This window comes from Mchenga conophoros, linkage group LG20 (genome assembly GCF_057382185.1).
Source record: "Mchenga conophoros isolate Kocher_MC1m ecotype Shallow Benthic linkage group LG20, M_conophoros_male_GT1.1, whole genome shotgun sequence".
Classification (NCBI taxonomy): Eukaryota; Metazoa; Chordata; class Actinopteri; order Cichliformes; family Cichlidae; genus Mchenga; species Mchenga conophoros.
In genome coordinates, this window is record NC_140545.1 from 26,006,691 (window position 1) to 26,078,779 (window position 72,089).

The 72,089-nt window shown below is 39.4% G+C and overlaps 2 protein-coding genes across 2 annotated transcripts; one reads left to right on the forward strand and one right to left on the reverse strand.

The window, feature by feature from the left end:
* Positions 1-5,864: 5,864 nt before the first annotated feature.
* b4galt5 (UDP-Gal:betaGlcNAc beta 1,4- galactosyltransferase, polypeptide 5) lies at positions 5,865-38,955 on the reverse strand. Its single transcript, XM_085261112.1, has 9 exons — positions 38,164-38,955; positions 17,736-17,855; positions 17,060-17,173; positions 16,492-16,619; positions 12,723-12,839; positions 12,371-12,558; positions 12,157-12,279; positions 11,603-11,704; positions 5,865-10,354 (listed from the first exon to the last, which is right to left on the reverse strand). The coding sequence occupies exons 1-9, from the start codon at positions 38,267-38,269 to the stop codon at positions 10,207-10,209; spliced, it is 1,146 nt and encodes a 381-aa protein (XP_085117238.1). The 5' UTR covers positions 38,270-38,955; the 3' UTR covers positions 5,865-10,206.
* A 354-nt stretch (positions 38,956-39,309) lies between these two features.
* Positions 39,310-58,991, forward strand: slc9a8 (solute carrier family 9 member 8). The gene is made up of 16 exons (XM_085261111.1): positions 39,310-39,836; positions 40,213-40,397; positions 41,542-41,622; positions 44,512-44,570; positions 49,053-49,136; positions 49,597-49,698; positions 49,989-50,023; positions 50,993-51,136; positions 54,167-54,308; positions 54,411-54,516; positions 54,616-54,732; positions 54,819-54,901; positions 54,986-55,097; positions 56,292-56,512; positions 57,238-57,387; positions 57,949-58,991. The coding sequence occupies exons 1-16, from the start codon at positions 39,598-39,600 to the stop codon at positions 58,060-58,062; spliced, it is 1,974 nt and encodes a 657-aa protein (XP_085117237.1). The 5' UTR covers positions 39,310-39,597; the 3' UTR covers positions 58,063-58,991.
* Positions 58,992-72,089: the final 13,098 nt, after the last annotated feature.

Below are 72,089 nucleotides of genomic sequence, written 5' to 3' on the forward strand. Positions count from 1 at the left end.
GAAATCTTTGATTTAAGTAGTTCAAAGTCTTTGTGAACTTTCTCTGATGAAGAAATCAAACAAACAAACCCATTTAAAGAAATAAACAGAGCAGTAAGAGATGTTTTTTGTTTGTTTTTTTTTATTTATTTTCATTAGCCGAAGGCCGTATTGTTTGTTTTCTGACCTGGGAGTTGGATAGTCCTGGATCAGGGACTTTTTACTGACGCTCTGTGTCACTACTGCTTCTTATGGCCTCTTATTGTCTTTTGGTGTGTTTGGTGTGTTTTCAGAGGTTTCACTCAAGGTCATATTGTTCATTTTCTTAACTTGGTGTTGGATAGACCTTGGCAAACAACTTTTTTGGCTGCTCTGTGTCACTGCTGCATGTACTGGCCTATTGTTGTATTTTGGAGTGTTTTCAGAACTTTTGGTATCGCTTGAGGTCGTAACGTCCATTTTCTCAACTTGGTGTTGGATAGACCTTGGCGTCCAACTTTTTTGGCTGCTCTGTGTCACTGCTGCATGTACTGGCCTCTTGTTGTATTTTGGAGTGTTTTCAGAACTTTTGGTATCGCTTGAGGTCGTAACGTCCATTTTCTCAACATGGTGTTGGATAGACCTTGGTGTCCAACTTTTTTGGATGCTCTCTGTCACTGCTGCTTGTTCTGGCCTTTTGTTGTATTTCAGTGTGATTTCAGAGCTTTTGGTATTGCTCAAGGTCGTAACGTCCATTTTCTCAACTTGGTGTTGGATAGACCTTGGCATCCAACTTTTTTGGATGCTCTCTGTCACTGCTGCTTGTTCTGGCCTTTTGTTGTATTTCAGTGTGATTTCAGAGCTTTTGGTATTGCTCAAGGTCGTAACGTCCATTTTCTCAACTTGGTGTTGGAGAGACCTTGGTGAAGAACTTTTTTGCATTCTCTGTGTCACTGCTGCTTGTACTGGCCTATTGTTGTATTTTGGAGTGTTTTCAGAGCTTTTGGCATCGCTTGAGGTCGTAACGTCCATTTTCTCAACTTGGTGTTGGATAGACCTTGGCATCCAACTTTTTTGGATGCTCTCTGTCACTGCTGCTTGTTCTGGCCTTTTGTTGTATTTGAGTGTGATTTCAGAGCTTTTGGTATCGCTCAAGGTCGTAACGTCCATTTTCTCAACTTGGTGTTGGAGAGACCTTGGCGAAGAACTTTATTGGATGCTCTCTGTCACTGCTGCTTGTTCTGGCCTCTTGTTGTCTTTTGGTATGTTTTGAGAGTTTTTGGTATCACTCAAGTTCATATCGTTCTTTTTCTGAACTTGGAGTTGGATAGTCCTTGAAGAAGAACTTTTTTGGATGCTCCGAGTCACTGCTGTTTCTTTTTTCTCAGTGTCTATTCTCATCCTCTTTCTCTCTGGAGAGTAGCTCTCAGAGTTGTTTTTGCTGCCTTTGGAAATCTGACTGTATCGTCTTTTCAACACAGTTTTTTCTTCACAGATTCGTCTTTTTTTCCTTGGTGGAGAGCAGCTGTCGGCAATTCTGCAATTCTGTGCAACATAATCCGGGCCTCGCTTCCTCTTGAGTGGAAGCTGGAAATGTGTTTCATCAGAATTTGTCTCTGGATTTTGGTGGTCCATTGTAGTAAAGCCAGCGTAAGCTTTTTGGCTTTTGCCGTGTTTACTCTGAGACATGTCAGAGTGTTGATGAAGTGACTGTCTTAAAGATTCAACTGTTTTAAAATTTTTCTCAATGCTGCAATATCGAGTGTTACAAGTAAACCGCATGAAAGCTTGGGCTTCTTACCCGGATTTAAGGATTCACAGATCAAAGCCATATGAAATGCCTTTGATCATCATGATGATGTCATAACATAACGTAACAGCAACATTCTTTTTTAAAAAAATTTGGTTCTATTGTCTATGGGGCTTTGGAGCGTGATGTCACGGCAGGGGGCGTGACCGCCGGGGCGCCATTTTAGCAGGCCAAACAAAGGGCTTTTTTTTTTTTTTTTTTTTTATTGAAAGAAATTTTCATATACAAAACAAGTCAAGGAAACAGACCAGAATTGTAACAATTTACATTACAAAAGGGGTTGAAGCAAGTCATCATAACTTTACAGTGAGAAAATAAAAGTTTCTAGGGTAAAGTAATAAGGAACATAGACCTTTTGACACAGGCAGGAAAATTAGAATAGCAAGTATTTTGTGATTTTACAGTATACAGTGGGGCAAAAAAGTATTTAGTCAGCCACCGATTGTGCAAGTTCCCCCACCTAAAATGATGACAGAGGTCAGTAATTTGCACCAGAGGTACACTTCAACTGTGAGAGACAGAATGTGAAAAAAAAATCCATGAATCCACATGGTAGGATTTGTAAAGAATTTATTCGTAAATCAGGGTGGAAAATAAGTATTTGGTCAATAAGAAAAATACAACTCAATACTTTGTAACATAACCTTTGTTGGCAATAACAGAGGTCAAACATTTACTATAGGTCTTTACCAGGTTTGCACACACAGTAGCTGGTATTTTGGCTCATTCCTCCATGCAGATCTTCTCGAGAGCAGTGATGTTTTGGGGCTGTCGCTGAGCAACACGGACTTTCAACTCTAGCCACAGATTTTCTATGGGGTTGAGGTCTGGAGACTGGCTAGGCCACTCCAGGACTTTCAAATGCTTCTTACGGAGCCACTCCTTTGTTGCCCGGGCGGTGTGTTTTGGATCATTGTCATGTTGGAAGACCCAGCCTCGTTTCATCTTCAAAGTTCTCACTGATGGAAGGAGGTTTTGGCTCAAAATCTCACGATACATGGCCCCATTCATTCTGTCCTTAACACGGATCAGTCGTCCTGTCCCCTTGGCAGAAAAACAGCCCCATAGCATGATGTTGCCACCCCCATGCTTCACAGTAGGTATGGTGTTCTTGGGATGCAACTCCGTATTCTTCTTCCTCCAAACACGACGAGTTGAGTTTATACCAAAAAGTTCTACTTTGGTTTCATCTGACCACATGACATTCTCCCAATCCTCTGCTGTATCATCCATGTGCTCTCTGGCAAACTTCAGACAGGCCTGGAGGGAGGGATGGAGGTTATCAGTGGTATGTCTTCCATTTTCTGATGATTGCTCCCACAGCTGATTCTTTTCACACCAAGCTGCTTGCCTATTGTAGATTCACTCTTCCCAGTCTGGTGCAGGTCTACAATACTTTTCCTGGTGTCCTTCGAAAGCTCTTTGGTCTTGGCCATTTTCACATTCTGTCTCTCATAGTTGAAGTGTACCTCTGGTGCAAATTACTGACCTCTGTCCTCATTTTAAGTGGGGGAACTTGCACAATCGGTGGCTGACTAAATACTTTTTTGCCCCACTGTAAAGGAGGTTCTTTTCAGGAAAAGCCTCGGAGCCCACTCAAGTTGAACCGCTCACTCCGCCATCTTCCCAGAATTCCCTGCCAAACAAAGGGCTTAAGGAGCGAAAGCATCAACAATGGTTCACCTTGCTGTTTTGGGGGTTGTAATGTTAGATGCACGATCGGGAAGGGAAAATTGGCTCACGTTTTATTCTTTCCCCACCTGGAAGCAACGTGAGGGAGCTTATGTATTGGATACTACCAAAAGAAGGCAACTAGCCTGGATAGCAGCTGTGAGACGAGCTATATCCAGTTCTCTACCATCCACAGATATCTGTTGTTGTGCTACAGACATTTTCATTCTGGTAAGTTCTAAATAAGTTCATATTAGGGCTGTTCGATATAACGATATATATATATCGGATGACAATATAAAAACGTCTATCGATTCATTTTACACTAGGTGTCGCAAAATAAACTGTTTATGGCAATATTTTTTTCATTGTTTTGATGGTCACTGTAGTGGTTATATTAATTTCTTAAAGTTCTCTCTTTCTCTTATATTTAATATAACCACACTAGGGATGGACAAGCGACTATCTTTATGCCTTGTCGTTAGCTACAACCACGGTAAAACCATCCCGTGTCCACTTGTTTATTTTCCAAATAAACCTTTCACAATAAAGCTCAAGATCCTGTTGAGACTTTTCAAAATAAACTGAATTACGTGAAAGAGTAGGCAGATTTTTGTATGGATGAGAAGCAAAAAAGAGCCGCCAGGTGCTAAAAAATAAACCTTAGATTCAAACGTTAGAACAGGTCACCAGTTTATTTACCAAAAAGTATCCATAAAAGTATCTCTCAAAAACATATTATTGTAGTTCAAATGTGTAGATGAACAAAGATCAGATTTTTGGAAATCTAAAACTAGTCAGACACTCAAATATTCATGCTTTTTATAGGAGGACAGAGCAAAATGGACAATGGCGCAGAGCGAAGAACTGCTCTTGATAAGGAAACTATGACAGATATATTTAGTAAGTGAAGACTTTCTGTGTATCTAAAATTGTATACAGCACAAACAACTTACTTTGCAACCATTAAAAAAATTGTAGAAATAGGTGATGATGCATTGTAGTGGTTGGTCAACAGATTTATGAATGCTGGAGGGTAAGGAGATGACATAAAGGGGTGTTAGTGTTACTGTAATGTGAACTGGATAGACTTTCCATTGAGGGAAAAAAAAGAGGTAGAATTCTGTGTGAAATATATCTGTAGCTATATAAACAGAAATATCTGTTTGCTATTTTTATTTGAACTCTGATAAAAGTAATAGAACTGTGACTTTTGTTTGTTACAGTGGCGGTAAGGAAGAGGTTTCCCAATGTGTCAAGAGGGGCTTTGGGGATTGCAGTGAATTTGAAGCTGGAGGAACTGAGACTGATGGAAAAGAAAACAAATTACATTTTAAGTATGTTGATTTATGTTCACGCACACACACACACACACACACACACACACACACACACACACACACACACACACACACACACACACACGGACTGCTTTTACACAGCAGGAGAGAAGTAAGTATGTTTTTTGCATACTTCCAAGCACATCATATAATAAAGCACACCCCTCTCCTTGTGCATGTGTAGTTTATGGGATCCATTGTGAGAAGTGGTGCACAAAGTCCGTGGAATTCACTCTGAGTTCCTTCCCTGCCTTTTTGCATTTCCTTTTCTGATAAGAAAATTCAATATCAGATGTCGCTTGTGTTAACCGCTGGAGATACTCAGCTAAATGTGCTAAACGCCATAGGGCTGGAGCGGCTTTGATTAAATGAGTCTTAAATGACCTCACTGGGGTTTTACTCATTTTGTTTTTGTTTTTTCCCCCCACTGGGTGATAGGTCAGAGGGTCTGAATAAGGATCATTTTTGTCTGAGGATCCAGTCTGTACAGTATTAACTGACAGCAGAGCATTCAGAGTGACATCAGTGGGGAAAAACAGGACTGCACTTAAAGAAAAAGAGGAATCTGGCCCCAGCATACTGGAACTTTGTTGTTAACTGTGAATAACAAGATCCACAGGCCAAAAATACAGACAAAAAACCTCTGTTAAGGAAGGAGTTTTAGAAGGAACAGGATGCCGTTTATATCCCCTGCTGTCAACGTAGAGCCCTTCTGCACTTGTGCATGCATTTATGTTTTTAGTAAAATTAATTAAGGAGCCTAGCAGAGGTCATTTCAAGCTACTGCATGCAACTTCCAGCTGAGCTCCAGTATTGGCTGCTCTTGACCGACTTGGCCAGTTTGTGTTCTGCATCTTGTTCAAGTGATGAAATATAAACTGAAGGTCTCTTAAGAGCAAGCGTGTCTGCGTGTACGTGTTTACACTGTGAAGTAGTCGTCGTGTGCGAAGTGTATCCTTGTTGTGATTTATAATATTTAAGAGTCACTGACCACACTGGGAAGAGGCAGCCGTTCCAGTCAGCACACAGAATGGAGATTGATCTCAACACAGACAGAGAAACAAACACACAGGCAGGCAGAAAGCTATCTTTACAAGTTTTACTTTTATTGGTGTATTCTGACAATAACAATGATGGTATAAAAGAAAAATCTCCATCATACAAATTTCAATAATCAAAAGATAATATGCCGATACACAAACGGATCCACATAAGGCTGACATCAAGTTTTGACAAGTGGCTTCAAATGGCTTCAGTTCAAGGAGATCGTCTCTCCTTACAATCAGAGGAGATAAATTTTAAATTTAGCTGTATTGTTTCTCTTTCTTTTTTTTTTTTTTAATAGTTAGCTTTCATACAAAAAAATAATTTGTGTGGATTTTGGAGTGGATTGTGGTCGCTGGTTTGGGTGCCTGTGTTTCATTGCATTGTAAGCATAAGGTGTTGTTTTTTTTGGCTGAAACACTGCTATCCCGCAGCGCTCTCCTGTGACCTGCGCCTTATCTCAGCTGCTGTCACTATTATAAAGAAACATCACGTGCAGACACAAGGACAGTTAAATTCATCAAAGGATTTTACGTCTCCGTCTGCCACGACATGTGCCTTGCATTGCGACAGCGCGTTAAAATACAGGGAGGTCTGCGGGATGCAGAACACCTCTGAGATCGTGAGAGGAATTGAAAATTTATGAAATGAGGTTATTCTTTCCATCAGAAACAAAAAGTCTGTGCTGGGAAGCAGTGATGTAAAAACATTGATGTCACTCTGTAAGCTTTACTAGCACTTAAATGGCACCGGATAAACCCACAAACCAAACCCTCCCGAAGCCTTGTTCTTTAGCATCTGTAGTGAATTAAGACCTTATAGAATTTCTAAAACACTACACACAACAATATTTACAATGATAATTATCTTGATATGCACTTTTTTCAATTTAAATATTTTTGCTTATAAAAAAATAAAATAAAAACTTGAATGGAAAAAAAACAAAACAACAAAAACAAGAACAAACCCAAAAAACACTGCAATAAATTAAGAAGCTTTAAGGCTGCCAGTTTTGTCAGATGCCCAAAGAATGGTCCCTTCATTTAAACTGGCACAGAATGGATGAGGTGAGATAATGGAACAATGAAGACTCGTTAGTGAGCAGCAGTCTTGGTCTGGGTCTGGACTGACACCAGGTTTATTTTATTTATGTAGATAGAACTGGAACAAGACTAGCCAACATGCTCTTATCACCAAGTGAAATCAATCTACTTCCTGTTTTAGATAAAATCAGAAGTACTGACTCACTTGTCCTTGTTGCAAGGTCACAAAATAGCCAAAGCTGTGTACTAGTCTCCTCAAAGATGGTGTTGGCTTATGAAGCTGCTCATTCTTCATTGTGGAGTATAGAGCCTAATACTGACCCTAACCAGGCCTCAATCAGAGGGCCTCTTTGTATTAAGAGGGCCCGTGTGGTCCATCTCTTTACCTGAACACTCAATTTAAAACCATTTGGCTTTTGCTATAAGTCCACCTAGCTTTTAATTTAAAGCAATGAAACATAAAAAAGATATAATATACAGTGCATTATGTAGGTATCAAGACCTAGAATAATAACCTACCAGTTGTTCACAACAAGGTCACTATAAATAATTTTGTCATCAGTGCTGCAAAACCAAAAGGAAAAAACCCAAAACAAAACAGAAACTTTGAAACCTAGGAGGATAGGTAGACCTCGGAAAGGTTTAGCCATTTCACTCAAACGCACGTGGAAAAGAAAACTCAACTAAAATGCTGCTACTGTCTGTGACTTCCACTGGACACCTCCTGGGTGATAGGCTAGGAAGTAAACGTGCTTCTGCTTGCGGCAATTTGGATCAACTTTAAGGTGGAAAGGCAACAGGCTTACAAATGTATGGATGTAAACATGCTCAACATCTGCTCCTGTAATTGGAATTAAAATATAAAGTTTGAAGGATGTTTTGCCTGTCAATACCAGCCTCTGTGATGTTGGGATTGGTTCCAGTAAGCACGCAGAGAGAGTCCCTGGAAGGGACCTCTGGAAGGTCAGCACCATTGATCATCAATTAGTATAATGGAGGTGATCAGTGAAAGACAGTGACCAGTAGCATTGTCTGATTCTGTGTCTTGCTCTTCCTGTGGTTGTCACACAAAATGGCCTCCTCCAATATGTCTGCTCATGAGATTACAATTTAATACCAGGCTACAGGTCCCATTCCATTTCATTAGAAGCCGTTATCTATCTATCTATCTATGCTTTATCTTAAGAGGGAATCTGAATCTGAATGAAAAGGAATATACCTCATTTACACAGACCTGAACCTCACCGTCCCGCACAATTACGCATGACTACATTTCAGTGCATCTATATCAGTTTGTGTCACCTATTAAACTGTCACATTAACTGCAAAATAAAATAAAAACTGAACAATTAAGGAAAATAATCCAAAAAAATAAATAAAATGAGGTCCAGCCTCTTTGCTCCATATTTCATTGTGGGAACAACATTAAGTCAACCACCAATATTTTCCTCAAAAAGGTACATGTTAAGTAATGCGTACAAGGCGATTTGTGTGAAATGAAGTAGCTGCATGACTAGAGGACAGACAGTGAGGACAGTAAAGTCTGTACGATATATTAAAAAGGAACTTCATTTACAGTATTGGGATTTTACTGAAATCAACACTGTCAAATACACAAATCAGAGAGGAGCATTACACTTCTATGTACTGCCAGAGTCTGTGTCTAATGCACAGTGAAAGGCTGCATGCCACTGAACATAAACCTCTGTTTAGAGCAACTCCCTCCACCAAAAGAAAAATGAATTTCACAAGAAATCTCACGAGCCAAAGCCTGGCCACAAGCTAACAAAGCTAATCAGTGGTTATAACCTGACACTTCAGATAAGGATTGAGACAAGCTGTATTTTTTTCTCCCCCAATCGAAATGTTGATAAAGAAAGAGGTGTCATTTAAAAAGTAAAGGCAGCCATCGAATGGTAGTTGTATTTTCACAGGGCCCAAAGTGAAGCAGGGCTGGCTAACAGTATTACAAAGACTACACAATCTGCAAAATAACAAAGCAAATGCTTCTGTAAACACCAGTGACAATTACAGCAATCAAGTATTTTCTAATTCCAATTCTCTTTTGTCACAATGAAGGTGAGTAAACATTGAAGACACGAAACCTAAAAATAAAAAACGGCAAGCGTTTATCTCTCCCTGGCCCGAATTCACACCCGCATGCCAAGTGAGGTCTGCAACCTGCCAGTCAAAGCTTCAGAAGCAAAGGGACCTGGGAGGTCACCCCGATTACTTTGAACCGACAACGAGATACATACAGGCCATTTGCATAGCTCTCCCTCACTTACACACAGACACGCAAACAGGCACACACAACTTCTGAACAGGGTGGCATGTTTGCTTAGGCAAAGTTGGGTTGAGTGTGAAGTTTGCATACGCAGTCACTTCTTCTCTCTAGTCCAATGAGGGCATGCTAGCACCCGCGCTATTGCATCTGTATAGTGAGGAAGTCAGGGCTAAAGTTCTGCTGTCTGATATTACAGCTTATTGCTAACAGGATGAACATTGCACTCCAACATACAGCCACTTGCAGGCAGGCAGGACATTCCATGCAATTACGCAAACATCAGTCTTTAAATCGTGTGCTTGAAAGACAAAACACAAGAGATGGTTAAGGAAACAATATTCTCTAAACTCAGAAATAAAAACTATTTCACATACAACATATAACCACAGCCTCTAACTCCCTATGTCGTCTTCTCTTGCTCTCTTTTCTTGTAGATTTGGCATACTGTATGCAGAACCAGCTGCAAGAGTCCACTCGCTTAAAGTTGATGTGTCGTGTTATGTGTGCATGCAAATGTTTTCACAGGCGTACTGCATTTATGAAAGAAGTGCAAGAGAAAAAGTAATTAAAAAAAAAGAAAAGTCATAGCCTTAGGACAATGTCAGCACATTTAAGCCAAACTCTGCGTGCATGTGTGGTGTGTGTGTGTTTATACGTGCGTGCACTTAAACGTATGTGTACCATAACCTATCGAAATCATCGAGCACAGAGGTGCCACGTGGAGCTAGTGATGGACAGAAGAAGAAAATGAATTGAGGAATGAATGCTGAAGGCCAAAATGGTGCAAAAGGCATGTGGAGACTGAAGTCTAGATAAGCCCAGATGAGAGAAGTGATGGACTGTGGCACAAACAAGTGCAGCATTTATCCCTATTTTCTTATATGATTTATCAAACATATGCTTTTGATTCTCCTTTTTTTTTTTTTTTTTTTTGCATACAACCAAAATAAAGCAATAAATCTGTCAACTAAAAAGTCCTAAGCAGTGTTGCAACTGGTGAGATATGGCTGATGTCCCAAAGGACTTTGATTTTGCAGTCCAGCTCTGCCTACGTCAGTAGTCAGTTATTGGTGCAAGCTTTCTGCTCAAGCTGACTGTGATGTTGGTGTAGAGAGGCCTTCTGGACACTAGGGGGGAGTAGTTTAGGTTGTTAAGACCATCCACCTTCTGTCTCTCCTTTGAGTGACGGAGAAGACTATACCTGCAGGTGCAAAATGAGAGGAGAAAACAGAACACTGTAAGAAGCACTTTTCTCTCATTACATGTGAAAAGGATGGCAAAATGTAAAAAGTCCAGTGTTTGTGCCAAATGGAGTGATTCTTGTCTAAACAGCCAAAAATACCTTATTTGTGGCCCAGGATTGTAATCTACTACTTATGTACATCACTAAATGTGCGAAGCTACAAGTTTGACAAAGAATGAGCAGTTGCTTCAACAAAACTAAGCAAGAGCCCACTGCCTCTCAATCAGCCACTGATTCTAACCACAGCGGTTTTTTTAAACAACTCTAAAATATCTCAGAGTTGGCATGGGGGGAGTCTGCTTCAGGCCTAACACAGACTATATATACACCCTTGGACTCTTTTAGTCTCCTGCTATGTTGTACCATCGATTTCATACATTTTTCAACAGAAGAAAACTTTTGCATACTAGATGACTAAAAAGCTGGAAAGTGCTTTGGATCAATTCATATCAGGGTGTGATATGAATAAAAGTTACTCGACTTCATTAATGGAAACCACCCTTCACATTCAGGCGAGCTGCCAAAGTACAGCTCTGGACTGCAGAAATTCCTTAACAAACAGCTGCACTATGTGACAAATATCCTCATTCATGTAAATTAAAGGAGCATTGTGCTGTTTCAGTGACATTTTCACGCAAAATGATCACAGACAGTTCAAGTTAGAAGTGTCAGAGTAAAAGTGAAAGCTGACTAAACTGAGGCAGAGGGCTACACCCCTGCTGCCTCAGTTTAGTCAGGCAAAGTGACCACCAGGCTGGGCTTAGAAGAAAAAAGCGCTAAAAAATAATATTTCAAACAGGGGGGGATAAAATAATTTGACATAAAATGTGCAAACGTATTCTAGTAGATCCCTAAATGATATGAGTATATGAGTAGCTTAAATCTAAGGCTTATTTTAAAGTTAAATAAGTGAAAAATAAATTCCACTTAGTACTGTGGTACTATGTAAAACTATATGAAAGAAACATTTACTCTTTGGGCCATTTTTAAGTTACTCAGGAATTTTGCCCTGAAGCATAGAAGCATATCACATGCAAAGTCTTTAAAAGAGTGGAAATTCTATCAAAGGTACTGCTTTGGCTTTTCATGTGACTGGCTTACATCACATGAGTCTAAGCCTCATTGCAATTATCAGCTTCCTCCTTTGGTTGGGAGTGTGTATTATGTACTGTTTGTAAGTGAGCTGTGAAAACCTAGGACACCAACCTGCCCAGGAACTGCACTTCTCCACGATGGTGATGTGGAATGGACATGTAGCGTCCCAGGTCTCCTTGTGGTCTGCTTACTGTGTAATTGGCAAACTGCACCCTACGGAAACATTTTTAAAATTTTAATCCATATTGTACACAGTTGGGAGGAAAAGGCATTGTGTTTATGATCCTGCTATAATAATTATCACAATAATGCCTCTGATAGCTGAGCTATAATATTTCAAATAGTCAATAACATGCTCCAAATACATCAGAAAGATTTCATAGTAAAGGCAAAAAGGAAGGATTTCATGGAAACAAATATACAAGAGAATCAGTATTTACAGTACACACAGATTTACTCTGTGTGTACAGCTGCCTGTGAGTTGTGTAGGTGGGGGAAACGCTCTGGGCCGAAGTGGGAAAAAACAATATAATACAAAAGCCTTCTATGTGCCAAATGGCTTACCTCATCACTTGAGGATGCCTAATGTCAACACTACTGTTAACAACATGCTGCAGCTCTATCAGAAAGGCCAGTGTGTGTTTGTCTGTACAAGTTGCCCTCACCTGTTCCACAGGTCATCGTCCTCTCCTCCCCAGCCCCAGAACGCATTGGGAAATCCATTAATCTTTTTGAACTGCTTAACCATCAGGCCACTGACACCGCCGAAGAACTCATTATACGGCAGCCTTTGAGGGACAGTTATACATATTGAGATTCATTTTTTGCGTCCGAACACATGTACTCTGTAATTCCCCAAAGACAATAATCAGGACTCACATGTAAGAATACTTGTCCAGTTTGACCGCAAAGTGTCGGGGCATGTCCGTACAGCCGTAGTAGTTTCTGTCATTCTCCATTAGATGGTCTACATCATGGAAGATCAGACAGTCCCAGTTCAGGTCCTTCATAGCCTCCTTGTAGCCCACATTGAACAACATGGCTCGGTTAAATGGCTCTGTACCCGCCTAAAGAAAAAAAGATGATACTTTGGTATAGCTGCCTTTTCATAAAAAAAGGGGGAAGATAATGGGTTATAACTTCCATAAAACAGTGGCTTGAGATGAAATTCATTTAGTTGTTTACCTCTGAATTCAATTGATTGATTGATTGTGAAAATAAGTGAACCTACTTGTTCTATTATATAAAAGGCAAAGTGGAGTCTCTGTTTCTGCAGCACTGGCACCAGGTGTCTTAGGAGAATGGGCAAGTGTTCATGTCGGTTCCTGAAGGGAACTAGGATTGCCACCTAGGTACACAAAGGAGAATAACATGGGACTTGAATAAATTGCAAAGATATAGGGATAAATTTAGAGTAGAGTTAGAGTTAGAGCAGATAGCACCTTTACATGTCCAAATCAACACTAATACTGAAACATGTTCCATTATACTACTTTCCCCAATGTCCGATGTGGACATCCTGATCAGTATCTTAGTGTGTGCTGTGTGAAACCACTAAAATATTCCAATTAGCACCTGACTCATCACAAGATTGGCGGATTTGCAGAGTGTCATTTCCACGAGAAGTGACATGGATCAGTCCAACCCCCCCCCCCCCCAAAAAAAAAAAAAAAAAAACCCCACTGAGCAGCTGAATGACTGTGTAGCGTTTATTTGTAATAATGGTTGTTCTTGTTTTGCACTTTCTTTTGAAGATCAATAAAAAAGTGAAATATTCACAGAATATAACTGGCTAGGATACGCTAAGAAAAGAGACAGGTGTAAAAAAAAAAAAGAGAGAGAGAAAGCGACAGAGAGAGAGAGAGAGGGAGAGAGAGAGAGACAGAGACTGCTGGCTAATGAGATAAACAGGGGAAAAAATGCTGTCAGACCATACACGGTCCTTTGGGGCAAAGGAATGTGAGAGAGATACAGACAGATGGAAAGCAAGATCACTCTACTGGGCACAAAAAAAAGTACTGTTAGGCTAAAGATTAAAGACTGAAACAATACTGCAAAGCACAAACACGAGCTGTAATTTAGGTTACTTCCTGTACTTTGTGTTTATGTGTACTTTTTCTGGAATTTGAATGTCAAATAGAAGAGCTCCATCAATCTTATTTGCACAGGGAGCAACAGAATAAAAGAAAGGGCATAAAAGGAAAGGTACACAGAGGAGAAATTCTGATAATTCCTCTCATCATTTCCTTCCCATGGTGAGATTGAAGCCCTGTTGAGGTAGAGAATAGGGCTGAACGATATATCGCATTTGCGATAATATCGCGACATGATCAAGTGCAATTTTCTAACCGCAAAGGCTGCGATTATACTCTGGACATGTCCAAATTCATGGGCTGCATCCTCCTGAGGCCGCATTTGTAGACCGATTACGTCACAGCGACGCGCCGAAGGCTGTCCAAATTACTACCATATCCCAGAATTCATAGCGCGGCCCAGCCAAACTCCAGTTTCCAGCAATGGCGGCCGCTACTAAGTTTTAAAATTACTCATACTAATCTTTCTGGGTCACAAAATAAACTTTTAACATATTTTCAGGCGAGAAAGTAGTTGTGTAAACATCAAATATCTGCTCGGTTTATCAAGATATCCCATATTTGCAAAAGTGCTTCGACGTTTTCAGAGGCGTCTGCTACCCACCAGCTCGACAGCTAGCCGGGAGCTCGAGGATTACTGATGCGGCCGAGAACGGCACAACTCCCGGCACATCATTTTCAGATCACCGCGGAGTTTCGCTGCTCGGGTTAAACGTAATATATAAGTCACTTAGACAACCTAAAAATGTTATTGTTGGGCTTTTTTCAGTGTTTTGTTTGTTCGTGAGTAAATCGGTTTGGCTGAGATTAAAGTTATTAGATTAGATAAAATAAAACTTTATTAATCCCCCGGGTGGGTTCCTCCTTGGTTTTCACACAGCTGACTAAACGTCAAACAGAAAACTTATTAAACAGAAGTATGAGACAGTCGAGAATTTACGCCAGTGTCTGGTTATATTTTAGATAGCAAGAAGCAGACGGCCGAGTTTATTAAACTCCACCGAGACAGCGGTGACGCTAATCAGAACTAGACCGTCCAATTTCACGCCTTTAAATTTTAAAGGCGTGTTTGTGTGTGTGTTTATACAATTGCTATTATGTTTGCACTTTATGTGTAATGTTACTGACTGCAGAGATCAGTAAGATGTGTGTATTTTTTATTTATTAGTTTTATTTATTTAATATTATTTTTTAATTGAATGACTGTCTAGTAGTTCACAGATGTCGAAAAACTGAGTGTGGTAAAGCCACTGATTTTGTTTATGTATATTTCTGCAATCTGCACATTGTACTGACTTTCATTTTAATGTTTACACCAGGGTTCCTTGTCAGCACTTTATGCTCAGATGTTTGTAAGCTAAAAATAAACTATTGTGTATGTTCAAATATACTGTTGTGATTGAAGAAGTTAAATAAAAATGTCAGTCATCAATTCATGCATCACCTCATGTCATCATAACAGAGGTCTGTCTTCCAGGAAAGAACAGTTTAAAATTAATGTAATATAGTATTGGCCATACTATATGATGTATTGCTTGTCTTTGTTTAATAATACAGAAGACAGCACATTGTCATTGTCCTGCTTTGGCCAAGCAAACTGTCAATAAACATGACAGTTTGCTTATTTTAATTTAAGACATGTTTTATTTTAATTAAGTTTAAAACTTTTTTATTTAATGTAAAATTATATTTTGTTTTAATTTACTTTCAAATTCTTCAGTTGCTGAAGGGGCTGCATAGTTTTCACAAATTGCATAGTTCAGAATAGCTATAATTGTACCAGATGGTTGCATTCAGTTAAGTTGGACTAGACTGTAATACAAACCGTTCAGTTTGTCAACAATAAAACTGACTGAAATGAGAGAAAGACTGAGTGTGAGACTTTGATATTAGATAAAATGAATATTGATAAAGTTTACCTTTATGTACAGAATCTGAATATCGCAAAATATTTTTAAAAATTGCAATAATATCGTATCGTGCGTTAAATATTGTGATAATATCGTATCGTGGGATGTATGGTGATTCCCACCTCTAGTATTTATGGCTAAGCTTCACATGTTCTTCACAGCTTCAAATCAGTCACAGTACTTGACCGATATTATGTGTGCTAAACACACGCATAGACGTCAACAGATCAGACATTATTAAACTGCTATTGCTTATTTATTATACATAATACTCATTTGCTGTGAGATCGATCCTGTCTCAGTGTCTGATAATTTATCATAAGTAATTTATGAAGTAACTCCTGCTATGCTATGCTCTGTGTATAAATAAACACACCTTTCTCGTGTTCTCATGGAGAGTTTCTGCTGCTGTCTAATGCCCCAGAAACGCAGAAAAACACTTTTGTGGAAACAATATTTTTGTCTTCATTGCAGTTTTAAGGTTTTGCTGTTCATTTGACATTGCTATGCAAACTCTGCACTGAAACACTGAACACTGAGAATAGAAACTCTTGCATTACTATTGCCAACATTACTTTTAGCAACGTGTTAAAAAAAACATAGCAACTAAGCATCCACATATATCGGTGTTATTGTGGGGCAAAGGCGGGTTTTAGCAGGTCCAGCGCTACAAACCTAATGCTGCTGCACTGTGTGAGAGGCATGTTTTATATACAAAATGGAAAAAGTCATGCACAACCATTCGACTATCTATAAAAAGGTGACAATTCAATAGAAACCCAAGTGTGCAGAGCACATGCATGTTATAACATGCAGGGCTTGAATGTCTCTTTGCAATGTCACAGGAGGGTTAAGCACCATTCCTCAAAAAGTTCTGTTTGATGTGCTTTTGCTGAGCCATACTTTAACAATATACAAACCACTCTATGAAGCCACTCTATTTCTTGCTTCACCGGCCACATTACGCACAAGATTGTTTTTTTCAGTGGGCACTTACCTTCCAGCGAGGTAAACAGTCTGTGGGCTTCCAGTAGCCTCCAGGGGCAATGTTGGGCTTTCCCTCCAGCAAAGATCTTTCCACTTCTTCAAGAGATATCTCACTCATATTCACTTCCAACCTGCCCTCTGTGCGTGGGGGAAAGAGAGAGTGAGAGGGAGTCAAGCAACAGTCATGAAGCAAGAAAGGTCAAGAGCGTGGGGGAGAAAATAAGAGACACGGTGTGCGAGTAAAGAAGAACAGTAGCGAGAGGAAAAAGATCATAGGAATGTGACTAAGAAAATGTCAAAGCCTGCAACATTTGAGAAATCTGGGACTTAAATTGCCTGCTTGTGCTATAACACAGTACTGTATTTGATGCGTCATCAATCAAAACTAATATAAAACATATTCTTGGAACAGTTTCACAGCTCAATACTACAACAAATAAATACAGAGGCATAAGGAACATTTCCACTGAGAGCCTTTTTTTCATTTGTTACCTACTTGTTGTTACAGAATAAGGAGTTTGGTTCTAAGGAAAGAATTCAAATTAAATTTAAAATCACAACTTTAACAGTGCACTTACTCATGGAGGGCAGCCTCTCAGGGCAAACTTGTGAGGGGAGGTAGGTGAAACCCTCGGGGAGGTATGTAGTGGGAAGAGCATCGCTTTCGCTGAAGTTGAAGTCATAAGAATAATCTGAAAGTGAAAAAAAAAACATGACCGGCTTCATGCTTTAATGTACAGCGTGTATAAAAAAAGAAAATGATTTCAGGAGGTGGACATTTTCTAAAGTAATGTACACAGAAGCTAACAGTAATTTATACAATATGAATACATGTCTTTATTATAGTCAAACTTGTCCCATACTTTGGTGAGCATGTCTGGAGTCACTAATGCCACCAAAAGGCAATCACGTGAAACTTACAATTCCCCTTTTTCCAACAGCACGTGTTTCAGTCATTACCAGCAAACAGCTGCAGAACTAAAGGACTTTGAAATTGATTGATTCTTTTTGATACACCCTGTATTTTACCGACAGCTTTTCATTGTCATTCAAAATATCTTTTCTAGTAAAGGCAAGCATGAGTCACTCACTGGAAAGCAAACAGACTTAAATGTGAAAACGCCATAGCGCTTTTTCTTTTACTTCCTTATTTAAACATTGTTTGACACTGCACTCATTCTCTTGTAAGGATATGAAAGATAGCATTTGTGCTAAACATTTCTAATAAACTAGTGTGCATGGGCATGTTTTTACCTGTGCCATTTATGCTGTAAGCCCCCCTCACTACTTGCTCCAGAACCTGAGCTCCAATGTTCTTCACGTTCTCTCTGATCTGGATCCCTCTGGCCTGGACCATAAACACATACTCATTCACTATGGAAAGAAGAAAAAACAGGCGAAAAAAAGAATTAATACACTTTATTATTAAACACAGACTCGAGGCATGTATTCGAGAAACCCAAGCACAGACATGAATCATATTATGTTAACGCAAAACGACTTTTAAAAATGTTTGAAATGTCTGAGAATGCATATATTCATTCTCAGACCCGTTATCCTTTCACTTCTTCTTTCTGATAATTATTTCAAACAATATTCATGTTTAAGAAATGCGGTTGCACTAGGTTGCACTGCAAACAGCATGGGTGTGCTTAGTAAGGAGGGAATTTCCCAACTAAATACCAAGAGGCCGATCGATGGCATGTTAATCTATATTGAAGAGAAGCAGTGGGAGAAGAGGTTAAACTTAAACTTTTTTAAGGAGGAAGAAATGAAAATAGATTTTTAATTATTGATTAACTTCCTTCCGCAATATTTTACTCTATTTTACTAAGCTATTTCCAGTCATAAAGGTCTGGAAACCACTGTATCGTTTTGAAGCACTCTTTTTCGTGAGAAAATGTGACGGGGACATATAGGATGTGGGTGAAACTACACAGCATAGAGTAGTCACATACAGGAAACAGGAAGTAGCAAGAGATTCTAGGTGAATGAGAATGTGCCAATCTGAGATTGTAGTGAGATTTCTATTGTACCAGCGACATCTCATCAAGCTGACACAATATTATGTAGTAGATCTGTTTGCTATAACAGTTCAGTCGATTTATTCCTAACTATAATTGGGAACTACACCAGAGAGGCTTAGTGAGAGTTCCAGTCAGCATGGAACTGACCTAAATAAACACCACAACAGTGGTTAACCTGCCAAGCAATGTAGTGGAACAAAAGGGGGCTATGTGGTCTAACTGCGAATAGCTGAATACACCTAGTGATGCATGCACTCTTTGGTGTACAGTAAAGAAGTATGACATACTATGTGCATAGTAAGAAGCTTTAAAAACATTCAAAAAACATTTAAAACACTGAATCAAGTTTCAGAAGTCAAACAAAATAGGCAAAAACACAGCTCGTAGAATAACTTCTCTGCCTTTGTAGCTCTGTGTCCAACACCGGCAATGTCAAGATGATCTGCATTATTGCGGACATTGTATCTGTGTGGATGGCATGTATACTGCTGAGCTAGAAATCCCCTGGATGTGATTTGTCATGGTAATTGCGTTACAGTTTCCATCACATTTATCTTATCTTATACAAAATGCCAGGCTTGCAGGATCAGAGACTAGTGGCTGAGCGTTAGCTGAAATCAATGTTCTCATTTTACTTCTGCAGCACTCAAATAGTACAGTGCAGCTGGAACCGCAGAAGACGACAATGGAACAGACAACAGATTCTCTTCACTTGCACTGTAGCACATGTAGAGGAAGAGCGACACGCACGGATGTTCAAATGTGCGCACAAACACGCACGCACGTGCATTAACTGATGCCCTTCTGAGGCACCATATGGATGGAAAAAGGCTAAGAGGCGTCTGGAGTGTGACCCAGTGCAAGCCACCAACATATTTTGACAAGTCTTTTTCTCACGCCTGCCAAGCATATGAATATACAGTAAAAAAACAAAAAAGCCAAAAAATACCACAACATAATATGCAGGTGTATATCATAGCAGATTTTAAATGAGCTAAACAATGTCAAATGAGAAGACTCAGATTGTGGTGAAAGCACTTTGGTCCACTCTTCTTTACACCATTACTTCTGTTCACTGAGGTTTATGGACAGTCCGTTCTTGGGATCATTGTCCTGCTTTGGCCAAGCTTTAGCTATCGTACAGATGCTTCACATTTGCCTCATACTTCAATATATAAAAAAAGTTTGCGGTTGACTCAGTGATGGTAGAATTTAGGCCTGTGGCTGCAAAACAAGCCCAAACCATTACCCCTCCTCCACCATGCTTGACATTTAATATGAGGTGTTAGTGTTGACATGCTGTGTTTAGCTTTCACTAAATGTGTTGCTGTGCATTAAAGCCAAACATCCTCACTTTGGTCTCATGTGTCCAAAGGATGTTTTTCCACAAGTCATAAGACTTCTTTCTGGAAAAACGTCCTTTGTAAACCTAAGCCATACTGCCATATTATTCTTTGAACTTAGAAAGAATATCTTTCCCATGCAACCTGTCCAAGTCAGAACAAGACTAAAGAAATATCAATGTACTCTTCGTGAACTTTAACTAGCATTTACAAGCCAACTGATGCCTTTAGAATCTGAGATATTGTTCCTGGGTTTTTTTTTTTTGCATTTTCTCGGAACATTGCATGGCCAGCTCTTTGGATGAATTTCCTGGGTATCTGTTCACTCCTGGGAAGACTGGCAATGGGATAGTACTTACCCTCCTAATTTCTATGGAAGCAGTAAATATGTGCCATTTAGAGACCTGTTGAGTACCAGATTATCATTATACCCTGATATTTAAGAACCTGAAAGAGGTGAATTGAAAAAGGGTGTACTTTCATTTTACCGTGAGTGTATTATATATTAACTACCCTATCATACTGTACCAAACAGCAGCATATGAAGATTAAAGCAAAGCTAAGAAGTCTTTTCTTTGGTGTAAAATATATATATACATATATGAATAAATAAAAAAGAGGGTCAGGTTGACTGAAATTACAAACTAAAACACAGCCATGTAGCATCTAACATGCACTCTAGAGGCTGGATTAATGGTTTACGGTGAGGTAAGCAAGGTTATAAACTGTGACAAATGCAATAGCCATGAGAGACCTTGGCTTTAGAGGAAACTAACATAGCAGGTTACAACACAAAGCCATTAACACTGGACATATCAGGACAGAGGAGGCATGTATCACCACAGAGCTTTGTCACTGTGTCAGTGTCGGCATATACAACTATATAAATGAGACATGGGGACACGTAGGACCCCCTCCCCAGCCAAACCCTTCCAGCTCTTCATCCCATCAGCACCACTCACTGTAACCCATCAAGCACGACAGGCAACCTTGAATGACCTTGTCTTCTATAGCTCTCAGAGAACATCCAGCCGTCACGCCAAGCACAGCCCACCTATCCTTGTCTCTTTCTCCATATCACTCCCACTTATCTGTCATTTCCTCTATCTCCCTCTTCATCTAGTTGTGCTGCCGTCTCTGTGTAATGTGGTTTGTATCACTTTCTGTCAATTCCGTTTGTTGGTTTCATTTTAAGCAAATGAGCTGAATGATGGATTGCAGGGTTATGGGGACAATTCCAGGCACCGACCCTGCACCATATTGTAGTGCAAGAGAGGTTAATCGAAAAAGAAAATGGAAAGAACTAAAAAAAAAAGTAAACACACGCACATACCCCTTTGTTTTTTCTCTAAAAAGGCAATTAACTGCACACTGATACAGCTCAGCAGTGGGAGGTGATTTCTCCTGTTCTGCTAGCTAGGCGATAAGAGCTGAAAGGCATTTTTTTTCCTTACCTCAGACCAGAAAAGCTTTCTGCATGTATGCACCATAGTCACTTTCAAAATGTTCATTTTAATGCCGCTGTATATCACTGACACCTACAGAGCCACGCCAAGAAAACACTATGTTCACAAATTCATCATATTATTCACACATATTAATTGACTTTAAAAGTGGATTAGGAGAGCGTTTGTATTGTTAGAGTGTTTTCTACACAGTTTCATTTGAATACCTCACGGTAAGGAAAATGGGCGAATACTCTAAGCAAAAACACAAAATCCCTCACAATGAACTGGAACAACTATTGTAACTTGAGTGCATTGATCAACTGATAAAGGTTTGGGATTTGCACATGGTGATGTGTAACTTGACCTTTTTAAACACAAACTGGATATTATCTGAAGGGACACACTTGTTATCACCTTGTTGGACTGTTTGCAAATGATGGTGAGAAATACATAAACTACAGTGGATTGACACTCACCACCCACAGCCATGGCTCAGTCAGTGAACCCATGCAAATGCACGCACATGTGAAATGAACAATGCCGTGTTACCACAGAGAACATTCTACATCCTCCCCCTCCCTTTACCCATTGATAGGTGTGACCCCCCCCCCCCCCCCCCCCCAAAAAAAAAACCCAAAACAAAAACCAAAACCAAAAACCATGAAACAAAAAAAACCCAAAACAGAAATTCAAACACCAAACGGTGGACATAATTATCTCACGAAACAGACTCCTTATTAGCCCCATCTGTAATTCCAATTACAGTTTTTCAAATACGCCTGTGCGAACATCAAACATCAAGACAGGTGCTTCCTGCACACAGTATTGCTTTTATTGTTTTATCATTAATAATACAGACAAACTGACTAAAACCACATTTTGAGTCTCAAAAATGTCTTCAAACCCGTGTGGACTGGCATTTTGTCCCCATAAGTCACTGCTCGTCCCCACAACTATAGTGGCATACCAAATTTCTGTCATTACAAAGATGCCTAAACATGTACACACAAACACACACACTGAATGTGCTTTTGTAACTAATGAGTTGTTGATGGGGCATTTCAGAGTTGCACAAAGGTTGCAAAGCAACGGCAAACTTTGTTTTTTTACCAGCTGAGCCACGCCTCAGTGAAGTGCTCCAAAACATGCCTGCACAGCTCTGGTACTTATAAATGTTTGACTTACTGATTAAGTACTGTCTCTATAACAGTTGTGCTTACAATGACATTTATGTTGTTGTTATCATGGTTAACTTCAGGTTACGCAAGCAGCAGTGTGCAATTATTCTCCAAGGGTCTTTGCTGTGCTTTACTTTGGTTACTTTGGCTAAATGTTTTTATTAGTAGTAATAGAGGCAGGAAGGATATGATAGATTTTTCTGTTTGTTCAGTGTCTGTCTGTTTCTTGGGTTTGTCATATTCACAGTTAGCAAACCAGGCTCTCGCATTCACTCATTTATGACTTGTTATTGCACTCAAGAGTCTATCCGGCTGTCAGGGTCTGGACAATCTCCTTAATGCATGACACCAGGGCAGGAAAAAGGGATTAGAAGCAAGTTAGAGAGAGTAATAATGGTCAATCTTTTTCGTTTTTTATCTGACCAACTGTGCAAATGAAAATGTGATTTTGCTCAGAGAATCTGAAACATACCAGCAAGAACAAAGGGAATGCCAGCTGTGCTAGTTACGGCTACGTTACACTTCGTCATAACTAGATCAGGAAGCTTCCACTAAACTTACAGCTCCCCTGCACACACACACACGCGCATGACACACTGGTGAGCATGCGCGCGCGCGCGCGCGCACACACACACACACACACACACACACACACACACACACAGTCTGTTTCACATTACATCTAGACTAACTCCAAATAGTGCTGTGTATAAAAATAAAATTACAGGAAAACCATCATGCGTGCACTGACCAGAATGCTCGTCACGTGCACAGGAATGCAGACCTGCTCCCAAAAAAAGAAAAATGCCTTAAAGTCTACATTCTTAGTGCACCCCACGCCTTTTTTTTCCTTCTTCTTTTTCACAAGATCAGTACTCTTTTACCGTAAATTAAATGACGTCAGTACTTATGTTCATGGCTGTGTGCCCACTTTCTAGGGACGTGGGAACCACCCCCTTGCCTTCTAAAAGCTTCTAACCTCCTCTTGAGACAACTGAATTCAATCAATCATTGTTATTCGCAGTATCTCTGAAATGTTGCCTCCCCATCCACAATGTCTCTGCTGGTGGTAAATGCCTGCTATGGAGGGACGTCTGGAAAAGTAAACTACTCTTTTGTTATGCCACTGTTACTGTCAGTGAAAATATCAGTTTCATACTGTGTGTGACTTGCATCAGAAGTGAAAGCAGTGCATCCTGCATCGTGACCTATGAACTTCTAACCCCTGCGAGTCAATCGTACAGTTTGAGCAGGAGCTGAATTGCGCGACTGAAAAAATCGCACAGTGTAAGCCCAGCATTATGAGCAGATATGAGCATACGAGAAACATAAATCCTACATTCAGTTTTTTCAGATAAAAACAAATGGGAATACCTACAGAGACTAGACGTAAGAGTGGATTTATACCCTCTAGCAAAATCTTTACCATTATATTTTGTTTTTTATTGATCTAAAATTGGAGGTGAATACTGATCAATGATTCATGTGCTCAATGACTGTGACCACAGGAAGCAGAGTAAAAATGGGGAAAACACCAGTTTTAAAAAGGAACTCGAATTTAAAGAGCTTTAAATGTGAATGTTTGATGTGAGAGGACTATTGCTTGAAACTCAAACCTTCTTACAGAAACTGCCTCATTCTTGACCGCTAGGTTCTAAGGTTGCTTTGAACTTCCCTCTTTAGTCACCAACTATATTTATACGATCACTATAATTCTGAAAATGGATATAAGGTGGGTCATGCAAACAGTGTTTTTTTTAACTTGGACATTTTGGATGTAGCATTTTTGGATTAAGACATGATATGTGAACATTACTGGGGCTTTAGAACCACTCTTTGGAAATGCCTGTTGTATCCCAAAGTTTGCAAAACATCTCATATCTGTTTAGTGTCAGCTCTGTTTGTGCTAAAGAAACTAACCAGCAATTTGCAAAGATGGAGGGGACATAAATGCCTGAAACTTTGTGGCTGGAAGAAGAAACACACTTCTTGAAAGACTGCAGGAAACAGGCATGCTATATTATATGTATGAAATGTAGAATAGAATATTTTATAGATGCAGGAATTGACTGTACATAAAGTGTAACTGTAATGGAAAAATCATGTCTATCTATTTAAAAAAAAAAAAAAAAAAGCCACATAATGTAATCATGCTCAGACACAGTATACACTAACACATGCCAGCAGGGACAACATGAGGTGCAGTTTGAGTTCATTATTGGTTTTGCACTAGCCATTCTGTCCCTCCATCTGTTCTGCTCTCCCAAATGTTTGGATCAGAATCAGAATCAGAATACTTTATTGATGTGTGTGTGTGTGTGTGTGTGTGTGTGTGTCTGTGAACATGCTCATATCAGCCTTTTTGTCTGCATATCTGACCCCCCCCGACTCGTTATGTCTGCTGAGCCACTACATGGCAGAGAAGCATGGGGGACCAGAAGTGGCAGTGAGAATTACATAAACGACACAGTGGTGCCAGGACCCCTTGTTTTCACCCTGCTGCTGGCAAATACTGGAAAACAGATCTAAAGGAAGGACTATGAGAGAGGAAAAGAGTGAGATGGACAGATTGTTGATATATATGGATGTTAGCTCAAGATGGAGAGAGATTCTCCCTTACTAACGCGCTCCCGTTCTCACCCTAATGGGACATTTTTTGTAAGTGATAAGAGCAGGCAGGATGAAACGGAAGGTTGTTTCTCAGTTTGTTCACTCAATCATGACTATGGGAAATGTTTGTTTATAAATGGTCCAAGATTTTGTCCGAAAAGAGTTCAGATCAGAATGAAAGAAATGACTGGGTGTGTGATCACAGGGTGGCAACATGACATGAGGAACAATGAAAGTACTGAGAAGTGAGAAGTGAAGGAAAACCTATGGTTCCTCTTCAGATCAGTTACAAAAAGGAAATAAAGAGCTCATGTGTATTTTAACTAATGTTATACCAGAGAGTCATCTGCTGCCGTTGATGACAGTACTTAACAGCCTCCATTAAAAAACAACAAATAAACAAACCATTGCTTGTTGCACGGTTTAATAAACATACTTTTTTTTAAGTATTAAAGTGTTAAGTGTACCCACATGAACTGCACTGCTTGTAGTGATAAACATCTTGAGAATAATCACCTCGAATCTGCAGCCCTCCTCTGGTTTATAAAGCTTTACAACAAATTCAGCTCCTTGTTTATCTAACAGGCGCACAACTGCAACAAAAGTGAGAAAGTCTGCCTGATGCCGGGATTCTGAAAGCTGTTTTATTATTGCTGGACAAGCTGACTGTTCGTGCAGAAAACCCTAGAGCCACCAGGAAATGTTCTGGTTCTCCTGATAGGCAGTTTTATTTTTAGCTCTAAAGTAAATTGGTGACTTCATTGCTAGCTACAGGGAAGCCTGTGCCCAACTATAGGTGGATTTCTATGACGTTTAAGAGTCACAGTTTACAGTTTTATAGTGTTTCAGAACTGCTCGATGCCTAAATAAAAAAAAAAATAATAAGGATGCACAACTATTAAAAGCACGACTTCATTAAAAATAACAAATATATACTGTAGGCCACAGTTTACAGAATTTCTTTATGTAATTCCCAGCATAACAAAATGGAATATTCAGCATTCAGACTGAAGTTTAAGTGCCAGGACTCAGAGCAATAAAAATCTAAGTTTTATCATTTTAGAGCATGTTTTATTTCCAGTTGCTGTTAGCCCTCTGAAGCAAGTCTGCTGCCAGTTGGAGAGCGCCCTTCTCCTCCTTTCTCCTACACTTTTTTTCTACTGTAGTATGCCAATAATATCTCAAGTGCCTGTTTTGTGAACAACAAAGCAGTTCCTGCCAAATACAACTATGCAGATCATTAAACCAGCTCAACATGACTGGGTCCTTCTCACGTAGCTTTTGGTCTTTTGCCAGATGTTTCTGTTTTTCTCTTGTATTTCACCAGCTAACCCGACCTGCAACTTCCTTTCTTGCCTCTTCATTTCACAAAATCTGAAATTGTAGAGTTTACTTATTTTGCACATCTAACCTAGGTAGAACCAACTGCCCTTCCGATCTGTATGACGAAAAAACTGCTCTTCAACTCTTGTCAAGTCACAATATGCAAGACAGTTGCAGTGTTGCTAAGACAGGGCATTGCTTCATTCCTCAAGTACACCCACAGCTTCATCTCACCCCTTTCCTCCTGCTTTTATATTTGGCGGTTGTCCAATGCATTCCTGTGTTATTGCAGTGGCTCTGAATAATGGGCAAACAAAGGACATGCACAGACAGGTACACATGGACCCCAACCCCCAAACATACACTGTACTGCACATTTCCTGCTGCTTGATATTTTCCTACCAATCTCCCCCTCCACAAAGCTGAAGTCTCTTCACAGCTGGAGGTTACTCCTGTTGACTGAGCAATGGGCCAGAGCGGCAAGCAAATGCTGCACGCTGCACAATAGTAGTAGTGACATATAGTGGAACAAGATGCAGAATAACGCAACCTTTCCTCGTGATATACACATTCAACTATCTACAAGGCACGCTAGAGCTACCATTTGAAATCCTTCAAAATACATAAACTGTGCACAGCACCGAGGTTTCAATGCCCACATTTGAGACACTCTTCGATATTATGGTTAATCACATCAATGCTAAATTAAAAACTCTATTTGCTTAACTGCAACATAAACTGTGTAATGATTTTGGAAAACATATGAGATGATATTCCAAGATAATAATATGGAATAAATAATGTATGTGCTATTTTATACTGCATGCATGTGTATGTATGCATTAATTAGCTAACATTAAAAAAACTGCTAAGGCTTTGGAGCTGCATTTGATACAATTAATATTTCATGAGAATAATAGTGCTTCTGTTTTAATGCAAATGATGCACATGGAAAAAAACAATTCTCTTTACTCAGCCATGCATTTCTACTTAACTTCATGAGAACATTTCATTGTTCAGATGGAACCCTGCAAAGATTAAAAAAAAACTAAATTTTTTGTATTTCCCCTACTGTTCCCGTGTCTGAGCCAAATGAATGGGGAAGAAGGAAGTGGTGCTGGATAAACAGACAAACAGGTGCAGCTGTACTGACTCACTTTGCACTGACAGCAGATTAAACAGATGATTAATGCTGAGGCATTTTTTCATTTTAATAATAATACCGGTAATGATAATAATAATAATAAATATAATAATAATATTAAAAATTAAAAGAGAATTTTATCACCTTTGATAAAATGGGTTATTTAACCAAGAAATACCAATTCATTACATTTATATTTATGTATGAATTATGTTTATCTTCTAAAGATAGAAAAGCAGTGTTTAAGCTGAGCCTTGTGTTGCCTTACATGTGAAAGATGACTCCAAGATCTCACAACGAGGAAAACAGCTTAATAATTTAATACTGTTACTGGACTGTTATTTGATATAAACAGATACCCGAACAGGAAAAAGATGAAATGGTTTATCTCTAAAATCATTACAACTTTTTATTGTTAAAATGCAAATCACTCCAAAATCCAAGTAGCAAACAATATTACTGAACACTGCAGCTATAATTTTAAATCATGCTTTTTATTTGTTTTTGTTTCTAATGTCTCTGTAAAGCACTTTGAACCACCTTGTTGTTGAATTATGCTATACAAAAAAACTTGCCTTGCCTTGCCTTTACACCTTTGCCTACTTTTCAGTCCCTGCTTTAAGGTATTGAGTAATGGCCAGAAATGTGGTTTTGTATGACATGATGTGAAGCTGTCCTTTGACAATATACAATTTCATTATTTTATCATAAATTTTCAGATTGCGCATGAAGTGAATGAATTGGAATCTTGACGGTTAAATCCCCTTAATAAATATAGTTCTGGTTCACTTCATACTGGCAGACATTTTCATGTACACTTATATGACACAAGCATTTGTCAGTGTCATGTGTCAGTCAGGTGATTCATTTAGCAAAAGTAAGCAGATTTTTCCAATAATTACACGCAGCCACTGAATCCAGTAATCTGTTGTGGCCAAGAGCACCCACAGCATGAAGCAGAACTACTTTTTAAGGATAGAACTGGACAGCTTGCTGTGACTCTATCATTACTTTTACCTCACCTTTATTTTTGTGTCAAGGTATAGAAACTAGTCCAAATGGAATATGCTTAAAGCAAATAATGGTAGATGAGCAAAACTTTACAGTTTAATGTCTCCGTGAAACAAAACTGGAATTTCCACTATGTTTTCATGTAAAGCTTAGACAGCGAATATTTGCTTTCAGTAAATGGCTTTTGTGAGCAAAGTTTAAAACCAATGCTGTCCCTGCAATAATGATCCCCTAGAATCAGCAGTGCGTCACTCATCACCACACTGTGTGCATTTGGATTATGCCTCACCAGCATGTTTGACTGCCCTCAAACATTTGACCAAAAGTAACCACGGTAACCGTCTCAAAAACAAAGGGAGGCTCAGACCAGGTCAACAAAGACTGGGATTCTCCCCCAGATGATTAGGTTACATAAATGATTAGTGCCCCAACACAAGACCCTCAGTAAGCCTCTAAAATAACTCACTGCCCTCCAGCTAAGGCCTTAATTATACTTTCTTGTTTCTGCGAGTCCGTTAGGGTCTGAGCAACTGAAACTTCGTCATCATACACTGAGTGCGAAGGTCCGTACGGACATGCGCCTGCTAATTTTTTGAGAATGCTTGAACTCCACCCCAGGGATTTTACATTACAATACATCAACTGTGCATGTGTCCCAGATGCAGTCCCAGACGTTAAAGAAGAATATCAGGAACGACTACTTTCTGTGTCTGTCTCCAACTGTCCGCAACAGAGTATAATCAAGGTTTAAGAGGAATGACTACTCTGCTGTACTGTCTCTAGCTGTCCGTGTCCATAACAGACTATAATCAAGGTGTAAGCAGTGGTATACCAACACTGACCTCCACTAGCTATCTGTTGATCAAATATCCAGGCAGCTAAGGAGTCATTTTACAGAAAAATGATTGAGCATATGACTGTGCATGCTATGCCCTACTTGTATCTCAAAGAAGCTACAAGTAAAAAAAAACCAAGAACAAACCAATAAAATAAAATGAGAAGGACATTTTAAATTTGAGTAAATCAGAGTTTAAGAGTTTAGATTCTTTATCATAATTTATTAAACCAACACTGCTGAGATTAAGTGAACTGTTCAGCACTTTTCACTTCAGTATTAGATTCTCTCTACTACTACCAAATAGACCCTCACCTTTATTCTTTGTGGCCTCTATCAAAATCAAAGTGCTTTTAACCATTCCTCTGAGATTCTGATCCACATTGACATGATAGCACTACACAGATGTTGCAGATCTGTGGGCAGCGCCTTCAAGTTACTAATCTTTTGTTCCCCCACATCCCAAACACGCTCTTTTGGATCGAGATCTGGTGATAAACAAATAAAATAAATGTATACTTTATTGATCCCTGTGGGAAAATTCCTCTCTGCATAAATGGGCGCCCGGGGAGCAGTGTGTAGGGACGGTACCTACCTCAAGGATACCTCAGGGTAGCCATTCAGTGGATTCGAACTCCGGACCTTCCGGTCACGGGGCCACCACTCTACCTATTGAGCTATCCCTTCCAGTTGGTTATTTGATCACAGGGAACTCATTCTCACATTTAGGCAACCTGTCTAAAATTAAATGAGTACATTACATTACATTGTACATTATTATTTATAGCGCATTTAATTACAACAGGAGCGTTGACCAAAGTGCTGTACAAGAATACAACATACCTAATAAATTAACTTAGAGTACTGATAGCAAACACCAAATATGAATTAACAAATAACTCTCATGCTGTATTAAAAGCCAGTAAATAAAAATGCGTTTTAAGCATACATAACTGTTCTCGTGCTGATAGCAGTCATTAGATGATGCTAGCTCTGTGTTCATAAAAGAGCAACAACAACAACAACAACAACAATACTCAGGTAGGTTGTGCCAGTTAATAATCATCAATTTCTACCAAACCATTACTCTACTTCACTAGTTACTCTACTTTGCCTACTCTCTGTAAGTCCTAGAGAGGTGTACATGAATATCTTAGTAGAATATCTGGTGACATATCTGGAACTGATGACTGGTATTTTCACACTACTGTCAGCAACCCGTATGTAAAAGTTGTATTTATCGATAAAGGAAATTAGAAAGATCAGGAATGACCAGTAGTAGGCTGGACACTGATTGTCAATATATTTATATTTATTATATTTTGAAAACTTCACTCAAACATGCCATGTAAAGAATATCACACAATAAACATGTATCAGGATACACTGCGCTTACAGTTTAATCAATTTAATCTTGTTTACTGCTTCCTGCAGTGGCAGAGTTTTAAGTCACATGTCCTTTATCTCTGCACATGCATTTACACATATGAAAATAAACAAAATTTATATGTGTTTATTGAAATATTGAGGCAAGCGCTCTTCTGACCCATCAGGGTTACTTTGTTTTATTTATACTAGTTCTATTGAAGTTTACTGAGAGGTCCTATCTATACAATCTCAATCCAAAAGAGATGTCTCTATCAAAAATCCCAAATTACTATAATGGCTGTATCAATGAGGATTTGTCATCATACAGACCATCATGGGAAGCAGGATGGCATGTCTCTTTGGTTCCTGTGACATTAAAAACTAGTCAGTCCTGGATGGGAACAAGTCCTGAGGGAACCATGGCAACTGCAGTGAAAATGTCAAACACCAAAGTAGAGGAATTTTAGTGTCTGGACTCTCAGGCATTCAACTTTGTGTGTGTTTAGATTTCATACAGTTTTCTACTTACTATTAAATCAGAGACATCCATTTGCAACTGTCTAAAGAGAGTCACAAAAGTTAAAGCTACATAATTAATCCCTATTCAGCACGCTTGTCTATTCACAATGAAACCCACCTGAGGCAGCTTGGCACACAGTTAATATTTCACCCTGGCTCTCTCTAGCTTCTGGAAATTAGCCTGAGGTTGCTGGCTAATTCCAGCAACTTCATGTAGCAGGAGGGTGTTAGAGGGAGTAAGAATAGTACTACATTGGGCCTCTAGGACCAGGATAAATTGCTTTAAGAGTGCCAGAGAAGCACAGGCATTAACATTGAGACACCAGCATCAGCACAGAAGTAACCGACCCATCAAGCACAAATGGGCTCCAAGTATTATGACACACAACAGGCCGGATTTTCCACAGACAACTCTACTCACTTGCACTTAAATACACACGCACATACACACTCACTTAACACTGCAGTGCACAGACACTGTTATTATTACAAGTGGATCTCTACTGGAGTACAGCCAATTTTTAGTTCTGTGGTTACCATCAGCCATGCTTTTAAACTCTGAGTATAAACACCAACAATACAAGACTTAACAGAGGCAGTTTTACTACAACTAGTACTTATTTGGATTTTAATTCTTCTAGTGGTACTTAAAATGCTCATCAATTGCCTGTTTGTTCTTAGTCAAAGTACCGATTTAACAAATCCATTAAGCATAATGAACTAAAGTGTAATGCACCTTGACAAAATTAATGATTTACCCCATTCAGACTAGAGTAACAGGGCTGCATTTGAACATGTTGTTGTTGTTACAAACATGTACTATGCAGACCTAATGTGGGTTTCCCTAGAAATTCCAAACTGCAAATTTAAAAATATTATCTGTCTTATCATTATAAGAATCTTCCTCCCGTAAACCTTCCCACCTCAGAAGTAATTTTTTACTCAAATTAGGATTCAAATGATCCCGAAGTAAGGTAGAAACTTAAGTTGGAAACTTTTCCAGGCTATAAGTGGCTGCACAAACAAATAGATGCATATAAGTGAATCATACAAGTTTGCACTTGCAACACATAGTGGGCGTGGCCAGAGGAAATGGAAACTGCTCTGGGAAAACAGCTTTCTCAGAAACACACTGCAAGCAGCATGACAACATAGAACTACCCTGATGGCTCTGCCCGTAAAGTGATGAAAGGGCACAATGCCAAGCAAAAATTCAGAAGGTGGTCCTTCTGCAAGTAATTTCTTGAGACAGGGTGGGGAGAATGCCATCAGCATTTATTTATCATACTATAGTCGCCAGTGTGTGAATGTGTGTGTGAATGGGTGAATGACTGAATGTAGTGTAAAGCGCTTTGGGGTCCTTAGGGACTAGAAAAGCGCTATACAAATGCAGGCCATTTATAGTACTACTGCAAAGCGATCAAGGATGACATTGCGATTGAAGTTAGATTATCAACTGCAAATGCATTCTGCAAGTGGTGATCTATTGTAAGAAAATAAGCTACAAGAAATAGATTTTTTTTTTATTACATTTCCACTGACATTCACTGGGAATAATTCTATAGCAATAAATATATACGTTTTTAAACACACAAAACGCCACATGTTACATAATTTAAATGTGTAGCCATAAACTACCAATATGCTGAAATTCAAATATGCTAAAATGTGTTTTGCAAATGAAAGTTATGGTTTTCATTAGCACAAGATAAGAAATTGCTTGACTGATGTCATTACATTGCAAAAGATATGATTCAAGATTCACACCTAATTCATGACTTCTTTTATGAGTTTCTACGAGTTTTTAAAAAGAAACCTTTTATGATTTGCGAAGCATGTTTCTGTGAAAGAAAAGATTAATCCTGCAGATATTGCTAAAAAACAACAAAAAACAAAAGAAAACAAAAAAACATATTTTTTATAGATTATTTTAGCAAATTCAAATTAGATTTGACAGTCTACACTTAGAAATTCTAAATACTTAGTTAGGGCAAGACAAATATTTCTTGTGCAGCCGAGAGGATGTGTGGTAACCACATAGCTTGAGTGTGTGTTTGCTTTGTAGTAGTCAATTTAAAAATTGCAGGGGCAGGAATAGCTCAGTAGGTAGAGTGGTTGCCCTATGATCGGGGGTTCAACTCCACTGAACGGCTACCCTGAGGTACCCCTGAGCAAGGTACCGTCCCTACACACTGCTCCCCGGGCGCTGTATTGGTGGCTGCCCACTGCTTCACTGGATGAATGGGTTAAATGCAGAGGAGTAATTTCCCTACGGGGATCAATAAAGTATACCTTATTATTACATTATAAAAAAAACATGAATGACACACACTGTCAAGCTGTGTACTATCATAAGGGCACACCTAGATTTGAATCAGGTACAAGGTAAAATGGACATGTCATTACATAAGGAGTTTCGCCTGCACTTTTCCATATTGATGGAAGGGTAAACAGGGTCTCCAGTGTCAAAGAGAGGCACCTGGTTTCTTGTCTTCCTTGCTCTCCCTGGATATGGAGGTGTGTGTGCGCGTCGGTGTTCAAACCTATAAATAGAGGCTGTGTCTTCCCTAGCGCTCGCTCCAGTGGGATCCTCACATGTTTTAATTAAATAAACTGCTTCTATCGGGCCCAGCTGTGCCCTGCATCCCCAGTTTGCGTCAGTCAGCATCCGTGGTCAGGGACAACATAGAGGATGTGGTATCAGTGCATATGAGTACATGCAGACAGAGAAACTGAGGGAGGGACAAAGTGCACAAAGAGAGAGAGAGAGTAAGCTGTGAAATTGGGGCATGGTGCACTAAAGCCACCTGAGTATCATAGGAAGCCCTGTTCAGGTGCTCTGGATGGGTTCCCCAATGTGCAAACCAGCAGAAGGAAAGGAGCTCAGTTCAGCTCTTTCATCCTCCCCTCTCCATTTCCCCTCCTAACCCTCTTGCCCTTTTTAATTGTGAAATTTCCTCTCTATACTCTGAACTATTCTGATTTACTTTTCAGTTCACATTAAAATGTGTGGCAGCCCAAAATGATGTATTTCATACATTTATCAAGGGGTGGAAAGATGGTCATACGTGTTGCTTAATGGTACAGGATTTTGTTGTTTAACTTATTAAACGCACATTGCATGCTGGGAGAAAACAACTGCAAAAGTAAAGGTACTCCTAAGTATTTTCTTGGATTATTTGTGTAGAATGTAGCAGCCGTCTCACAGAAAAACATTCTGAGAACTGCATTTTCATTGTTCAAATCTTTAAAATGTGGTCAAAGCTAAGGGAAGTTCAGACTACAATGTGGAGAGTGTGGTCACAGTTTATCAGATCAACACTAACATTAAAATGTCAACCCGACAGTTTTTAATACTCAGAGTATACACACCAGGTAACAGCATTTTGTATGTCTGATTGCTGATTTATCATTCAAACTTGTCTGTATCATATTATTATCAACTTATTTTAGGTAGGCACGTAGGTCCAAGAGATTAAAGCCATTCAAAATGATGCATTCTGTTGGGGAAACTTCATTCGAACTGTATCATTGTGTCATTGTTTCAGATGTTCAATTTATACTTATGTGTAAGCTCACTGATGCATCACTGACCACAGAATGTGAAACTTCTGCGTATGTCTCTGAATCAATAACACTGCCAGTGAGTAAAAGGTAAAAGATCACAACATATGATTAAAAATAAAGAACAAAACCACTCCCTTTTTAAGCACTATCGACAAACCTTCAGTTAAGGTCTGCTGCCAGAGCTCACCCAGGCTCCCCAAGTGTAAAAGACTAAAGTGAGGCTTTTAGTAACAGCAGCAAAGCTGCCTTGTTTTCCTGGTTACCATCTATAATTAATAGACTGGCGCTTCTGGTTCTTGTTCTGCTTCTAAACCAAACCCCATTAATCCATGTGACCATTACAGCCACACAATAGCTGACACCTAGGAAGATGAATACAGGCATGTGCAGCTCTCTGTCAGTTACCAGACACCATCAATGCTCGAGCTGGAAAATAGTCAACTAAATGAAGGATTTTCACATTTAGAGAAATCATTGGTCTCTGTTACTCAGACCCAACACAGGCTATTCCTGTCAGCAATGTTTTCTCCATATGAGAATTGATTTGATTATTGATTAAGTTGTCCAAAGCTTGTAAAAAGCGTGAATAGATCAATATCCATTTAGATGAGGAAGAAGTAAAAGCTTTTTCTTTGATGTTTTAGAAAGGCTACAGTTGGATCACATGAATTCTATGTCATCTTTTTTTTGTGCTGGTTGTAATGTTGGCGGTAGTGTTGGTAGTGGAATTAAGATAAGATAAGATAAGATAAGATAAGATAAGATAAGATAGAACTTTATTAATCCCTCGGGTGGGTTCCTCTGGGAAATTCGATTTCCAAAAAGCACAGCACCGACAGAAGTTACAGTTACAGAATATTATATATATATATATATATATATATATATATATATATATATATATATACACACACACACACACACACACACACACACACATAAATACAGAGACAAATATAAATAAAATATACGAAGGGGATAAATAGAATAAATAGGAATAAATATAAAAATACAAGTGAATTGCACATTTCAAGTATTGAGGTCTATTGCACCATTGACTATTTACAAAAAGTATTGCACAAGGTATTGTACAGTGAGGTGAAGAGGCACTACAGCTTAGCTTGTCTTTCTATTTTAGTCAAACGAGAAGAAAAAAACCCAAATAATTCTGTATCATATGGAAATTATCTATGTATGCATAGCCATGCTGTTGCTCCTTATTTACACATTAAACATGCAAACGCCTCATGTCATCCTGTCTTGACTGTATCCATACATACGCAACAATGTGTTTTGTAATGTTGCTGCAACCCTGTGAGCAGTGACATCTCTCTCACCGTCCATAAATCCAATTAGTGGAACAAATTGGAGACAAAGTCCATATTTTATTAGGCTAATATCGATGTCGTCAATTTCACTGCACCCTGTAAACAGTGACAATAAATGCTTCTTATCATATCCGTCAGCGTTTTAAAATCCAGCTAAAGGAACAAATTGGAGACAAAGTCCATATTTTATTAGGCTAATATCGATGTCGTCAATTTCACTGCACCCTGTAAACAGTGACAATAAATGCTTCTTATCATATCCGTCAGCGTTTTAAAATCCAGCTAAAGGAACAATTGTTGGCAAGGTCCATATTTTATTGGGTGATATTAAGGTTTGTCAATGTTCTTAAAGCTAATTAGTGGAAACTTATAATAAGCAAAGACAAAAGTCCACTGCATTCTATGCCATCCTCTTCTTTGTGGTGGTGGTGGTGGTGGTGGGAGGGTAGAAAAACTAATTGTCTTGCGATTTTATTCAAACACGGAGAAAAGAAAGGAAAGAAGCTGTTCTTCAGACAAACAATCTCTTGGTTTATTTTGGCTCAGATTGATGATTTGTGACATCTAAGAATAGAACTAAACCAAGCAGTTACTACTTCACTATGCTTTAAGAGAGCCTGGCTTTAACTACCAGCACAGTTAGTCCAAACAGGACATCCAGTCAGTAAATAGCCAAGCATCAAAGTATTTCTAACTTTTAAGCACTTTTAACTGCAGTCTTGACTTCCTCAAAAATGTCTGTTTACTTTCCTCTTCTCCTTGTCTAAATATAGAATAATATTCAAAGCCACGATTTTGCTCCTCATTTACAAAAAAACGTTGTATTTTAGCCTGCCTTTTCTGTTTTTTTTTTTTTTTATCCCCTTATGCTATATGGTTTTGTGACAGGCTGAAAATGATCGTGTGTATGATTGGGCATAGCCTATGTATGGATGGATGCATGCATGTGTTTTGTAATGTCACTGTCAGAGCACCTGCAATTTCATTGCACCCTGTAAACAGTGACAATAAATGCTTCTTACCATATCTGTCAGTCCAGCTAAAGGAACAATTGTTGGCAAGGTCCATATTTTATTGGGTGATATTAAGGTTTGTCAATGTTCTTAAAGCTAATTAGTGGAAACTTACTGTAAGCGGAGGTAAAAGTCCAAATTTAATTAAGTGTACATCAAGGTAAGCGCGAAAGAATTAACTAAAATTAGGTAGCTGGTGTTAGTCCAAAATAGCATGCCTAGTTATCCAGGCTGATAGGATGAATGGGCCACGGCTGAAGCTACAAGGCCCTAAAATAAGGATGTGCCAGATGCTGAGGTGACGGGGATGTCCACACACACACTCAGTAAGGCACACAGAGAGTAAAAGAAGAAGAGAAGGGTGGAGATGATGGGAAACGTTAATGAATTAATTATAGGAGGTATTCAGGACATGTGATATTACACAATTGCATGTGACTAACAGGCGGCATATGATCTAGGAATGACTCGCTTGTAAGTGATCCCTATGCTCAGGTTGACACCGCAGATGTCATTAAGGCTCATGTATCCAAGATTCATAAAGTATATCAAAAAAAGAGAGAAAGAACTGTAAAATTAATATGACTCGGCGTTGATAAGTCTATCAGTGACATCAGGGTATCTGAGATGAGGGCCAAAATATCACATTTTTTTCTGTGGTCCCTGACGATACGATGAGCAATATAATCATAGCCGTTAGGCCTGCTAACATCGGGATGAATATAATAGACACGCTCATCAGTAATACTATTATTATAGTGTCCAGGTACATGGATATTATAGTCTGAGCTCCAGCAACCCAGATGGCCATCATCATCATCATAGATTGGAAGATGAGTACAGGCGCATGGCAACGTCTTTTCTCAGCCAAGCTGTCACACATGACCTAACAGCCCATACAAACAACCTCACTACATCTTCATCACCTACAATTTTTGGAATAAATTCATCAATTTGACTTGACTTACCGATTCCGGGGGCGGAGTAGATGAAATACAGTGCCGAGGTGGACAGCGTAAAAAGGAATAAAAGCCCAAGGAATGACCTTCTCCGGAACCGCAAATGTGTCGGCATTATACAGGCAACAGAAGCACACACAGGCACGTTCGCGTTTCTAAAACAATGGCAGATCCTTTTCGATGTATCCAGATGCCAGAGCCAGTAGTCCGGTGGCTGTGTGGGTTAAATGAGCCGAGTGGAGTGGTAGGGCTGCGGCAGCGATGAGCCAGGCGTCTAGGAAGTCCGTCTATTTCCGCGGCAGGGCGAGTATAGGACCACCAATTTTCAGGAAATGCACTTAAATTCCATTACTGTTTTTGGTTTAGGTTCGCTGCGGGTCCAATGAAGAAAGGTCTGATAACGGCAGCACGCTTTAAACTGGCCTGATACACTTAGTGTGAGACCATCATCTGGGTTTCACACTAGTCGCCGATGGTGTTGCCGCTCCTGCGTTTTGCCTTGCCTCGCCTGCCCAGCCCTATGAATGGAGCTGTCCCTCCGCAAAAAAAAAAAAAAAAAAAAAAAGCAGCAGTAGCTGAAGTGGGCGTTCACAACAGCTCAGCTCGGGCCTAGCAAACATGTACGCGTCCGACGTTTACCGACGTAACACCGGCGAGAAAAAATTCGAATAAGATGCCCGCTTCGATAGACGTTGCACCCGTTATGGCGTAATGGTTAAAGAGCTTTTCACAGCACTACTTGAGCTAGACAGTTGGCTAATTTATTAGCAATATTGGGATTTAAAAAAAAATCATAGGGGATGTAAATACTGGATATCCACTCCCTCCTTCCATGAGTATACTGTGACCACTGTTTGGATGTAAATACAAGACTATTTTTAACCTAGAAGCCCTAAAGTCTGTCCATTTAAAGCACAGACCTCTATTACGTATTTGAGCAAACCATTTATTTTTCTTTTCTTTTTATAGATAGCTCAATCTTCGCAGGTATCTTATATGACTGACTACAAGGTGGAAGGTGTCTTAGTGTTATGTAATACACATCTGGTACTTCGCAAACAGCGCATGCCACAATAAAACTACAATACCCACGAAGCACCAAGAAGACGGTTGACGTTAGATTACAATGGCTCATGGGAAAGTGGAAATACAAGAATTGTAAACGCCAACATTTCGTATGTACACATGAAAGTTGAATTATTCACGGGACCAAATATCTATATCTATCTTTTTAAAACGAACACATCAACAACTTTTGAATGTTCCCTTAACCTTAGTTAATACCGCCTTGCCCGGTAGCTAAAAAAACTACAACTCCCAGCAAAAGATTTAACCGGAAGTAGAGTCGAAATGTCAACAGATACATGGAGCTGTCGACATGAAACAGACGATCTTTTTTTAATTACAAAACGTAGCTTTAATGTTTAAAAAAGTCGGTTGAGGATGAGAGGCGTTATTGTTAAAGTCTTGTCCTTTTTTCTGTTGTTCGTAAGTTTTTGTGCGTCAGAGCGAGCAGAGAGGGAAAACTCACTTGCCTTGCATGAGAGAGATGACGATGGAGGAAATGTGAACCAACAGGACAATATTATAGCCGAGGAAGGGCAGTCAGTAGAAAACCATGAAACAGAACATGGTTCGAACCTCGATTCAAACGAATTACAGAAGGATGGGTCATCGGTCAGGTCAGAGACGGCAAAAACTAATTTCAGTACTCTCTCTGGATTAACTTGGCATATTGTACCTAGCTAGAAGTAGTTTCAGTAGTTTGGCTTGTACACGGTACAAGCCTAATCATTTTTTGTATGGATGCCAAATAAATATTATACTTTCTAATATTACAAGTACAAAAATACATAGACAAACATAATTTCACCAAAACAAAATCTGTATCCCATCTGTTTAAACTGGGTAAATGTTTTTATGTGCTCCATTCAGCTCTACCTAACTTAAACTTAGACTAGATCAAAATGGCAGCTGTTTAAATGCAAGACGTAACTGAGCCATATTGAGATAACTGACATAGTCACCTCTGAATCTAATCTGTCTGTCGCCTTGCAGTAAGTCCAATGACACCACCGACAACTACTACAATGACACCCTTCACTCAACAACAACTACTGTCAAGCCAACTACCCCGGCACCCCCAACAGTCAAGCCCATTCTGCCAGTGCAGACAGGGGTTAAGGCCCAAGAAGAAGAACAGTCCAGTGGGATGACCATATTCTTCAGCCTGCTTGTTATTGGTTAGTGTGTTTTCACCCATCACCGAATAAGTCTGACTCCATATTGTCTGTCAAGATCACTGTTTGTCTGAGCAAACAGGATAGACCAAAAGAAGTAAATTGTTTTACAGCAGGAAATCTGCATCTTGTGGTTAACAAAGCATGCATAATTCATCCCGTACCCATAATAATGGAGAACCAATTTAGTGTTTTATTAAATCAAGTTTGTAGATGGGGATCTAGGATGATACCAGTGCATATAGAGGATGTGGTTACACACTGAATGGACATGAAGTACCATCCAAAGTAGCCATTATGCACATTAGTCCACTATCTCGCTGTCAGATTATAAACCAAGATACTATCATGAATGACACATGTACTTACTATTTAGACTGATTTACACTGCGAAAGCATGCAGTTTTAGTTGTAAACTAAGAAAACATCTCATTGGTTTAAAGAAACATATGGAAAAAAATGTTTACTAAACTAGGAAAATGGAAAAATTATCTCAGAGAGCAGTTTAGAAGCCACATAGTTGTATATGTTGTAACGTTGCCTCTCATTACCTTGCTGCATGAATGAATTTGGCCTCGGGGTGATCGTGGCTCAAGAGTTGGCAGTTTGACTTGTAATCGGAAGATTGTCGGTTCGAGCCCCGGCTTGTACAGTCTCGGTCGTTGTGTCCTTGGGCAAGACACTTCGCCCGTTGCCTACTGGTGGTGGTCAGAGGGCCCAGTGGCGCCAGTGTCCGGCAGCCTCGCCTCTGTCAGTGCGCCCCAGGGCGGCTATGGCTACAATGTAGCTTGCCGTCACCAGTGTGTGTGAATGAGTGGATGACTGAACGTGTAAAGCGCTTTGGGGTCCTTAGGGACTAAGTAGAGCGCTATACAAATACAGGCCATTTAATTCAGCATTTCCCATATGACTAATAATTCAGGTTTAATCAGTAAATCTCTCCTGGATTCAGTGTCCAAGAAATTAAATTAAATTATTAAGAAATTTAATTGGAGCTCAATGGTACTCTTCGTCTCTCATTGACATCCCTGTGCATTTGGTTACTGGAAGGAAGGCAGCTTGAGAAAAGATGACAATACTGTAATATTTGGGAGACGGTGTGATTTTATTAACATGGATGTATGTTTCTCTTAACACTCACCCCCAGGTATTTGCATCATATTGGTGCACCTGCTCATCAAGTTCAAGCTGCATTTTCTTCCAGAGAGTGTGGCTGTTGTGTCCTTAGGTAAGTACTGCTTATGTATTATATTTGTAATTGCATTTGGCATCATACTAAAATTTTAACATCATAAGTGTATTTGTCCAAGTAATTAAAGTAGAATTTTATTTCTTGTTATCTGTCATATTTATGTTTACATTAATGGAGGTTCACCAAAAAAATTATATTATGTCAACATATTTCCATTTAATTTAAAAACCACCAACCAGGCCAGAAATTTGGGTGTAGTGATGGACTCAGACCTAAACTTAGAAAAACACATTAAGACAATATGATGTCTCAACAGGACCTGGAAAAACTAGTCCATGCATTCATCTTTAGCAGGCTTGATTACTGTAACAGCATCTTTACAGGTCTACCTAAAAAATCAGTCAGACAACTACAGCTCATTCAGAACTCTGCTGCTCGAGTCCTCACTAAGACCAAAAAAGTGGACCACATCAGTCCAGCTCTGAGGTCTTTACACTGGCTGCCTGTCCGTCAGAGGATAGACTTTAAAGTTCTGATGCTGGTCTATAAAGCTCTGAATGGTTTAGGACCAAAGTACATCAGTGACCTCCTGACCCAGTATGAACCTTCCAGATCCCTCAGGTCATCTGGATCCGGTTTTTTATCAGTTCCCAGAGTCAGAACCAGACACGGAGAAGCTGCATTCAGCTTTTATTCTCCATATATCTAGAACAAACTCCCAGAAAGCCTCAGATCATCTGAAACATTCAGTTTATTTAAATCCAGTTTGAAGACTCACCTGACTCAGCTGCATTTGAATAAAGCACCAAATTCGCATTGTTTTATTTTTAAGCTTAAATTTCAAAACTTATATTTTAACTACTGATTTTATCTACTGCTCCTTTTTTCATCTTAAATCATCCTTTTTATTTGTTTTTGTTTTGTTATGTCTCTGTAAGACACTTTGAATCACCTTGCTGTTGAATTTTGCTATATAAATAAACTTGCCCTGCCTAATTTAGATAAAACACTTAGCCTTCAGACTTATCTGAATTTTAGCATTTTACAATGAACGTTCTGTAAGGAACTTTATTATGTCAAAGAGGGTAATCCTCAATTGGATATTAAGAGCTCATGGCAGTGCAGCCTCAGCCATCTAATGTTTGAACCTTCTGTTTGTGAGGAGCAGCCAAACAGAAGTAATTTTCCTTCAAATCGGTGTGGCCTTAAAGGCAGAAGAGCAGAAATGGCTTATTTCAGACAGTAGATGAATTGCACCAAAGCATATGGATTGTTTTAAACGTTGAGATGTCTTTGCATTCTTGTTAAAAACATGAGTCAGTAGCTTGTAGAAGAACCTTTCCAGCAAAAACTTGGAAGTAATTGATTTTTGTATAAATGAACAGTCTCTCGTAGCATTGTGGAGGAATTTCTTTACAACGTTGCTTCAGCTCATTGAATTTCGCTGGAATTTCTTCACGCACAGCTCTGTTAAGGATTGCAATCAGGTTGACATCTGAACTTTGATTGGGCCATTGCAGCGCCTTGATTCTTTTTTTTTTTTTTTTTCAGCCATTCAGTCCTTTTCCATGAACCAATTTTGGCCAACCTTTAACTTTCATGTAGATAGCCACATATTTAAAGCAAAAATACTTTGGTAAACAGAGGAGTTCACAGTTGACTCCACAACAGCATGGTACCCAGATCCTGTGGCTGCAAAACAAGATCAAATCATTTTTAAAGAGAAGTGGCTTCTCCTGGCAGCTGTTAAAAGCAAGCGGTATTTGTTCAGTCTTTTTCTAACACGCTTCACTCAGGGCTGTAGTGTCTGAGATGTAGCACTTGGGTTAACATCCCAGGCTTCAGCTTTTATAGAGGTAACACACACTTGCTGATAAACAGTTAATCAGACATATTACCTCTTTTGTTGTACATGTACAATTACAGTAAAAGTCTATTCTATTCATTTTTATGTTCATTCTTATGGCAGCATTAAGGGGGGGGGGGGGGGGGGGGGTAATTCGTTTTTCACAAGACTTCATATATTACTCATATGTTCTATACACACAGAGAGACTCAATTTTCTTCTGTGTCATGCAACAAGATGAAACAAAGGGTAGACGACCTAAGGGAAATCGTTTTTCTTTAGGTTGTCTGTGTGATTTAACATGAGCAAACACTAACTCATTGGTGCCATTTGCAGCCTTATTCAATATTTAAGAAGTACTTAATTTAAAAAAAAAAAAAACAAAAAAAAAAACAAGATGTATTTCATTTTTCTCCTGAGGTGCAGCTTTGCTTCCTCTGTGCAGTCGATTTAGGTTAATTCTCGTTCTAATTCTCTCCACCAGCTTCCTCTTTACATGTCTGTGCAGTTACACTCGCTATAATTCAGTGACACCCATCTGTCTTCACCCTGAAGGCCTTTTGCTTTTGCACGACCTGCTTGCTGCATATAAGACAGGCCTCGTCACAGGGGACTCTGCTGAAGAGAGATAACACACTGCTTACAAATCAGAAAAGGCTGCTTTTCCTTCCTCATCACTTCCTTTTTCCCCATCTATTCTTTGTATGTCTTCCTCTGCACTATCACTCTCCATCTGCCAATATATCTAGAACTTACACACAGCTTTGAGGCTCGTGTTTAATTTCTGTCTTCATCTTATCTATCTCCTTTTCTCGACTCTTTACAAAGCTTTGTGTTTCATCACCCTTTTAATTAATGTTCTGCTGGGTTGTGTAGAAAGAGAACTGAAGCCCCAGCAGGATGTTCTCAAAGACAAAAGTATAACCATAGCTCTTTTAAACAAGTTATAATTGAACTATGATGACATTTATGAGGTATTTACTGTAAACCACTAAAATAGCATGTGTTGCGTGATTTTCATGAAATTAAGTAGTAAACTTTTTTTTTTCCAAACACTGGTATTTCCTTACTCTTTCCAGGGATTCTAATGGGAGGCTTCATTAAGATCATTGAGTTCCAGGAACTGGCCAACTGGAAGGTATAGTTTTACTGGGTTTCAACATGTTTTTTTTCTTCTGTCAGCACTGCACTTGGTCCAAATTTAAAATGTAGCTTTTTTTGGTTTTGATTACTTTAGCATTAGGTAAAATAATCACATTTGTCTACAGTGCAAGCACACAAACAAATACACATATGCAGTGCATGTCCACAGCTTAACCCATAGCAACTTTTCTTATCTCCACGCTGCACTCACTGCTCTCAGATTCAAAATGTGTGGTTCTTAGTTTTGCTTGATTTTCTTAGAGTGGAGTAAAATAATTACATTCCCACAAACGCACAAAAAATATACAAAAGTATTCTCTAAAACCTTTGTCCATTTTATACTTTGGATAGATACAGTGATTGATCATATTTAGTGCAGTTGCATTCCTACGTAATGCACAGTCTTGTAACTTGTAATGCAACAAATTCCATAGAAAATCCCTTCCCACCCCTGCCCAAAACATCTGCTTTCATTTTTCATCTTTGCGTCGTATTTCTTTCTTCTCTCATTCATTAATTTCCTGGTTCCTGTTGTCACAAATGTCATCATTCATATCATGCAAACTTTGTTATCGACCTGTGACATGCACCATTTTTGTGCTTGGTATGCCCCCCCCCCCCCCCCCCCCCCCCCCAACAAGCCTTTTCCCCCCCGCAGTTCTCGGACCCTTTAATTAACATTCCCTGTTCTCTGCCAGTGAGTTAGAAAACAAGTGAACAGGAGAGGCACAGGGAAGGATATGCAGAGTGAAAGGGAGGCAGGAAAAGAGGACAGGTTATGCCAATGTTTCTTGCACACAGGGTCCCATTGTCTTTTAAGCTTGGAGCCCCCAGGGTATTGCTGAGTCATCTACATTAGTAACCAGAGCCCCTGGAGCCCCTTTCCACACATTGCCCCAGTCCTGTAAATCTCTAGACTGCTATGTCTGTATTTGTGTTTAAGTTGTAGCAAACAAGCCTGCTCTCCTGTCTATGTCTAGGCAGCAGTGACTTCAATAGTAGTAAAGTAATATGAATTACACTATGGCTTGCAGCTGCTTCTTTGCTGGAGCATGGATATGCTAAGTGGTTTATAGCCCATTTGAGACCTGAAAAGACCTAGGACACAATTCAAATGAATTATGTCTGACCTATTTGTTTTTTAAAAAGCTTCCGTGAAGCACGATGAAACCAGTTTGAAGTAAGATTGCCAGTGGCAGAACTGGGCTTCTGTAAGCATTTTTTTTTTTATTGTTTACTTTTAATTGCAGCTGTTTTGAAACTGTACATTTGTTTGTAGGTTTGTGCTTTATTTTTATAATTAATTAAAGGGATCTGTTCTCCCTGATCAATGTCTTTTGGTAGCTGCCTGTAAGGCTGGCGCCACCTCATCCAACTAGAGCATTTCTACAGCTGGCCCACTTGGTTAATCTCGCCAGCCTGGAGGACTGCCCTATACCCTGCCTGAAGGGTGTACAACTCCCTCAGGCAGCAGCATCCTGTTATTGCTGGATTTGCTCTTTCCTTTTTACCACCGATCTGCTGTCTTTGCTTTTGACAACTGAGCTTTCTATCTTCAGTGCACTCACTACAACCCACCATACAAAGAGAGCCTTTTCCTGTGTGCTTTTTTCTAGCACATGCAGGGAAGGCCTCTCTGTTTTTTCCTTATACTTACCTTCATCCCCCCCCATCTCTCCCATGTTTTCTGACACAGATTGTGGAAGTAGCATGCTGGTATTAAGTATTACAATCGTAGAAATTTGTCTCATCGCCAAAACAGAGAGAGATAAACAAGAATATTTGTACTCCAAACAAGACCTCTCTCTCTGTTTAAGCTTTTCTGTATTGTCCTATCTGGCCTTGTCACTTTGCTTCAGTGGCAGCAGTGGTGTGTTTTAGCCCCAAAGGGCTGCACATATTTTATTAGATGTCTCCCATGCCACGGAGAGAGAGAGCGACAGAATGAGAGAAGTTTTAATTGTGGTTTTAGGGGCTTTTTTGTGCTTTTTTTTATGTGGTGATTTCACCGGTTGTCAAAATCAAGCCTCCAGGGACCCTGTACTATAAATGAAGGTCTCTTCAACATCTGCACTCATATTTTTTGTTATCTCTCAACTCTCTTTTAACTGTGTTCTCTTCATCTTTGGCATTCATCTTTTCTCATTTAGTTCAAGCTCTGTATCAGCTCTTCTCCCGAGTATACCCATCGTCAGCTTTCTGGTTTTATCCATTTCATCTTTCCTTTCAGCTTCTGAAATCTCATTACTCCTCATCAGTCCATAACTTTCTCCAGTTTCAGGAGGAGATTGCAGTGCTATCTTGCCTAAAGTCTAGTGCTTTGTCAGTCAGTGTAAATGTAACGCCCAACAACATTTGTTTGTCCCAAAATTCTAAAGAACAATTCTTTCTCCTTTAGACTGTTTTATTTAACAATTTATTTAATTGTTTTATTCATTGATAAATATTATTTATTGCACTCCACTTTTAACCAGTCGCTTACCTGCAAAGTAATGAGAATCCTTTGAGGTATGTGTAGAGAAAACCAATGTGTACTTGTTCAGTCCTCCCAGTTGGCATTTTTATTAGCATTAAAGGAACACGTGCATTGGTGCCTTGGGAGTACAGTGGTAGACGTCAGGTCGCAGTGCACGCATGGCATACTTTCATGTGTCTCTGGTGTTAATATTCATTCCTGAGCACCTGGCCTGAAGACTTCTGCTTGACCTAAATGTCGAGAGAAACTGGTAACCTGGAAGCAAGAGTTGGTCTACTTTTCCTGAAATTTGAATGTTTTGGAAAAACAAAGTAAGCAAGGGCATAGCCTTTTAGCATAAGCATACAGTACATCCTCCGCAGGCTGTCCTCAGTGCTTGACCCTCTGTGCTTGTAGCCATGGTTTTGTTGATATTGAGAAATTTACCGTCTGAACTAAAATGACTGCTCCTGCACCCACACGTTTGGTTTCTTTTTTTGTGGTTCTGTCTCATCTTATATCACTCCAGTTATACTCTTTTAATTCTAAATAATTACTTAGAAAGGGAAAAAACAAATACCTAAAAGCAGAAGATTATGCAAGAAGTTATGCCAGCATATTTTCAATTAAAATATGCTGGCATATTTTAATTGAAAAGTTCTTAAACCTTTTTATTAACTACTTAATAAAAATAAGTAGTTAATAAACTACTTATCGTGTTTGATAGCAAATTCTATAAAAATAGTGTCTCAAATGGTAAATTGGAGGATTGTGGAATGGGATTGTGTATGTGAGAAAAAAGTTACGCACTCAGGTGTTGCCGGCCTGTTGCAATACTTTCCAGGAAAGCCACATCAAGTGTGGAAATAACTGTCTAAACGTCCATCTGCTAATGGGGTTGTTGGGATTGAAATTCAGGTTCAACCAGCCGTCATGACAGGCTTTCATAAGACAAAGAGGGAGATTGTTGACTGAGTGCTGTAAATATGGCTCTGCCTTTTTCAAACTTTCTAACAGAAGCAACCGCCGTGTCAACCGCTCAGAAATGTAACTTGTGCATGAACATTTATTAACGCATACTGTGTGTTGACACACCCGTCCAAACACACTTTGGCTAACACAAGAACACACGGTGCATGATGCACAGACACATTGGCAGCTAGAGCGTAAGGCATGGGCACATGATGCCTGTGCCTGATCTTGGAGGCTGGCCCAGTTAGCTGAGAAGCAACAAAGATTGCATTATTTTGCTGAAATAATCAGAGAGCCAAGGTCCCTGTGTGTGTGTGTGTGTGTGTGTGTTCTTGTTTATATGAACGATGAGCTCACAGCCTGTTTACAGCATGTTGAAGTGAGCATGTTTAAAAGCTTCTATAGAATGGTGAGTTGCCTAATAGGAAGGCAGGGCAGGCGGTCCTTAGACAAATACCTGTTGGGTGTGTGTGTGTGTGTGTGCGTGTGCTCATTGTTGAGGAGTCGACATCCAAATTTGTTTTGTCAGATAAAGAGCTGTAACTATAACAGCTCAGGCAGTCCCCCTCGCCCTCACCGTTTCTCCTCCCCCATGACTCATTAGGTCAGCTGATGGTCACTGTACTGGCTTTCATGTGTCCGATGAATAATGTGGAGTGTTTGTTGAATGTGTAACCACAAGTTAGTGTTTTATCATTTACTGGCATGTACATACTTTTTGCTTTAACAGTATTGCTAAGAATTCCTGTTTAGATTAACAATGTCAAATGTGTAACAGTCCAAATTATTTAAGTGCTGTTTTTCTTTGACTAGCACAGTTACATTTCCCTTTAACGTTTTCAAATGTTTTCTTTAAATTTGAAACTATGACTCAATGCTTGCACATGTCTCACTTTACAGTAATGACACTTGCAATTGTACTTGTACCTCATCAGTTTGTTACTATTGACCAGTTTGCAGCTCTAATCCAAGGTTAAAGGCAGCATTTTGTCGCCTCTCTGCTGCAGTTTATTTACCAATAAAATGTTTTGTTTTTTATTTTCCTAAAAGGAGGAGGAAATGTTCAGACCCAACATGTTCTTCCTTTTGCTTTTGCCACCCATCATCTTTGAATCTGGATACTCTTTACATAAGGTACGTGTGTGTATGAGGCTGGATTTACACAACCAGCACCCTCGTGTTCTTAGAACAGTACAAACCACCACATATATTTATAAAGGACAAAACTGACCTTTAGGCGTGACGGAATAAGATTCATGAGACCAAAAGTCTGAGCAACCCAGCAATAAGCTGGAGCCTTTTAGTATGTGTGTTACATTTACAAATGCAGTACCTACAAATCATTCAAAAGCAGCAAGAGGCTTAAGCAGGTCACCTGTTTGTGTTTTCTGTTTTGATAATTGAGTTTTTGCTCCCTTTGTTTTTATTTTATCAATATTTTATTTATTTTTTACATTATTAACTGGCTTCATTTTTTCCAAACAACTAAAAGGTCACAGTCTTTTTAGTTTTTTACAACTCTCTGTGAAATTATGCTATAATTTTTTTTGCTGGCAGTATCTAATACTTAACCTGCATGTTCTTGTGTCTTCAGGGTAACTTCTTCCAGAACATTGGTTCCATTACCCTCTTTGCTGTGATCGGCACAGCTATCTCTGCCTTCATAGTTGGAGGAGGCATCTATTTCCTTGGCCAGGTGATGTTTCTATTAATCTAGTAATCAACACAGGCCCGTGGCACACAGCCCTCATTCAGTTAAAGAGTATGTGACCTCATGATATAATATTTTCAATGTTCTGTCAAGGTTTTGTTAGTACAGGAAATGTTTAATGGGATATGCTCAAAAATAAATTATTGCTGCATCACCATTATCACTTTCTTATTGTACAAATCTGTAACACTGATATCGACGTAATCAGATGTTTTCTTGCAGCTTAACAATCTGGGGTTTTGTTTTTTTGTTTTTTTTGATAACCCTCCTCACAGGCTGATGTTATCTATAAGATGACCATGACTGATAGGTGAGATTTTTTTCTAAGCATTTACTGTGAGCTTTCTTACTTCATTGTGATGGAATTTTTCTGTGTCAGATAAAACTTGGCTCAGTTTTGCTGACAGGTGTTAAGCCTAGTCTTGGACTAAACATGTATTTCACTGATGAAATCACATACTGAGCTGAGATCATTTTCTGCTAGTGTGAATTCTTTGAATTTACCATTTTTACATGAGCCACAAAAGGTCAAAACTTACTCACTAGTGTAACTTACTCACGTGGGAAAATTAACAAATTTCCCACGTGAGGGACTAATAAAGATTATCTTATCTTATTCTTTTTTTCCCCCTCTATTCTTAATAACACCCTCTTCCTACTTAGTTTGAACTGTGCCCTCTACATCTGAAGGGTTTGTCTTTTAGGAGTTCAAAGTAACAGGATAATCCACCTACCAGAGACATATCCAGTACAAACACAGCATGTTACTCCACACCCATGTGTTTTTTCTAGCAACTAGCACATTCCGGCAGTACTTTAGCCTACGTATTTTATTTGTTTTTGAATGAAACAAAGAAAATAACTCAGAAATAACTTAAAGGAGTTTACATTTGGGGGATTTTTTAGAATGTAGGGTACATAGCTCAATAGATTTTCTGATGGAACGTCCCAATACAGCCTCTTGACTTCTTGAGTAATTGCTCCATTTTTACACCTGTTTCTGCGGTTTTTTGTTTAGTTGGTTTTTTTGTCAGTTTTTTTTCCCAGGAAACTTTTGATAATCTTTTAATGTTTTATTTTCCTAGTACTAAAGTGTGCTACTTTGTATGCATTCGGACTCCTTTAAAGTCAGAGAAAGTAAAAATCATATTTCTTGTCTCCTGCTTCCTCTTATTTATTTTGGAAATGTTTTTCCTCTTTTACTGCCCACATGTGTTTGTGTCTTAATTTCTTTTATGAATGAAGTAAATCGTTCTCATTCCCTTCTACTTTGCTGTAGCTTTGCCTTTGGCTCACTGATCTCAGCCGTGGACCCTGTAGCTACCATTGCCATATTCAATGCACTCAACGTGGACCCAGTCCTTAATATGCTGGTGTTTGGTGAAAGCATTCTCAACGATGCTGTCTCCATTGTCCTCACCAAGTAAGGACACTCCTTCATGACTTGAATATTCTCCATTGCACACACTGGCACATTTACATTTTCCCAGTCTTTATCAAAAAGTAGGCCTAAGGACAGCATGCATAGAGTCTGCACTCTGCAGATGTTATACAAGGGTTAGATGTACAACACAACATAGCGTCTTAAAATCTAACAGCAACTGAGGCCAAATCCAAACTTCTGTTTTCATATTAAAACAGCTTTTTACATTGATCACTGTACAGATGAGGTTTATTTAATAACCTTGGCATGTAGGCACTACTAGCATGATAAAGCAATAGCTGCTGCTGGCATTGATAAGTTCAGCAGTGCCTGTAATTCTTTATCCATGCTGAATTAACCACTGTTAGTAGAGGGCTGATTTAATGTGTTTCTACTGGAAAAGTTCTATGTGACAGGGGCTTCACAAATCAAGGTATGACGAATAGTGAACATGGATGCTTCTAAAACTCTCTTTTTCTCTCAATTTCTAGCTAATATGGGTCAGCAGGATTTCCAAAAGTCTCAATGTTTCAATTCTTAAAACACTTGACTGGATCCCATGTTTAATTATAGTAAAAATTGTTTCAAATGAAAACATATTAGTATGCCCAACTTGCTTGACTGTGATCACCTCATTAAGGTCCATTAAACTAGACACATGGGGGATAAGATATTTCTTGTGGCATTTTGTGGTCTGTAATAGACATTTACTGTGGCAGTCATATAACAACAAATAAAGATCCCCAAATGCTCATAGAAATCATCAAAAAATTACATGTTTCAAAACATCACAAGTACTACACTTCTAAGATTACTTTCTTTCAAAGTAATTCAACATTTGTTACAAGCACGGACTGCTATTAGTTCATTCAAATTGCTTTTACAGGTACCAGTTAGACAAAATGCAAACAAATACTAGCTATAAAGTGGGATCAGAATAGCAGTACCTGCTTTTAGCTGAAATCATATTAGCCCATTACAGCACTTACTGAACTGCAGCTCTCCTGATCAGTTTAATTTTATTCAATCATATTGTTGGTGCATAAAATAAGCTTAACATTTTTTCCCATTTTGAAACAAAGGCCATTGAGTTCACGAAAGAAGAGAAGGAAATGCGATCATTTTAAAGTAAACGGTGGCATTTCATTTACAAGAAGACCATGAAGTTAACAGAATAAACATAAACATTAGCCATTGTTTATGTTCGGACACACTGGCAACCTGGCCAAGGTGTACCCTGCCTCTCATCCTATGGCCACTGTGATAGAGGCTTTAGCTCCTCCGCACAACCCTGCATTGGGTCTTGAGAGAGAATGGGTGGTGGATTAGTCAATAATGCAGTTATTACTGCGAAAATCTTCACAAGCATATTTCAAACAACTTGCTCTTACATCCTGTAAGAGGATGTATGAGCAAGTTGTCATTTTTCTAAATTGGGTGGTGTATTGCACTTTGAACAAAACAGGAAACAATAGCATGATCTGCCAACCACAAGAGTTACAATACAATCTATACAACTCTGTGAAAAATACATCATTAAGTAACACAATAAAGATCTACTGATGTATATGTATAAAATGCCTACATTTTCAGTATTTTTTTTAATTAAATTTCAGTTCAGTTTTCTTTATATAGCGCTTCATTCATAACAGCACTCAACTCAGGATCTCGGGGCATATGTATTTGTATAGCCTGCTGTCTCACGTTATACTAAATACTGATGTTTGCAATAGTGAGGAGAAAAAAAACTATTCTAACAAGAAGAACATTCTTGAACCAAGCTCAGATAGGACAGCCACCTGCCTCGACCAGGTTACATGAGGAGAAAGCAAGGAGAGAGAGAGAGAGGGATATTTTTCATATTAAAACATATACTCATGTGCTCTTGTGCTGACTTATATTGTCCTCAAGGCTTAATTATTTGGTTGAGTGCAGTAGACCTCTTAAACACACCAACAGTAACACACCGGTGGCTTAAAATTTTGATGTCAGGCATTTTCCAACCTTTGAACTTGACCTAGTTTTTGCAGATGACTCATTTTGCTTTCATGGGTAAGACTGAAGAGGATAGAAATAGCAAGACATTTTGATTTTATAGACATTAAATTACTGGATGTGAGCAGGCTGCCATCAAAATCGGGAAAAGGATGAAACCCAGTGGCTGGAAGGCTGAAAGTGGTCAATGTCTGAACTTATCACTGAAGTTTGTCTTGGCACACCTTTAGATTTTCTTCAGAATATCTGCTACTCAGAATGTTTATCTAGTTTCTATTGTTATTATCTGCTTACTGACTACCTCAGACAGGCGACAGAAACTTGACAGACAAGTTTGACAGAAACAGTGTTCGGGTTTCCTGTTCACACACTAGCTTCAGTATCTGCACTCCCTTTATTGCTCCTTATCTCTCCTACTCACTACAGGATAAATGTGCAAAGTGATCTTAAGTATCCGGGTGTCTCTGAGGTCTAAATGAGTGCATAAATAATAAATAGGCTGACTGAGCAGCCCTGGCAGTGTGCTTATTGTTAGCACCCAACAAAGTGGTTTTCTTAGAAAGCAATCATGTAGTTTGGCCCAGCCATTTCCAAACGCCACGCAGAAGCTAATGCTTTACCTTGGAAGGCTGTTAATAAACATTGTGATTATAAATAGGATGTAAACTGTGAATCCAGCTAAACTAATATTTATGAAATACACAACATGCAACATTTTTGGTGCCAGCACCAAGATAATCATTTGTCACGAGATTTTGGTGTTTCTGGTAATCACAGATCACAGTAAATGTTTGGGAACTTTTGTCTTACAGTTTGTTTCTTATTGTGATGAAAATAAAGAAACAAGTTGAAATGTATGGTACAAATATCTCAGTTGAACCAACAGGATAGTTGCAGTATGCCTGCTCTCTCCAGCTCCTAATTTTGGTGGAGTGTTTCTGCCCTCTAGTGTCAACTGAAGATATTACGAGACTAAATGCATCACAGTGCCACTGAGATTTAATTTGTTACTTTCCTCCCTTTTTTGTTTTTCAGCACAGCGGAGGGTTTCTTTTCCCGCTCAGACAACTCCACGGTAACAGGCTGGGAGACTTTTCTACAAGCTCTGGGTTATTTCCTTAACATGTTTTTCGGTTCTGCTGCACTGGGAACCCTCACTGGACTCATCTCAGCTCTTGTATCCAGCCGCCATTCTCCTTGCATGTGTTTGTACTTTATATGTGTGAGAATTGTATTTTCTGGTCTGGCCTTATTTCAATTCCCTAACTTACTGAATCAGTTTCTGAAACACTTTGACCTGAGGAACACGCCATCGCTGGAGTTTGGGATGATGATCATCTTTGCCTATCTTCCCTATGGACTGGCAGAGGGAATCAAATTGTCTGGTGGGTCAATACAATCACATGCACATAATGAATACATGAATAGTTTTGTATGTTTGACTTTTCCTCTGACCTCCATCTCCCATCTGTTTCCACCTACAGGAATAATGTCTATCCTGTTTGCGGGAATTGTGATGTCTCACTACACCCATCACAACCTATCTCCTGTCACCCAGATCCTTATGCAGCAGACACTGCGCACTGTGGCCTTTATGTGTGGTCAGTAGATTCTCGCTTAGCATCCCAGTTCACCGCTGGCTGTCATTATCAGAAGTTTTCACTGCTTTCTTAACTTCTTTCTCCAGAGACGTGTGTGTTTGCGTTCCTCGGCCTCTCCATCTTCAGCTTCCCTCATAAATTTGAAATGTCATTTGTAATCTGGTGCATAGTAAGTTGTCTTTTATTGATGTCATTTTAATCTGTCTGCTTATTCCCACGGTAATCAGGAATGACAGCTGTTCTCTCTCTGTAGGTCCTGGTTCTTCTTGGCCGTGCTGTGAACATCTTCCCTCTGTCATTTTTGCTGAACTTCTGCAGGGACCACAAGATCACACCTAAGATGATGTTCATCATGTGGTTTAGTGGTGAGATGACATGACTAATGTGTTTCGTTAATTACAGGGCGTCATCTTTTTATTGGTGTCTAAACCACACTCATTACACTAACACAGTGCGCACATCTCCGGCTGCAAATGAAAGTAGAGTTTGTGTTATTCTGCAGCTGTTGTGGAAAATCGGTTGCGTTTATCACATTTTTGATAGAACATGGACTGATTTTAGCTTATCCTTATCAAAAGAATGTCTGATTTCTTTTTCTCTGCTTTATAATATAAAAATGAATTCATAATCGATGTTTTTTGGCTGGGTAAAACTTAGTGTCCCAGAACGCTGCTACATGCTGCATGTGAGATGCATCGTCAAGGTCAGAGGTCAAATTTTCTGAAATTCTTGTGAATGCGACAGCTAGTGAAAAAAGAAAAGCATCACTGAAGCAGCATTTTCTGTATTCAAAGATTAATATAGTCACTGACTTCTGTGTAGTTATTTAGAGATCAAATGAATATTTTGCTTCGACTTTATTTTTTAACTCGCAACAGAAGTGAATAAACCTGTGATTTCTGTGAGGTCGGACAATAAAATTTGTCGACTGCATCAAAAGTGCCTGTAGGAGTAACAAAGTACTGCTTAACAAGATGACTTCCAGTCTCAAGACTCTTTAGCAGCAAAATATTTTATCGTGATAATTTTGCAAAGAGTTTCTGAAGAATTGAAAACTGACCAGAACAAGCAGGCTGAGTGTTGTGGAATGCAGTCGGGGTAGTTGAAAGAGAGAGTTAGAGGAACACACCACTACAGCAAAGAGCATCTGAAAAAACGTCTCTAAAGATAGTCAGAAAATCTCTCCAGAAATTTCTGCTATGATGCTATCTATCGTGCTGAGGAGGTCTGAGTCTGTCATTGAAAATAAAGGTGGTATGAAGCACTGAAGCAGTAAACTTTTTTAGCAAAGACTTCACACTGTGGTGCCTGTTTAGTAAGTCTAAACTTCTAGTTTTTGATATAGCAGACAACCATTGTCCTACTGTTTTTGAACACAATAAACATCATTTAACTAAACAGAGACGTGCTCCTGTTGTATATCTTGTGCATTAAAACTAAAATGTGGAAAAAGTCAAAACACATCGAGCTTTATATGATAACCATTTCTTGTGAAAGCCATTATGCTAAATGTTTTCTTTTTCCATTCATTCTGCTTTTTTTCCCCCCTTCTTTGCTAGGTTTGCGAGGTGCTATTCCCTATGCCTTGAGCCTTCATTTGGGTTTGGAACCCATTGAGAAGCGTCAGCTAATCGGCACCACCACCATCATCATCGTGCTCTTTACCATTCTTTTCCTCGGGGGTGGCACCATGCCACTCATCCGCATCATGGACATTGAGGATAGCCAGTCACGGCGTAAAAACAAGAAGGACGTCAATCTCAGCAAGACACAAAAGATGGTAATGATTGAAGCACCCAGGGTTCTAGCACACGGGGGGCACACAGAGAGTTTGTTGTCTGTATTGGTACTAGCTGCGCCATCCTCTCATCTGCCATCAGGCTCTTTCTGCGCACTTCAGAGGGAAAAAACATCAAAGGGTTGATTGTGAAGGATACTGAATCAGTGAGGGGGAATGGACTGCTATCATAGAGATTCACACTTGAAAACACCAAACCTCTGACAGGCACAAATAGACCTTAGCCAGTGGCACTAATAAATTTTTTTTCCCAAATCAAGCTCTTGTGTTTAATATTTCAGTTAACTGTATTAGCTCTAGCTCAATATAATGGGTCATTCTTTTGAAGTAGATCCTATTATTGAGGTCATTTGAAGCTAATGGTGGTGTGTTTTCATGACTTGCATGTATAGTATTTGCATGTTTGATGTCTTCCAAAGCTAAGTGTTACCCCCTGAGGTGCTAGCTGCGAGATCTATCAAATCCCCATTTTTCCTTACGGGTCTCCAGCCCTCTTTGATGTAATTCACTCTTTGGTCCCTTTGCTCTTTCCCTCTCGTCTTTGTTCCTTCTGTGTGTGATCTTGACTCACCAGTCTCACCGCTTTTCTGCCATTTGAACTTTTTCCTGCATTCATCTTTTTCTCCTCCTTGCGTTGTTGCCCCCTCTAATTTAATTGCTTTATATGTTTATATGACTTCAGCCTCTGTGCTCATCTTTCTCTACAGGGTAATACCATTGAGTCAGAGCAGCATCTATCAGAACTGACAGAGGAGGAGTATGAGGCTCAAATCTATCAGAGGCAAGACCTAAAGGGCTTCATGTGGCTGGATGCTAAGTACCTTAACCCCTTCTTCACTCGCAGGCTTACACAGGAGGTAAGCGAATCGGGGGGAAGTCTTTTGTGTGGCACATAAAGCTTAAAAAAACGATCACAATCCTTTGTTAATACTTTGTTATTTTCCAGTTGTCATGCTTTGTCCTCAGTCATTGGGATTTATCCACAATTAATATATATCTCACATTATCATGATGTATTTATTCATTGCGAGGGGCGTTTTGATTTGGATGAGAATCTGTGTCGTCAGGAAATGTGTAAAGATGCCTGCATGAACATTTCTGCCCAAGGGTTTATTCCTATATTTATATTTATAGTTTTCTGGGGGGGGTGTCATGTTATGTAGGGCTTTGTTTCTTGTATCAAAATGAAACTGTCATGTTTAGACACAGAAACAATAATCTAATAGAAATATTTGAGAAATATGTCTGAGCAATTCTGACAACTACTTGTGGTGAACAAGTGTCTAAATGTTTTTGCTTTAAGACTTCCAGATCTTTTGTTTTGTCCAGTTCTCTGCATCTTTGTGTGATTATTTCTGTACGTGCATGTTCGTTCTAACATATTGCCAAATTTTTGTGTGTCTGATGTGTTTTAACAGGACCTGTTACATGGCCGGATCCAAATGAAGACTCTGACCAACAAGTGGTACGAAGAAGTTCGACAAGGACCGTCGGGCTCTGAGGACGACGAAGAAGAAGCCGAACTTCTCTGATCACTTTCACTGTTTGTTTTTTTTTGTAAGCCAATTTATGGACATTGTGTGGGCTGTGGTTTGTGTCCCCCTCTGTGAAAATGAGCATACTTTTCATTTCCTCCACAGGAATGTGTGGAATGTGTCAAGTCACAGTCCGAGTAAAACTCACATTTAACACTGTAAAACTGAATGAGAAAAAACATGTTGTTACTTTGTAAAGAAATTGGCAGGATATCTGATTGTATGCACCATTGACATGTTGAACAGCAGGAAGAGAGTTTTGCTGATTCTCAGAAACTTTTCCCGTGTTTTTCTTTCTTTTTTTGAATGAATCTTTCAATCCAAGGGAAAACTCAAGTGATACTGTGATGAAAATGTCCAGTTCTAAAGCACCTTATCATTTCTATTTGTCCCTTGCTTAGTTAAAAGTACAATGGAAGTTTTAAAGATTGTGAGGGGGAAGATACAAAACAATGGCGCCAATGTTTATATACTGCCAGAGGTTTGAATAGCTATTCAACTGGATTTAATTCTCTCCAAGTCTCCACATTTTTGTTAATTAATTATTCTGAGTAAATTTTAAGCATATATATTGATACATATGTAATAAAGATTTTTAAAAAGGACCAAGTACCGGGCAACAAAAGAAATGCAGGAGAGAGTTAAAACTAGTTTAGCAGGTGGGATAAAACTAATAGTTAAATGCTAAATTCTAGACTATTGCTCTGAAAAATGAGAAATTGCTTTCATTTCTATGTATACTTTAGCTCTAAAAACAATTAACTTCCATGTGTTTATGCTGATTTGTGGGTAAGATTTCTGTCTCTACACTGTCTAAAAGTGGACCTTGTTCACAAAGTATTTCCTTTGATCCCGGGCACCAATGAATGTCAGATGGCAATGTCTTTTTTTTTGTATTTATTTGAAGAATATTTATGTGCCGTTTATGGATAATGGCTTCTATACAAGCTCTGTGAGTACCACAAGATGATAAAAATAAATAAATATCTCTCTCATATATATACACATATATATGTACACATATGTACACACATACATATAATATAACATAATATAAAAAATACATTCCGTTAATAATTGAATGCATCCATGGCAGGTAGCTCCATGCCCTCCTGGGTTTTAATTGCACCTTAGAACACACATGCATCAACACTACAATGAGCGGGTGGAGGGAGGTTTGGAGTCTTCTCCCACCCCCATTCTCTGCGGCCTGCTGGAGCGGGGGGGCTAGTAGGAGGAGTTGGCCGTCCGACTGCGGTCTGGGGTGTGGGGCCTCCCTGCTGCTGCGGAGTCGGGGTGGTCTGCCTCTCCCCACCGCAGGGAAAAGGGTAACACCACCTGGGTCTGGGTGCAATTCCCCCCTCCAGGGACAAGGGTACCTAGACCCGGTTTGTAGAGTACGCTTGGGGAGTGTGATTGTGTGTACAGCGTCTCTTTATGTCTGTCTCCACGTTGGTTGAGTGTGGAGTGAGTGCATATGAGAGCATGAGGGTGGGAATGGATGTTTGTGTCTGTGTGTGCCTGTATGTCTGTGTCTATATGTCAGGTTGGGTATCAGACGCCACCTCTCTGGGGACACCTCAGGCCCTCCAAGGTTTGGAGGCCTATCTCCACCCACCACCACTTCCCCTGCCGGTGGGGCTCGGGCCCCTTTGGAGGTGGGGTGCCCCCGGCCTCTCGGCCTGGGGCTCAGGCGCAGCTGGGGGCCGGCGGAGCTCACGGGCGCGTCACTGCAACTCCCCCTGACTTCTGCTCCGCGGCTGCTGGGCGAGCCCTCATCTGGGACTCTCCTCAGCTCTTACTGGAACAGTGGCGCGGCTGCCCCTCTGTTGGTCTTCCATGGTCTCTTGTGTTCTGGGGGCCTCTGGATGTCTGGAGTTTTGATCTCCTCCATACCCGCTTCACACCCTGGAGGACGGGGCTGTGGCCCCCCCACACTCCCTAGCAGATCATTACATGGAGAAACCTTTGGAATGCAAGCATGCTGATCCACACAGGTATGCACACATGGGTATTCACAGACGCGGACTAAAGCTTTCTTGGCTGCTACCTCAAAGCACACTGTGCGCTGTCTATCTTGCGTGCTGCACAATATCGTTTATTATTTAGTAAATATTGATATCTATGACTAGCTAGTTTATTGTGATGGTGCTTTGTTTTCTCTATTATTATGTTGCTCTTTGTTGTTTGCTGTCTCCTCTGTTTGTTTTTTTTGCTTGTTTTTTTTTTTCTCCATACAGGTGACCCAGGAGTTCTTTTTTTTTCTCTCTCTCTTCCCCCCCCTTCTCACCGTCTCTTCTCCCCTTTGGTTTTCTTTCTTTCTCTCCCCCTCTTTCTCTCATTCATTCCCCCTGTCCTATTTATTAAAAAAAAAAAAAAAAAAAAAAAAAATGACAAAGGATGAACTGAAGCTCTGCCATCACGTAATGTCGCATACTGCTGTTTCTGATGTCATTTAAAAAAAATAAAAAAATAAATAAAAAAAATAATTGAATGCATTAGTACTGGAGTTAGGCGACCTACAGGGAGGGCAGAATTATTAGGCAAATGAGTATTTTGTCCACATCATCCTCTTCATGCATGTTGTCTTACTCCAAACTGTATAGGCTCGAAAGCCTACTACCAATTAAGCATATTAGGTGATGTGCATCTCTGTAATGAGAAGGGGTGTGGTCTAATGACATCAACACCCTATATCAGGTGTGCATAATTATTAGGCAACTTCCTTTCCTTTGGCAAAATGGGTCAAAAGAAGGACTTGACAGGCTCAGAAAAGTCAAAAATAGTGAGCTATCTTGCAGAGGGATGCAGCAGTCTCAAAATTGCAAAGCTTCTGAAGTGTGATCATCGAACAATCAAGCGTTTCATTCAAAATAGTCAACAGGGTCGCAAGAAGCATGTGGAAAAACCAAAGCGCAAAATAACTGCCCATGAATTGAGAAAAGTCAAGCGTGCAGCTGCCAAGATGCCACTTGCCACCAGTTTGGCCATATTTCAGAGCTGCAACATCACTGGAGTGCCCAAAAGCACAAGGTGTGCAATACTCAGAGACATGGCCAAGGTAAGAAAGGCTGAAAGACGACCACCACTGAACAAGACACACAAGCTGAAACGTCAAGACTGGGCCAAGAAATATCTCAAGACTGGTTTTTCTAAGGTTTTATGGACTGATGAAATGAGAGTGAGTCTTGATGGGCCAGACACCTTCTTCAAGCAGTGGTACAGGAAGAAGTCTGCATCCTTCAAGAAAAACATGATCTTCATGCAGGACAATGCTCCATCACACGCGTCCAAGTACTCCACAGCGTGGCTGGCAAGAAAGGGTATAAAAGAAGAAAAACTAATGACATGGCCTCCTTGTTCACCTGATCTGAACCCCATTGAGAACCTGTGGTCCATCATCAAATGTGAGATTTACAAGGAGGGAAAACAGTACACCTCTCTGAACAGTGTCTGGGAGGCTGTGGTTGCTGCTGCACGCAATGTTGATGGTGAACAGATCAAAACACTGACAGAATCCATGGATGGCAGGCTTTTGAATGTCCTTGCAAAGAAAGGTGGCTATATTGGTCGCTGATTTGTTTTTGTTTTGTTTTTGAATGTCAGAAATGTATATTTGTGAATGTGGAGATGTTATATTGGTTTCACTGGTAAAAATAAATAATTGAAATGGGTATATATTTGTTTTTTGTTAAGTTGCCTAATAATTATGCACAGTAATAGTCACCTGCACACACAGATATCCCCCTAAAATAGCTAAAACTAAAAACTACTTCCAAAAACATTCAGCTTTGATATTAATGAGTTTTTTGGGTTCATTGAGAACATGGTTGTTGTTCAATAATAAAATTATTCCTCAAAAATACAACTTGCCTAATAATTCTGTACTCCCTGTAGGTGCGTAAAGTAAGCAGTTTCACACATTTTCACTTGAAATATTAGTCGCGTCTTTTTATAGTACACTATTATTCTGGATAAAATAATATATGAATAAAATTCAACTTGTGCACTCATGTCTCCTAAATATATATTAGATAACACAGTGTTTCAGACATTAACAGGTTTTAATGTGAATTTCAGTGATAATCACTCGTTGAGCATTATTCTTGCAGGGTTCACTTTCCATTTCTTAAGCTGCAGGAACTAATTAGTTCATAGACTGTAGTAAGTGGAAGTGGAAGGTTAAATGTGTCTGACATAGACAGGGAGCCAGACTGGTCCACAGAGTAATTAGAATACATAAAAAGGTTAATGCATTATCCTGCTGGGAAATTATCCTATACCCATACAGTCAAAGCTCTCATGTCCAGTCCTGATAACACCAGACTATTATACCCTTGAACCATCTTGTGGGAACTCATTAGGCATATTGATGAAGAAGTGACAGTGTTTAACTGGAGGTAGAACATAAATGAATGCGGCCAGTTGGTCCATATACAGCATATCTCTGCGCATGGTTTTGATTTTGTGCATTTGTTATTTGTAAACAGTGGTCTCTATTTGAGGACAAAATTTCACATAGCCAGAAATAACCACCTGCAATAAGTGGATATCATTTCCTGAAAGCACAGTGTTAACGTGTCTATACAGAGGACATTTAATTCTGTGGAAATCCCTTTTTGCAATAATGATTTGCATCCAGTAGGGGGGGGGGGGGTCTTAATCCACTACATTGGTCCATGAAAAATTGATGATGCCAGATAACAGTGGTTTTAATACTATTTTTCAGTACTCAGTAACTTAAGAAAATTAAGACTAAAAGTCTAAGGGAAAAGAATTTTTGAACTGTATACATTTTTTTGTATTTGTTTTTTACATGCAAGTGGACAGCTTTTTTTTTTTTTTAGAGATTAGATGGAAAAATTAAAAACTGCAGAGTGACTGAATTGAGTCTGGTCCTCTGCCAAACAGTAAAAAAGAAATAAATAATATGTTGATGGAATTTGCCTTACATTGGTACAGGTGTGAATTAATATCCCACTCTGGCACACTTACAGTTTCTGATTATGCACACATGCATATGCACGCAAATATTCGATTTCAGCTGTAGAAGAACTACAGCAGGGGATTTCACTGGTTATTTTGCTCATATTTGGAATCAGAAGCTACAGTTTTTATAGTTTCCCTATATGTCACAGCAGTCTCCATATGCTGAGAATTGCTTCAGCTTTTAACTATGGAAACTTGCTAAAGTAATTCACTATTATGACATTAATGTTCAAAGGCAGCATGCAAATTGAGGAAAGACCATCCGGGAGAAGTACAGCACATAAATATCCAATACTTAAACAGAGACTTATGGTTTAATGGAGAAAAATAATCTTAAGCGATATATCTGGGCATCATGGTTTTACTCTTTTGCACCACAAAGAGTAATATATGTCAATTTATTTACTAGTATATATCAGTACAGTTTACCAGCAGTCTTTGCATCAGCGCTCGTTTAGAGCAAAACCAAAGTAAAAGAACAACAGCTTTTTGTCTTTTGTCACGTATAAAGTCACCTCAGAAGCCAAAGCAAATACTTCCAGCTGCCCCCAGTGATCATTGTTTGTCTGGGAGGGGGGTGCATGTGTTTTCTTTCCCAGAATAATGATAAAGAAAACACAGCCACAACAGGCAGCAGATGGCTGGATGTTTGAGTTCAGATTTTTCATCAAAGAAAAGTACATGTCACATCAGGTGTTTTGAGTGTGGTTTGATCTTAGTTTGTCATAGTTTTCACTGGACATGGAGGTGTTGGAATACAGAAAGCATGTCATGAAGAAGCAAAATGAAAATTGGCCCTGTACCAGAATGTATTGCACTTGGATTCTGCTGCATGAAATCCAGTTGCTGGGGTTGCAAATGTTGTGAGCAGTCTTTTGAAGGAAATATCTATACATTTAGATATTAAACCAATATGCTGTACAGTAAAGAGAAAAAGTCACGTATAAAAAGAACATCAGCGTTACTTCTGCTCAACCTGTTCACTGTTTACCCAGAGAAATGCCATTCACTGGATATTTTTGTTGTTTCTGACCATTTTCTATAAGCCATGGAGATGGATGGATGTATGGGGGTGGGAGGGAATCCCAGTAGACCAGCAGTTTCAGAAATACCAGTTCACTCTGGCATCAGCATCAATGGCAACTAATAATTATGTTTCTTCTCTATTCTGATGCTTGGTTTAAACTTCAGCAGGTTGTTTCGACCTTGTGCTAACATGCATTGAGTTGCTGCCATGTGATTGGCTGATTAAAGAGGAGTTGAACAGGTGTGCCTAATAACTGTGCCGGTGAGTACTTCTATTTCATATATGAACTTTTTTTTAAATGAATTAACAACTGCACTGTTAGTCTGTGCAAAGTAATGATCTGTTTCTCAAATGTGTGCTCGCTTGATAACAGAAGAGAGAAAGCTTGAAGTGTTTATTCACTGGCTGGATTGACCACTCAGCACAAAGAGACGTAAAGTCAATGGCGGCAATGAGAGTAATCAATAATACACATACGGACTTCGTGGTAATTAGATCACAAGATTTAGAGGCTTATTGTGGCTAACCTTATTGACATTTCATTAGACATCCTGTAACATCAATAGTTACGCCCAGTGTGTTCTGCACAGCACTGAAACACCTACCTGTCACTCACCTGAACGTCACTTTTTGAGGATAAGCCATTATTTGTCTTAAACACTATTTATTCCAGTGATGGAGTTAGGAGTTTGTCGGATTTTCATTTAATTCAACTGTATGTTTCTTTTTTTTTTCATTCACTCAGCTCTGTGTCACTTTAGTGCTCGTTTGTTATTATTCTTTTACTAGCCTGCAGCACTTTTTTGCTTTGCTCATGTGGCACAGATATGTATGGTTAATTTATCTTGTTATTCAGAATATCTTTGAAATGCTACTGTATATAGTCAGATGACAAAAACTTGTCTGTTTATAAGCACTTAACAATGGAATGATGTATGCACACACACACACACACATATATATATATATATATATATATATATATATATATATGGTTACTGAACAGGGTCCAGTAACCATCACAGTGGCAGATATCCAAGAAAGGGTCTCCAGTATGAAGAGTTGGACAGCACCAGGGCCCGACATGGTTCACGCCTACTGGCTGAAGAAGCTGACTGCACTCCACGAGCGTCTGGCAGCACAAATGAACCAGCTGCTAGTTAACGAGAGACACCCGGAATGGCTAACTGAAGGCCGGACGGTCCTGATCCCCAAGGACCCCAAGAAGGGACCGGTCCCCTCCAACTACCGACCAATAACCTGCCTCAGTACTACATGGAAGCTCCTGTCAGGCATCATATCGGCTAAGATGAACAGGCACATGGGTCAATACATGAGCGGGACACAGAAAGGAATTGGCAAGAATACCAGAGGTGCAAAACACCAGCTACTGGTAGACAGAACAATCAGCCGAGACTGCAAGACCAGACTGACCAACCTGTGCACTGCCTGGATTGATTACAAGAAGGCCTATGACTCAATGCCCCACAGCTGGATACTGGAATGCCTAGAATTGTACAAGATCAATGGGACCCTAAGAGCCTTCATCAGGAACTCAATGGGGATGTGGCGTACAACACTAGAGGCCAACTCCAAGCCCATAGCACAAGTTACCATCAAGTGCGGGATCTACCAAGGAGATGCTCTGTCCCCACTGCTGTTCTGCATAGGCCTGAACCCCCTCAGTGAGATCATTAACAAGACTGGCTACGGATACCGACTACGGAACGGAGCAGTTGTCAGCCACCTCCTGTACATGGATGACATCAAGCTGTATGCCAAGAGTGAACGAGACATCGATTCACTGATCCACACTACCAGGCTATACAGCAATGACATTGGAATGTCGTTCGGACTGGAGAAGTGTAGTCGGATGGTAACAAAGAGAGGGAAGGTAGTCAGAACTGAGGGGATTGAACTACCAGAAGGCAACATTGCAGACATAGAGGACAGTTACAAGTACCTGGGGATCCCGCAGGCAAATGGGAACCATGAAGAGGCCGCTAGAAAGGCTGCAACCACCAAGTACCTGCAGAGGGTCAGGCAAGTCCTGAGGAGTCAGCTGAATGGTAAGAACAAGATCCGGGCCATCAACACGTACGCTCTGCCCGTGATCAGGTACCCTGCTGGTGTAATAGGCTGGCCAAAGGAGGAGATAGAAGCCACTGACATAAAGACAAGAAAGCTCCTTACCATGCATGGAGGGTTTCACCCCAAGTCCAGCACCCTGAGGCTGTACGCTAAGCGGAAGGAAGGGGGCCGGGGACTGGTGAGTGTCAGCACCACAGTCCAGGATGAGACAAGGAACATCCAAGAATACATTGGGAAGATGGCCCCAACTGACCGAGTGCTCAGTGAATACCTCAGGCAGCAGAAACCCAAGAAAGAGGAGGGAGACGAGGAACCATCATGGAAGGACAGGCCCCTGCACGGTATGTACCACCGGCAGATAGAGGAGGTGGCTGATATCCAGAAATCCTACCAGTGGCTGGACAAAGCTGGACTGAAAGACAGCACAGAGGCACTAATCATGGCAGCACAAGAACAAGCTCTGAGCACAAGATCCATAGAGGCTGGGGTCTATCACACCAGGCAAGACCCCAGGTGCAGGCTGTGTAAAGATGCCCCAGAGACAATCCAGCACATAACAGCAGGGTGCAAGATGCTAGCAGGCAAGGCATACATGGAACGCCATAACCAAGTGGCCGGCATAGTGTACAGGAACATCTGTGCCGAGTATAACCTAGAAGTCCCGAGGTCAAAATGGGAGATGCCCCCAAGGGTGGTGGAGAATGACCGAGCTAAGATCCTGTGGGACTTCCAGATACAGACGGACAAAATGGTGGTGGCTAACCAACCGGACATAGTGGTGGTAGACAAACAGAAGAAGACGGCCGTAGTGATCGATGTAGCGGTTCCGAATGACAGCAATATCAGGAAGAAGGAACACGAGAAGCTGGAGAAATACCAAGGGCTCAGAGAAGAGCTCGAGAGGATGTGGAGGGTGAAGGTAACGGTGGTCCCCGTGGTAATCGGAGCACTAGGTGCGGTGACTCCCAAGCTAGGCGAGTGGCTCCAGCAGATCCCGGGAATAACATCGGAGATCTCTGTCCAGAAGAGCGCAGTCCTGGGAACAGCTAAGATACTGCGCAGGACCCTCAAGCTCCCAGGCCTCTGGTAGAGGACCCGAGCTTGAAGGATAAACCGCCCGCAGGGGCGTGCTGGGTGTTTTTATATATATATATATATATATATATTATGGCATGCCCTTTAGGAAAATATTATATATATATTCCAACCAAAGTCTGAATATATAGAATGAAACTTGAATATATAGAATGAAGCTTGAATATATAGAATGAAACTTGAATATATAGAATGAAGCTTGAATATATAGAATGAAACTTGAATATATAGGATGAAACTTGAATATATAGAATGAAGCTTGAATATATAGAATGAAACTTGAATATATAGGATGAAACTTGAATATATAGAATGATCTTTTGAATATATAGAATGAAACTTGAATATATAGGATGAAACTTGAATATATAGGATGAAACTTGAATATATAGAATGATCTTTTGAATATATAGAATGAAACTTGAATATATAGGATGAAACTTGAATATATAGGATGAAACTTGAATATATAGAATGAAGCTTGAATATATAGAATGAAACTTGAATATATAGGATGAAACTTGAATATATAGAATGATCTTTTGAATATATAGAATGAAACTTGAATATATAGAATGAAACTTGAATATATAGGATGAAACTTGAATATATAGAATGAAGCTTGAATATATAGAATGAAACTTGAATATATAGGATGAAACTTGAATATATAGAATGATCTTTTGAATATATAGAATGAAACTTGAATATATAGAATGAAACTTGAATATATAGGATGAAACTTGAATATATAGAATGATCTTTTGAATATATAGAATGAAACTTGAATATATAGGATGAAACTTGAATATATAGGATGAAACTTGAATATATAGAATGATCTTTTGAATATATAGAATGAAGCTTGAATATATAGAATGAAACTTGAATATATAGAATGATCTTTTGAATATATAGAATGAAGCTTGAATATATAGAATGAAGCTTGAATATATAGGATGAAACTTGAATATATAGAATGAAGCTTGAATATATAGAATGAAACTTGAATATATAGGATGAAACTTGAATATATAGAATGATCTTTTGAATATATAGAATGAAGCTTGAATATATAGGATGAAACTTGAATATATAGAATGAAGCTTGAATATATAGAATGAAGCTTGAATATATAGGATGAAACTTGAATATATAGAATGATCTTTTGAATATATAGAATGAAACTTGAATATATAGGATGAAACTTGAATATATAGAATGAAGCTTGAATATATAGAATGAAACTTGAATATATAGGATGAAACTTGAATATATAGAATGATCTTTTGAATATATAGAATGAAACTTGAATATATAGGATGAAACTTGAATATATAGGATGAAACTTGAATATATAGAATGATCTTTTGAATATATAGAATGAAGCTTGAATATATAGAATGAAACTTGAATATATAGAATGATCTTTTGAATATATAGAATGAAGCTTGAATATATAGGATGAAACTTTAATATATAGAATGATCTTTTGAATATATAGAATGAAGCTTGAATATATAGAATGAAACTTGAATATATAGAATGATCTTTTGAATATATAGAATGAAGCTTGAATATATAGAATGAAGCTTGAATATATAAAATGATCTTTTGAATATATAGAATGAAGCTTGAATATATAGAATGAAACTTGAATATATAGGATGAAACTTGAATATATAGAATGATCTTTTGAATATATAGAATGAAGCTTGAATATATAGAATGAAACTTGAATATATAGAATGATCTTTTGAATATATAGAATGAAGCTTGAATATATAGAATGAAGCTTGAATATATAAAATGATCTTTTGAATATATAGAATGAAGCTTGAATATATAGAATGAAACTTGAATATATAGAATGAAACTTGAATATATAGAATGAAACTTGAATATATAGAATGATCTTTTGAATATATAGAATGAAGCTTGAATATATAGAATGAAACTTGAATATATAGGATGAAACTTGAATATATAGAATGAAACTTGAATATATAGGATGAGACTTGAATATATATAGGATGATCTTTTGAATATATAGAATGAAGCTTGAATATATAAAATGATCTTCTGAATATATAGAATGAAACTTGACGTCACGGAGGCGCTTGCGCCATCTAGTGTTTTCCTTGTTTGTACCTGCGAGGAATGGCACTATGAGCCAGTCCGCACGGAATTTTGTGGCTCAAATTCTAAGTAATGAGGAGCTAATTAACACCCTGGCAAATGCATGTTCTGGGCAACCTAATATTTGTACTAGTGTACCGCATCGTACTACTGATGAAGAAATTTATTCACTTTTTCGTCGTGGAAGACCAAATGCAGTGAACCTCTCCGGTCAGATAACCCCTGGTTATCCAGCTAACGTTACTGCGGTCAAGTGAGCCCTCACTTACGAAGTCGCAGTCAAGCTAGCCGCCCCGCCAGCCGCACCTAAAATGTTGTTGCACTACTCTTATGCATATTACGGTATAGGTGCCGACTGGCTTAGAAACGCAGTGTTTTCTGTCCTGACACTATTTTACTTCACAATCCACTCCCAGTTTTGGTTAATCTCCACTTTCACCCCTGTGATCCACAGCCCAAATTACTGTATGATTCAGAGAAAATTAACAATAAAATTTACCCAATTTACTCAACTATACTTTTAATGTCCTCATCTTTGAGCTCAGATTACAGGAAAACTGAAAGAGGTGATGCAGATATCTCACTGGATTCTGACTCTGGGTGACCCCCACTCTGCATGCTGTGATCCACAGCCAAAATTACTGTACAGTTTTTGAGAAAATTGATAGTAAAATCTTCCCATTTTGCTTTACTGTACTCTACATATTGACATCTTTGATCTCCGATTACAGGAAAACTGTAAGAGGTGACGCAGATATTTCACTGGATTATGAATCTAGGCTGTCGCCACTCTTCACCCTGTGATCCACAGCCAAAATTACTGTACGGATTTTGAGAAAATTGATAGTAAACTTTGCACAATTTACTCTACTGTACTCTATATATTCTCATCTTTGAGCTTAGATTACAGGAAAACTGTAAGAGGTGACGCAGATATCTCACTGGATTATGACTCTGGGTGACCCCCACTCTGCACCCTGTGATCCACAGCCAAAATTACTGTATGGATTTCTGATAAAATTAAATCCTATTCCATTACCAAACAAAATGAGTTCATTGAAGTATTTGCTTAGCTACAAGAAATGTCTTTCCACACACAATTTAAATTTTTCAAAATGTCATTCACACACCACCTCAAGTATCAACTTCAGTTTTAGACATTATTTATTCAGTGCTTAATCACAACAATAGTCAACTTAAGGCACTTACATAATAAGTTAAACCTTACAATAATACATACAGAGAAAAACCCAACAATCATATGACCCCCTATGAGCAACAGTGGGAAGGAAAAACTCCCTTTTAACAGGAAGAAACCTCCGGCAGAACCAGGCTCAGGGAGGGGCGGCCATCTGCCTCAACCGGTCAGGGTGAGAAATTACATTTCTCAGATTACTGATTTCTCATATTACTACTACACAGTTTAGATACACTCAACAAAAATATAAACGCAACACCTTTGTTACTGCTCCCATTCCCCATGGGATGGACGTAGAGACCTAAAATTCATTCCAGATACACAATATAACCATCCCTCCCAAACAGTGGTCACAAATCAGTCCAAATGTGTGGTAGTGGGCACATCTGCTATATTGAGATAATCCATCCCACCTCACAGGTGTGCCACATCAGGATGCTGATCTGACATCATGAGTAGTGCACAGGTGTACCTCAGACTGCCCACAACAAAAGGCCACCCTGGAATGTGCAGTTTTTTGCGCTATTGGGGGTCTGGGGACCCAGAACCGGTCAGTATCTGGTGTGACCACCATTTGCCTCATGCAGTGCAACACATGGTCGCATGGAGTCTATCAGATTGTCAATTGTGGCCTGTGGAATGTTGGTCCACTCCACTTCAATGGCTGTGCGAGGTTGTTGGATATTCGTGGGAACTGGTACACGCTGTCGTATACGCCGGTCAAGCACATCCTGAACATGCTCAATGGGTGACATGTCCGGTGAGTATGCTGGCCATGCAAGAACTGGGACATTCTCAGCTGCCATCTGCCCTGAACAATGTGAACCATGATTCATCCGTGAAGCGCACACCTCTCCAATGAGCCAGACGCCATCGAATGTGAGCATTTTCCCACACAAGTCTGTTACGGCGACGAGCTGGAGTCAGGTCAAGACCCCGATGAGGACGACGGGCATGCAGTTGAGCGTCCCTGAGACGGTTTCTGACAGTTTGTGCAGAAATTGTTTGGTTGTGCAAACCAATTTTTCCAGCAGCTGTCTGGGTGGCTGGTCTCAGACGATCTTGGAGGTGAACCTGCTGGATGTGGAGGTCCTGGGCTGGTGTGGTTACACGAGGTCTGCGGTTGTGAGGCCGGTTGGATGTGCTGCCATATTCTCTGAAACGCCTGTGGAGACGGCTTATGGTTGAGAAATGAACATTCAATGCACGGGCGACAGATCTGGTTGACATTCCTGCTGTCAGCATGCCAATTGCACGCTCCCTCATTGCTTGTGGCATCTGTGGCATTTTGCTGTGAGACAAAACTGCACATTCCAGGGTGGCCTTTTGTTGTGGGCAGTCTGAGGTACACCTGTGCACTACTCATGATGTCAGATCAGCATCCTGATGTGGCACACCTGTGAGGTGGGATGGATTATCTCAATATAGCAGATGTGCCCACTACCACACATTTGGACTGATTTGTGACCACTGTTTGGGAGGGAT

Excerpts from the sequence above, each read along its gene's own strand:
- b4galt5 (XM_085261112.1), bottom strand. The coding sequence starts at position 38,269 with ATGCCGACACATTTGCGGTTCCGGAGAAGGTCATTCCTTGGGCTTTTA. Across the intron at positions 17,174-17,735 it reads TTACAGCATAAATGGCACAG|ATTATTCTTATGACTTCAAC; the intron begins GTAAAAACATGC and ends TTTCACTTTCAG. Across the intron at positions 10,355-11,602 it reads GAAGTGCAGTTCCTGGGCAG|GTATAGTCTTCTCCGTCACT; the intron begins GTTGGTGTCCTA and ends TTGCACCTGCAG.
- slc9a8 (XM_085261111.1), top strand. The coding sequence starts at position 39,598 with ATGAGAGGCGTTATTGTTAAAGTCTTGTCCTTTTTTCTGTTGTTCGTA. Across the intron at positions 54,309-54,410 it reads CTGGACTCATCTCAGCTCTT|TTTCTGAAACACTTTGACCT; the intron begins GTATCCAGCCGC and ends TTACTGAATCAG. Across the intron at positions 54,902-54,985 it reads CATTTGTAATCTGGTGCATA|GTCCTGGTTCTTCTTGGCCG; the intron begins GTAAGTTGTCTT and ends CTCTCTCTGTAG.